The 72,089-nt window shown below is 33.7% G+C and overlaps 1 long non-coding RNA gene across 1 annotated transcript; it reads left to right on the top strand.

Moving 5' to 3' along the window:
* Nucleotides 1-16,201: 16,201 nt before the first annotated feature.
* On the top strand, nucleotides 16,202-49,417 carry LOC104653151 (uncharacterized). Its single transcript, XR_746413.1, has 3 exons — nucleotides 16,202-16,235; nucleotides 47,992-48,045; nucleotides 48,248-49,417. It is a non-coding gene; the product is annotated as an uncharacterized LOC104653151 (long non-coding RNA).
* Nucleotides 49,418-72,089: the final 22,672 nt, after the last annotated feature.

The following is a 72,089-nucleotide window of genomic DNA, read 5'->3' as shown; positions in this document are numbered from 1 at the left end:
TTCTCGTGTTGCGTTTTTCAGCTCCATCAATTCACTTATACTCCTGTCTGTGCTGTCCATTCTCGTCAACAGTTCGTCCAATCTTTTTTCAAGGTTCCTATTTTCTTTGCTTTCGGTTAGAACATGTTCTTTTAGCTCACTGTAGTTTCTTACTACCCACCTTCTGAAGTCTGATTCTGTCATTTCATCACCCTCCTTCTCCATCCAGTCTGGTTCCCTTGCTGGTGAGGAGTTGTGATCCCTTTTAGGAGGAGAGGTGTTCTGGTTTCGGGAGTTTTCATCCTTTTTACGCTGGTTTCTTCCCATTTTTGTGGGTTTATCCACCTGTTGTCTGTCTCTGTCCCAGGGAGTTGGAGCTTTATGAGTTTCCGTTGCACTACTGCCTTTTTTGATTTTTCTTTCAGGTCTGACCCGCCCAGCTAGCAGCATGCCTAGCCACTGCCTGCCCGCAGGGGCTTTGCTGAGCTGCTGTGGGCTCCGCCCAGCTGCCCTGAGCTCTTCCCTGTAGTCCTTTTTATATGGGCATAGTTAGAACTGTCTGGACAAAGGTAGCCCCGCCTCTGTTATGGTGGACTCTCTCTGTTGTGGCAGGTTGCCTCGGCAACGGCTAGTTGCCTCAGCAAGGGCAGCCTGCCTCCGTAGTGGTGGAGAGTCTCAGTAATGGCGGAAGCCCCTGCCCCAGGGAGCCGGACCGTCCTGGTTCAACTGTGCTTGGTTTGAAGGGCTCAACCCAGAGGGTTTCCAATTACTGTTTTTGTTTTCGTTGTTGTTGGGGGTGGAGGGGTGGGACCAATGGAGCCTGATCACCTGGCTCCCTGACTCAGAGTCTTTTCTTTTAAGTTGAAGGACCCCGTGTTCCGGTCGCTTGTTGAAAAGGCGCCGGGATCTCCCTTGCTGCGACTCACGGAGTCAGCTGGAACTGCGGCGCCGGCTCCTGGTGGATTTTTTGCCTAGGAGTCTCCTGGCCTGACTTGCTATTTCAGATGAATGGGCAACTCTGCAGTCAGAGCTCTGATCGCCAGCTAAGAGGGCTCCCAGACCAGTGGCTTTTGTCTGGAGAACCGCAGCAACAGGGAGTGTGGTTCAAGCAATTCTTATGCCTCAACCTCCTGAGTAGCTGGGACTACAGGCGCGTGCCACCATGCCCAGCTAATTTTTTTTTATATTTTTAATAGAGACAGGGTTTCACCATGTTGTGATCCACCCACCTTGGCCTCCCCAAGTGCTGGGATTATAGGTGTGAGCCACCATACCCGGCCAATATGTGTATATTTGTATAAAAGAACAGTGAATTTAGGAAGTTATGTAATATGAGAGATGAAAGTAGCATGAACGTTGGTTGTGTCAGTGGAAATAAAAAGAATGAAATGACTCCAAGTCTTTTGAGGTAAGACTCTGTGAACAAGGTGTATTGGATAGTTAACTACCAGGAGAAAAACATATGGACAAATCAATGACAATAACACATTAATGACCTGGAAGAATTGAAGAATGGCAATTCAATTAAGAGAACTACAAGAGTCAAGGTTTGGAATTAGTGAGAGGTTAAAAAAAACTTATGATATGCTGATATTAACATCATTTAAGAACTTCCAAGGGAAATTCAGAAGCAAATTACTGGGATTATAAGAGACATAATATTGATATTTAACATTAATGTATTACTTATTAGGGGCAAAATATTTAAATATTTGAGTTGAGGAAGTTTTATTGAGCATAGAATGTATAAGGCATTGTGTTGGCTTCAAACCAAAGAAAGTCAATGCAATAAAAGGGAAACGATTTAGCTGGGATTGATTGTGGACTCTCATTTGAAGTAAGAACAGGTTATATGCATGGAGTACATACAGTGACACAGGGAGGGGAGCATCACACACTGGGGTCTGTTGGGGGGGAATAAGGGAGGGACAGCAAGGGGTAAGTAGGTTGGGAAGAGATAACATGGGGAGAAATGCCAGATATAGGTGACAGAGGGATGGAGGCAGCAAACCACATTGCCATGTATGCAAAATCCTGAATGTTTTGCACATATACCCCAGAACCTAAAGTGCAATTTTATATATATAATATATATATATGTGTATATTTTATACATATATAAAATATATATATTTATATATATAATTGCACTTTATAATACATATATAATTGTACTTTATAAATATAATATTATATCTATATGTGTGTGTGTGTGTGTGTGTGTGTGTGTGTATGTGTATATAAACAAACAAAATATACTTCCCATGAAGTAAATAAGGGAAACTGCACTTTTTTGGCTTCCTTATAAATTTACATTTTAATGCAAATAAAACATAGAAGGACGATTTTCTGCCTTTCTTGTCAATAAGGCTGCTTGTTAAAGTTCATGGCAGCATAGTGATATAGTATAACAGTATAAGGAACAATGCTGTTTATATAGTTTCTTTCATTCACATGGCACACAATCAATACAAAATCTATACAAAATATAGGATAATATATGGCAGTTATTCAAATGTGGATAGACATGACAGTTTTTCAGAGATGAAAAAAAAAACTTTTTCATACAAAAATAACGTAACTGTCAAAAGGAAAGACTTAAAAATATAACTTGTTGGAGCTGTTAGTAAGTAACAACAGTTCCCCTTGTACCACCTAATGATCTAAAATTATATTTCTCCATAAAGTTGGTTCCCAGCTGCTCCAAGAAATGTTAAGTATGATCAACAGAAGAATCTAGTTATCACAATAAACTGGTGGACATTCATGAAAAACTTAAGGCAAACTTCACTCCTACTGTTTTACCAGTTCATCCTCATAGCTTTATCATAACCATAACTGACTCTTCTGAGTACATTTTTAGTTGGTTGCATTTTTGGTCAGTGTATTATTATTCTTTTTACATTCTATGGATAAGCAAATTCATATTTTGAGAAAGTATTATTTATGGTTGATGAATGTAGGCATTAATTTCAAACAGATCTGGGTTTTCCATTTATCAGCTACAAAACTTTGAACTTCTCTTAACACTTAGCCAAATTTCTCAATTAGTATAATGATAATTATAAATTATCTAGCTCATAGAGTTATTGTGATGATTAAAAGTAATTGCTCCTATAAAGCAAGTAAGTTACAGCTTGGCTCATTGCAGGAAATCAAAAATGTTAATTATTTTTTAATATCATTGTAAGTACTATTAGAAATGGTGCTTTTTTAACTTTTAAGTTTAAGGGTACATGTGCAGGTTTGTTATATAAGTAAACTGGTGTCATGGGGGTTTGTTATACAGATTATTTCATCACCCAGGTATTAACTCTAATACCTTTTAGTTATTTTTTCCTGATTCTCTTCCTCCTGCCTCCCTCCACCTACCAATGGGCCTGAGTGTCTGTTATTCTTCTCCATGCATCCATGTGTTCTCATTTAGCTCCACTTATAGGTGACAGCATGCAGAATTTGTTTTTCTGTTCTTGCATTAATTTTCCAAGAACAATGTCCTCCAGCACCATCCCTGTTCCTGCAAAGAATATAATCTGGTTCTCTTTTATACCTAGCTACATAGGATTGTGTGTATATGTGTATATGTGCCACATTTTCTTTTTCTTGTCTACAGTTGATGGGGATTATGTTAACTCCTTGTCTTTGCTATTGTAAATGGTGCTACAACAAACATATGCAATGAACATATGTCTCCATGACAGGAAAATTTATATTCCTTTTGTTTTATATCTATTAGGGAAATTACTGGCTCAAATGGTAGTTCTGTTTTAACTTTTTAAGGAATTGCCACACTGTTTTCCACAATGGATGACCCAGTTTACACTCTGACTAACTGTGAATAAACATTCCTCTTTCTCTACAAACTCATCAGTGTCTGTAGTTTTTTGAATTTTTAATAATAGCCATACTGACTTGTGTGATATGGTATCTCATTCTGTCTTTGACTTGCATTAATGATTTTTAATATGCTTTTTGGCTACATCTAAGTCTTCTTTTGAAAAGTACCTTTTCTTGTCTTTTCCTCACATTTTAATGAGGTTGCTTGTTTTTTTCTTTATAAATTTGTTTAAGTTTCTTCTAGATGCTGGGTATTAGAAATTTGTCAGATACATAGTTTGCAAAAATTTTCTCTAATTCTATAGGTTGTCTGTTTCCTCTATTGACAGTTTCTTTGGCTGTGCAGAACTCTTTAGTGTGATTAGATTTTATATCTCAGTGTTTGCTTTTGTTGCAATTGCTTTTGGGATATTATTCATGAAATGTTTGCCCAATCATATGTCCAGAATGATACTGACTAGATTGTCTTTCAGATGTTTTACAGTTTTATGTTTTACATTAAAACCTTTAATACACCTTGAGTTGCTCTTTCTATATGGTGTAAGGAAGGGGTACAGTTTCAATCTTCTGCATATGGCTAGCCCATTATTCCAGCACCATTTATTGAATGTGGAGTCCTTTATCCATTGCTTGTTTATTGTCAGCTTTGTCAAAGATCAGATAATGGTAATCAGTCTTATCTTGGCTTTCTATTCTGTCTCATTGCTGTGTGTCCATTTTAGTTCCAGTACCATGCTGTTTTGGTTACTATATCTCTGAAGCATAGTTTGAAGTCAGGTAGCATGATGACTCCATCTTTGTGTGTGTGTGTGTGTGTGTGTGTTTGTGTGTGTGTGTGTGTTTTCTCCACTTAGGATTTCCTTCGCTATTTTGGCTCCTTTTTAGTTTTATATGAATTTTAAAATAGGTTTTCATAGTTCTATGGAAAATGTTTTTGGTAGGAATAGCACTGAATCTATAAATTGGTTTGGGGAGTATGGCCATTTTAACAATGTTTACTTTTCCCATCCATAATCATGGCATGCTTTTCCATTTGTGTCCTCTCTGATTTCTTTGATTTTCTCTGATTCTCCTTGTGGAGATCTTCCACCTCCCTCGTTAGCTGTATTTCTAGATATTTTATTCTTTTTGTGGCTATTGTGAATGGGATTTTCTTCCTGATTTGGCTCTTGGCTTGGCTCTTATTGATTTGGAGAACGCTAGTGACTTTTTACATTGAGTCTATATCTTGAGATTTCACCGAAGTTGTTTTGTTGTTGTTGTTGTTGTTGTTGTTTGTTTGTTTGTTGTTTTTTTCCAGCATAAGAAGCTTTTGGGCTGAGGCCATGGGATTTTATGGATATAGAATCATGACATCTGCAAACAAAGGTAGTTTGACTTTCTCTCTTTCTATTTGGATGCCTTTTATTTCTTTCTCTTTCCTAATTGTTATGGCCAGGAATTTCAGTAGTATGTTGAATAGGAGTGGTAAGAGAGGGCATACTTATCTCATGCTGATTTTCAATGAGAATGCTTACATCTTTTGCCCATTCAGTACAATATTGGCTGCCAGTTTATCATAGATGGCTTTAAAATATTTGAGAAACACTATCATTCAAATTAGTCTTGCCTCCATTTGAAAACCAGTACTCTACTATACAGGCAGGAGTGTTAAATAACCTGAGATGAAGTTCTTGAATGTTAATAAACTTACAATGTGATAAAGTGGTACATATTCTTAACCATTTAAAGAACTGCAAGGTTGCTGTACATAGCCAAAACTGGCTGGATCTTAGAAGTGTTTTATTGGCTCAGAATGTGTTGATGAATGAATTTGAATATATGTCTTAGTTAGCTACTGGCTTTTACCTTCACATATTCAGTACCTTATGTGCTCATTTTTTGGACCCTGAAGGCATTTGAATTGCTACCTTTGTACTTCCAGGGTATAAAACACATTTATTTGAATTGCCCAGTAGCTTGTGTCTTTTGTTTGTTTGTTTGTTTGTTTTCTTTTTTTGTTTCACCATATGTCATGATGCCTTGTCAGAGATGAGAAGTTGTACAGATTTGTGCTGGTCACATTTCTCCTGGTTCTTTCTCCCTAGGCTCCAAATTGTATTTATGTAACTGGTTTTGGAGATACTCAATGTGGGATTTTATATGCATCAGTTATTTCAGATAGATTTAGACACTTTTGTTATAATGCTTTGTTATTAGCAACCTTTTGTTTTTTATCTCCGTTTCTCTTGTTACAATGTTTAATTACTCATAAAGGTTTGCCTCAGAATCTCCATCTCAGGAGTATTTGGTCAAATAATAAAATTCAAGTCATAGTTGCTCTGTGGTTACATACATCTGCTGAGGAGAGTCCTACAAGCCTGCAATCCAAGTATGTCTTTCTAAACTTAGCAGCAAACTGGAAATCTTGCTGGAGTCCTAAAAGTTATACAACTAGAAGCCTGTTCTCCCTCACTTCAAAATTATCCACCAAGTTCTCTGCCACTTATTTCTGTTATAGCCATCACTTGCTGTCTTGAATCGCCTTAATCTCTTTGCCTCTGTTAAAGCTGCCCCTCAGTGGGGCCTTGTTCTGCCCTCACCAAGTTGCCTGATGAGAAATTCTAGCCTGGATGGGTTTCCTGGCTTCACCCTTTGTCACCCAAAGACCTTTAGTTCTGCTTACCAAGCCCCTCATGATACAGGTGGGCCCAATATCCCCCTTTTCTTGTGGTCCAGGGAAACCAGAAATAAGCTAGTATCTGATTCCGAGTAATCAAAAAGCATTATTTTGGTTTGTTGTTGCTTTGCTTTTCCTGACAAGTAGGAAGGAAAGTCATTTTCAGCTTGAGTTGAAATAGTTGAAAAGGAGTGTGAGATCTGAGTTCCAGCTAACTACCTTAGGTAAGGTGCCTTATAAAACAGAAGTTTCATGCATGATTGTATAGGTCTCTAAGCTTCTAATTTTTCTTTGATTATTGATTCATATTAAGAAAGGATACTTCCCTTGACCCCTTCACAGGACTCGTGAAGGAGTGGCTCATTTACTCAGCTTGCAGCTCTGAACCTCTCACAGGAGGGTGAGCACACACGTGAATGGGTACAGGAGCTGGGGCAAGCAAATGCCGGAACTGACCAATTACTCCTCTTTGGCAAGAACAGGCTCTCTGCTGGCCCTACAGCAGGGTCCAAGCATGTTATAAATGCTCTTTTAGCTTTGACATATGAGAGCAGGTGTCTGAGACCCCAGGAGCCCCAGACGGCATGCGTTAAAATCAGTGTTCTTTTAATGTTTGCTGTCCTTGGACAGTTAAGTGTTAGCTAGCTCAGTGGAGGATAAGGGTGACAACCTTTAAACCCTGCCTTCTTGGTACCTGAGTTCTTGTCCTGCATCCAGGAAGAATCGGGTCACAGGAATGAACTAGAGGTTGGTGTATGAGAAGAATTTTATGGAGTGGTGCTACTGTTTCTCAGCAGGAAGAGGAGCTGAAAGGGGGATTCAGTGAGAAGATAATTTTCCCCTGGAGTTCGGTTTTCCCTGCCCAAACTCTTCTCCAAAGTCCCACCATCAAGTCGTTCCTCTGAAGTCAAGCTGCTTTTCTCCAACATCCAGCCACTTCTTTATTTCTCTGCTGCTCTGTCCTGCTCCTCTGCTAGTGGAACTTGTGGTTTTTAAGTGGTACAGGGTTGGGGGTGGGATAGGCTAGGGTATTTTTGAAAAAGGCAACATTTGAGCAGAAACACAGGGATGTGAAGTTCTCATTTAGGGCCATGAGTCCAGGCTTGAGGGTGGAGCCCTCACCAGTACCCCTCCCTCCTCTACGCAGTCCTTCCCTGCCTCCTGTTTATATCAAAATTACTGAATATTTTTTTCAAACTGAGATATTTAAACATTTATATAACAAGACATTTATATTTTAAGAATTCCTCGTATACATTGGGCAAAATAATGGCTTTCTGATGATATTAATGAATTTTAGAGTCCAACAAACTATACCTTGTGTGTTAAAAATATTTTTTCATGGCTTATGATGGTAAGCTGGATTCCAAAGTAAAAATCTCTAAAGACATCACATATCTAAAAACCACGATAATGCTGAGTGACTGATTAGTATTTTTCATGTAGGAAAAGAGGAAAAGGTGTATTAATTTGGGCAGAGTAATTAAGCCTCACTTAGTGTTTCTGTTTTAGTATGTGGAAGAGTATTAATAATATTAGAAGAACAAAAGAAAAAAGGTAGAGACTAATGTCCTTCACAATGTTGACACTTTTGTAGATAAGCAACCAGACAGCCTGCGCAGCCCATTCTGAACTACTAAAATTACTGTTGTAATGAAATACACCTCAGTGGCCCAGATCTGTAATTTTTATAGCATACACTTTGATGCTGCGATAAGTTTTATTTTGGTCCACCGGAAAACACCAATGATCTTATTCTGTGTGTTTACAAAATAAGTTCCGTTTCTTTACTATTATTTTTCTTAATTCTGTGTGTACTACTTTCTGTGTCTCTTTTCTTGTTAGATGGCAGATATATTGTAAGATAATAATTGTTTGAGGGAAGACCTGTATAATTTATTTTTCTGATCAAAATATATAGTAAAAGCTTATTAAGATGCTTTTTCAAGCAAAATAAACAGCATATTCAAGTTCATCTGAAGTATTAAATTATATAAATATCTATTATTATTCTGAGTGCCAATTTAATGTGTATGCTTATCCATGAACACAAAATGCATTATTATAACATCTATACTTCCCAAATAATACTGTAGCATTTTCTTTAGACATGTTCTTAGTTCTCCTTTTACCTATAAATTGAATTAACCTACAATTTATTGTTCAACCTGAGAATCAAACTTTAAGACCAAAAATGAGGCAAATTGCTACTGTATCAGACAAATGGGATCTAGCATGATACTAAATGTAAAATGTTTCATTATAGGTATTTTTGAATAGATAAAGTATGCACTCAATGGCTTATGGATTTTCCAAGGCAATCCTATGTAAAATAGCATTTCACAAAGTTTTCATCTATTCTCCTTTATGGTTTCTATTTCCTTTCTTTATAACTAAAGATAATGCAGTATACCTAACCTGTGAAGCACTGTTCTAAGTGTTTTATATGTCTAAATTTATTTAATACTCACAACAACTTTGAGAAAGATATTATTATATGTGATTTACAAACAAACAGAAACACATAGAGGCTTAGTAATTATGTCCAGTAACTGATAGATAGTAAATGCAAAGTTTGGGGGTCTGTCTCCAGAATTTGTGCTGGAAGAAAAACATACAAAATTATTTCTCATAGTGTCTTTTTGTGTGTGTGTGTGTGTGTGTGTGTGTGTGTGTGTGTCTATTTATCTTCTCTTTCTCCCAAATAGAATGAAAGCTCTACAAGAAGACAGATGATGCATTTTTGACTGCTTTTAAAACTGCTATTTATAAATATCATAGTTGATAGCATAATGATGGGAAAATAGACAGTGAAACTGTTTACCAGAATTAAATCATAAATTGAAGTCTAACTGTGGATATGACCTAATGACCTAACAAATTGAAGCAAACATTTGGTAAGAGCATGGACAATTTGTAATGGAAGATGAAGTCATGTTAAGATCTGAATTTGTTTTCTGTCATCTCTGGGCAAACAGTGCTTAAATCACATGCATAGGTGAAAAGATGTTATTTTATGTACTAATAACGCAATTATGACATAGTCCTTGGAGGGAAAATCTATACTGAGTTTTTTGAAAGACAAAATACTAACTTGAAAAAAATTAACATGTTACTATTTTAAATGCTTTGCAATGTGTAATAATCTATACCTTTTTTTTACAAATTTCAGAAAAAGTTTATTGAAATAGAAATATTAGAATGGTATTAAATTACTATAAGTTCACAATGCAACAACTTCAGTTCACAATGAAATATGTTACATTGTTTTTGTTGAAAATCATACATACATCTTGCTAAATCTGGACATATGCATATACTTGTGGTACTATCAGCACAAACAAAGTACTAAACGTATCTATCACCTCCGTAAATTTTCTTGTTTTCTTTGTGGATTTTAGGATTTTATGTTTGTCTTGTTTTTGTGTAAGAACACTTAACATGAGATTTCTCCTCTTAACACATTTTAAAGTTCGCAATGCAATATTGCTGACTGAAGCTAATGTTGTATATCAGAGCTTTAGAACGTATTCATCTTGCAAAACATAGACTTTATACCCCATTTCTCCCTCCTAGTTCCAGCCAACCACTATTCTCTATTCTCCGCTTCTGTGAGTTTGACTATTTTGGAAACCTCATAAGAATGGATTCATGTAATATTTGTCTTTTGTGACTTGTCTCACTTAGCATAATGTTATCTAAGTTAACCCATGCTGTTGCAAATAACAATTTTTTTTTTTAGTTCAAATAATATCCCATTGTAAGTATTTACAAGAATTTTGTTACTTATTAATCTGTTAATGAACATTTGAGTTGTAAAATGGGTACTCAATTTAAAAAGTGCCTTTCTAACAGGGAAATGCAGATTAAAACTACAATGAGATATCACCTCATACCTATCAGGATGGTTATTACCTAGTTTCTTAAATATTTTTCTCTTTTTGAGGCAGGCTCTCACTGTCACCCAGGCTGGGTTCAGTGGCACAATCACAGCTCAGCACAACCTCAACCTCCTGAGCTCAGGTTATCCTCTCACCTCAGCCTCCTGAGTTGCAAGACTACAGGCACCCACCACCATGCCTGGCTAATTTTTATATTTTTTTGTAGAGATGACGTTTCTCCATGTTGCCCAGGCTGGTCTCAAACTCCTGGGATCAAGTGATCCATCTGCCTTGGCTTCCCAAAGTGTTAGCATTAAAGGTGTGAATCACAGTGCCTGGCTGGTTATTATCTTAAAAACAACAACAACAACAACAACAACAACAACAACAAAAAGGCAACTTTGGTGCAGAGATGTGGTGAAATTTAAACTTTTGTTTATACCTTTGTTGAAAATGCAGAACGATGCAGCCAGTATTGAAACCAGAATGCAGGTTCTTCAAAAAGTTAAAAGTAGAACTACCATATGATCCAACAATCCCGCCTCTGGATGCATATTGAAAATATTTCAAATTAGTATCTTCAACAGATATCTACGCTTCCATGTTTATCATAGCATTATTCACAATAGCCAAGATTTGGAAACAATCCACAGTCTCTTGATCAATGTAGCTTTAGAGTAAGGCTTGAAATCAGAAAGAGTGAATTCACTATTGTTATTTTTTAAAAGATTATGATCATTTTAGATCCTTTACATTTTCATACAAATAGTGGAGTAAACCTCTGCCTAAAAGGACTTGGGATTTTGATTGGCATTATTAAACTATAGGTCAACTTGAGAAGTGATATGTTAACTATATTGAATTTTCCAATCAAGGCACATTTAGGTCATGTTTATTTAATTTAAACATGTTTTGTAGTTTTAGTATGCCAATCTTGCCAATATATTGTTAAATTTATCACTTTGCACTTCAGAATTTTGACATTATTTTAAGTGGTATATATTTTCAATTTCATTTCAAATTGCTTGTTGTCAGTAAAATAGAACATTTTTATTGATATTCTATCCTGAAACCTTGCTATGCTTATTGATTCAAGTAAGTATTTTGTAGCTTTTACACCTAGATGATCGTGTAGTTTATGAAAAAAGCAAACTTTGTTTCATTTTATGTAAACTCTTTGCATTTCTTTTACTTTACTTTGATTCCACACCTTCTGGTACAAGAATAAAAAGAAAGAGAACAAACATCTTTCTTTTCCTGAAATTAAGAGGAAAACTTTTAGTTTTGAATAATAAATATGGAGTTAATACAGGAAGTAGAAAAAAAATATTTAGGCAGATGATGAGGGTAAAAAAGTCCTGTGAAAAACTTCCTTTCTAACAAAAAGCAACCAAATATATTATTTTATATATATATATATATATATATATATATATATATATATATATTTTTTTTTTTTTTTTTTTTTTTTTTTCTAGCAAAGGGCGGCCTGAAAAATCAAGCTGCAAACATGAATAGGCTAGCTAGAAACTTGCACAGGGGAATACTGTGCCAATAGGAAGGGGCTACCTGGGGGCCAGGCATATGCAACGTGGAGGCTCCATCTTTATTTTTTGTAACCATGAGTGCAGTAAAGAACAGGCAACATGGCACAGGCCAGGCAGAGAACCCATCTGCATGACAAAAGATTAGGGTGGAAGCTACCCATTTTTCCCACCTTATCCAAAAGTCACACCATGCACCCTATGTAAATCGGACACCGCCTCCTTAAGCTTATCTAGAAAACCACCTGCATTTCACTACAGAACTGGCAACCCATTTGGGACCCTTTCTCTGCAGGAGAGAGCTCTTCCCTTTCTTTTGCCTATTGAACCTCTTCTCTTAACCTCACTGCTTGTGTGTCTGCATCCCTGATTCCCTCAGCCATGAGACAAGGAACCTCCAATATCACCACAGACAGTGAGGCTGCTTCAATGTTCACTGTAGATTTTTTATAGATATCCTTAGTCAGGTTGAGGAAGTTTCTCTATTCATAGTTGTCTGAACATTCATTATGACTTGGTGTTAAACATTGTCTAATAAATTTATTGCATATATTGAGATGATTATGATTTTAATTATGTTAAATTTTTGAGTAATATTACTTAATTTTCTAATGTTACGAACATTTTGTATGGTTAAGAACATATTGTAAGATATAGGATAAATTCTACTTTTCATAATATGTTTTTCTCTAGTGCTGAATTCAAATTTGCCTTTATGTATTTCAGAGTTTTTGCATCTATGTTAATATGAAATGTTGGCAATAGTTTTCTTTATCTATCTTTGGTATCATGGCAATGTGGGCCTTAAAAGATGAATTAGGATTTGTTTTCTCCTATTGTGTTTTTTGGAAGACCTTAAATAAACTTGTATTACTTCTTTCATATACAAATGTACTGTAGAATTCACCACCAAAGCATTTAAGATGAATGTTTTCCTTGTGTGATGATTTTTAAACTATTCAATTTTCTTAAAATTATACTGCTATTCAGATTATGTATCGCTTCTTGAGTAAACATTTTTATTATGTATTTTCACAGAATGTATATATTTCATATGGCTTGTCAAATTTATTACCGTAAAATGTTTATAATACTTCTGTTTCTTATAATCTCTGTAATATCTTTACTGGTGCCTGTTCTTTCATTGCTCATATGGTGATGTTGTGTTTCTACTTTTTTCTTTCTACTTTTGTTCCTCCCTCTTATCAATTTGTTTCAGCATTAATACATTTTATGAACATTGTAAAAACTCAATTTTGCTTACATTCATATTTTCTTCCTCTTCCGATTTTTAGTTTTTTGATTTTGGGGGTCATCTACTATACTAATGCATAATTTTGCTGACTTTGAGTTCAATATGCTCTTCTTTGTCTACTGTATTAATGATATAAATAAGGTCTTAATCTCAGATATTTCTTCTGTTATAAGCAATTGTTATTATTATTTATTCATTTATTTATTTGTTGAGAGAGAGAATCTTGCCCATTCACCTAGACTGGAATGCAATGGTGCAATCTCAGCTCACTGCACCTCTGCTTCCTGGGTTCAAGAAAATCTTCTGCCTCAGCCTGAGGAGTATATGGGATTACAAGCATGTGCCATTGCACCCAGCTAATTTTTGTATCTTTAGTAGAGATGGGGTTTCACCATGTTGGCCAGGCTGGTCTCGAACTCCTGACCTCATGATCCACCTGCCTCAGCCTCAGGCCTGACCTCATGATCCACCTGCCTCAGGCTGAAGAGGGAGAGACTCCCATGTGGACACTGAGGAAATAAGCTGCCTTGTTGTGAGAGGGCATGTGAGAAAAGCCCCTGTAATATGCAGAAGGGACAACCTCTAGTATCTGAGAGCCAGCAAGAACACGGAAATTTCAGCAGTACATCCATAATGAGAGAAATTCTGCTAACAATTAGAATGAGCTTGGAAGCAGATTATCCCTAAATCAGGCCGAAAGATAAGAACACAACCTGACTGACCACTTTATTGCAGCCTTATAAGATGCTGAGAAGACCCAGCTGCACAATGCCCTTTTTATTCCTGACTCATAGAAATTGTGAGACAATTTTATTGTTCGTATTAATTTAAAACACATAATGAAAAACTAATGAAGTTTTACGTGTGTGTGTGTGTGTGTGTGTGTGTGTGTGTGTATGGTTGCTTTCTCTAGCTATCATTACTTTTTTATCTAGACTGACAATTTTTGCCTTTTAACTAGAGTTTTTAGATTATTTATGTTTATGGTAGTTTCTTGTATGTTTGCTTTAAATCTACCTTCTTGTTTATCTTACCTTAGTTTCATTTTGATTTGTTCATTTATTCCTCTTTTCTGTCTTTTAGGTAGAGCTTTTATTATTTTATTTTTTATTTTTATCTCAATAGGTTTTGGGAAACAGGCAGTGTTTGGTTACATAAATAAGTTCTTTAGTGGTGACTTCTGAGATTTTGGTGTGCCCATCACTTGAGCAGTGTACGCTGTACCCAATATATAGTCTTTTATCCTCTCATCTGTCTCCCACCCTTTCACCTGTGTCCCCAAAGTCCATTGTATCATTCTTACATCTTTGCATCCCCATATGGCTTAGCTCCCGCTTATAAGTGAGAACATACAGTGTTTGGTTTTCCCTTCCTGAGTTACTTCACTTAGAATAATGGCAAATGCCATCATTTTGTTCAATTTTATGGCTGAGTAGTATTCCACAGTTTGTGTATATTTATACACATATGTATATGTGTGTGTGTTTGTGTTGGTGAATGCATATATAACAATTTCTTTACTTGATTGATGGGCATTTGGGCTGGTTCCATGTTTTGTGATTATAAATTGTATTGCTATAAACATGCATGTGCAACTATCATTTTCGTATAATGACTTATTTTCTTCTGGGTAGATAGCCAATAGTGGGACTGCTGGATCAAATAGTAGATCTACTTTTAGTTTTTTTAAAAAAACTCCATACTGTTTTCCATAATGATTGTACTAGTTTACACTCCCACCAGCAGTGTAAATGTGTTCCTGTTTCACTACATCCACACCAACACTTGTTATTTTTTTATTATGGCCATTTATGCAGGAGTAAAATGGTATTGCATTGTGGTTTTGATTTGCATTTGCATGATCATTAGTGATGTTGAATATTTTTTCATATGATTTTTGGCCATTTGTATATCATCTTTTGATAATTGTCTATGCATGTCCTTTGCCCAATTTTTGATAGGATTGTTTGTATTTTTCTTGCTGATTTGAATTCCTTGCAAATCCTGGATATTAGTGTTTAGTCAGATGTATAGATTGTGAAGATTTTCTCCGAGTCTGTGGGTTGCCTATTTATTCTGCTGGTTGTTTATTTTGCTGTGCAGGAGCTTTGTAGTTTAATTAAGTGCCATCTTTTTTATCGTTGCTTTTGTTGCATTTTTGGGGGGTTCTTGGTCATGAGATCTTTTCCTAAGCAAGTGTCCAGAAGGGTTTTTGCAATGTTATTTTTTCCATTTTCAGGGTAGATACTGTATCTTGGAACTCACATCATCTCTTTTCTTTCTTGTATTTCTTATTTGGCTGCCCTCCTAATACAATTTTTATGTGCACAAATTTTCTGTCTCTGAACATTTTGATTGTGTTTTTATTTTCTTTTGCTTTTTGTTTTTGTTTTACACCCTGAGATTTTTACAGTTTTATTTTACAAATATTATAATGAATCTTTTCTTTTGAAATTTATATTTTATTTTATTTTTATTTATTTATTTATTGTTATTTTTTATTTTTTATTTTTTTTAAAAAGACAAATTAACTTTTATTTTTATTTATTTTTTTTTTTTCTTTTTTTTTTATTGCATTTTAGGTTTTGGGGTACATGTGATGAACATGCAAGATTGTTGCATAGGTACACACATGGCAGTGTGCTTTGCTGCCTTCTGTCCCCTCACCTGTATCTGTCATTTCTCCCCATGCTATCTCTTCCCACCTCCCCACCCCCCACCCCTCCCCCATTTCCCCCCAACAGACCCCAGTGTGTAGTGCTCCCCTCCCTGTGTCCATGTGTTCTCATTGTTCAACACCCGCCTATGAGCGAGAATATACGGTGTTTGATTTTCTGCTCTTGTGTCAGTTTGCTGAGAATGATGGTTTCCAGGTTCATCCATGTCCCTATAAAGGACGTGAACTCATCGTTTTTGATGGCTGCATAATATTCCATGGTGTATATTTTTTTGAGATGGAGTCTTGCTCTGTTGCCCAGGCTGGAGTGCCATGGTGCAATCTTGGTTCACTGTGGCCTCTGCCCCTCCCCTTGGGTTCCAGGGATTCTCCTCCCTCAGCCTCCTGGTAGCTGGGATTACAAGTGCACTCAACCACACCTGGCTAATTTTTGCATTTTTAGTAAAGACGGGGGTTTCACCATGTTGGCCAGCTGGTCTGGAACTCATGACCTTGGGTGATCTGCCTGCCTCAGCCTCCCAAAGTGCTGGGATTATAGGCGTGAGCCACCGTGCCTGGCCGGTATTTATATTTTAATATCTAAATGTATATTTCTCTATGGCTTCATTTTTGAGCAGATGATATATTTTCCTCCTAAATGCTTCAGGGAGTAGCAATTTAATTTTTTTTCATTTTTTACCCTAAATTGTTTCAGTGCTTTTTATTTTGTTTTTTTTTTCTTTCTTCCTTTGTTTTTTGTTTGTTTGTTTTTGTTTCAGAGTTTTCTTATCTGTTAACTGGTTACTACGTGTTTTTTAATAATTAAGAAAAATAAATAGACTGGGAGTTCCATGCACATAAGTAAGATTTTCTCTTCTCAGGTTAGCTTTAGGCCTAGAACACTTGTGCTGGGTGACTCTAAATACCCACATAAGGAGTATTTTTTCCCCCAAGTGTTACAAATCCCCATTTGCTGGATAGCTCAATTCACCTACCTTTGAGTCTATTCTAGAACAAAGGAAGGAACAGGGAAGATAGCAGAGTTAATTTATGTAGCCATTTCCACTTATTGCTTCCTTTGTCATTCTACCTGCCTCTCTTGCTCATTCTTTCCTTCAGTTGAACTTTCTGTTTTTAAATCCACAGTCTCTTTGAGATTCTGCTTGAGTAAATCAGCATGTTTTCTGGGTGGTAGCATTATTGAATTAAATTTAAATCTATTATGTCTTCAATTTTAAAAATTACTATCAGAAAATAGATGCATGCTGTTACATTCTACTCAGTTTGCATATACATATTGAGCATTTCTGCTAGAGTAAACTTTTAAACTAACACGTCTGTGTTCCATCAAATTCTATGGTACAAAGTAATTTTATTTAAATGAAAAATTTTCAACATCCTTATTCATAATTGATTATATGTTAAATTTGTTTTTGCTTTAGTTAACTAAAAAAACAAAACAAAACAAAAAAGCCTCATAGCAGCTATTTACTCCAAGGCAGGGGAAAATAATCTTCTACTTATTATAAAATCAAAATTAAATTTCTAAAACTTAGCTTTATTATTTCAGAAAATTATTTACTATACTAAATGTCAGATCCATTGTTGTGCTAAGTCCACACATCTCAGAATAAACATTTTTTTTTCTACCATGCTCTGCCTGTCTTTTCTATTTTTCCAGAAATGGCTTTGTAATGATAGTAAAGTGGAAAATATGTCTACTGATATTTATCTTAACTGAGTACCGTTGGCTAGCTAACAGAACATTGTCTTATTTGTAGATGTAGTGCACTATGGGAAGATCACTCTATTCAAGTATTGTATATGATACCATTTTAAAATACAGTATTTTTCTTATATGCTTGAATAAGAAATATCTGAATCATGGATGCTTATCTCTTGAGGCATATTCTAGAGAGTTTTTAATGAAATAGTTCTTTAATACAAAATTTGATTTGAGTCAGTATGGATTATTATATGACCTGTATGAAATGAAATTAAAGAAATTTTCTAGTTAACACCAAGTGAAATAAAGAGAAAATAATTATATGAAACGTATTAAGTGTTTAATATACATCTTTTATTTAAAATATGTTTTAAGTTCTAATCTCTGCTGGGACTCAAATTCACATTGTACATTTCCACATTTATTGTTTTTCCATAGCTGAGTAACAAATTACTACAAGCTTCATGGATAAAACACACATATTTATTACCTCACATTTCCACGGGTCAGGAGATTAACCAACTCTTGTGACCAATGTCTCAAAGGCTGTAATCAATATCTGAGGTGTGTAGGTCTTCCAAGCTCACCGATACCACTTAAAAATAAACCAGACATAGATAAAAATAAACTTTATTCAAAAAGACTATTGCAGAAGGCAGAACACTCCAAATTCTGAATCTAAAAATGTCTCAAAATCAAACAGAAAAAAGATTTTTCTTTCATACGGAAACGTCAGCAGGGCTGTTAGGAACTTTGTGTGGAAGAAGGGCAGGCAGTAGGCTGAGCTGACTGCTGCAACAGAAAATGTTTCTCCCAGCAATCTGTTTGTTCTTGGAGTAAGTTGTTAAGGGAGATGTTCTCTACTTTAGTGCTCTTTCAATATTGAGTAGTGACCCAAATTCCGAGGCCTGAGAGGAGGAAACAGGATTGAAAAAACTTTGATCAAGTCAGTGCAATGATTAAGTTATGGGTAATTGTCGGTTATGGTGAGATTTGGGATCAGCACATACCCCATCCTCTGTTGTTTATCACAAACAAAATTTGTCCTTAAAAATTATTAGGGATGGAATCAGACTTACTGTGAAGTGAAAGTTTGCAAAATGATCTTCAGAGTTGGGTTGGCTTTCATGTTCTTGTTAACTTTGAGAACTGGATATGCAATTTGTAAAGTGTGTTATTGTACAGACAGCTGCTGGAGGATCTTCATAATCAGGCATTAGATAAGAGACCTATAATAAATAGAAAAATAACAGAATAAAATAAAAGAAATAATTATTGACATTTGAATATGAGAAGAAAACCAAAATTTGAGATTTGAAGGGACATGGAGCCTGAAGTGTCCGTAGATGACAGAATGTGGATGACAGTGGTAATCTGACAAATTTTTCAGTTTGTTGTCTGAATATTTTTTGTGAAAGCATAAACATTAAATAGGTTTCAGGGAACATATGTGTGGTAGTCACTTCTGACCTCTGCATAAATGTCTCTTTGGAAAGCTAGATCATGTCCAATGTTAGATAATTGCAGAGGACCGCTTGCTAGAGTTCCTGTACTTCTCTGGCCGTGATGTTGATAGTTTCAGTGAGAATGCCTGTAGTTCTGCTTGTTTTCCAGAGAATAGCATGGAAATTATGGAAATTTCAAAGAACTTACTGAGTGGCCTTATACCAGCCATGAAAGTGGCTGCTATGGTAGATAGCCTTTTAAGTCTACTTTCAATCTCTTAGATTTTTTTTTTCTAAAGCTTCCTGAGAACTTGGTGGAAAAGGATAGCTAGGTCCTCCTTCTAGGACTAGGATTTTGCACCTAGTCTTATATTTGTAAAACATTTGGTAGACCTTTTATATTGTCTAGTGCTTGAAAAACTTAACCCAGAGGTAATAAAGTAGTTAAGGTCTGAAAAATGAGTCTTTTAAAGGTTCAATAAAACCTAGTTAGATTAGCCAGATCACAGGATCCAGTCCAACTAGCAAGCAGACAGAGAGGGATATGTTTGTCTTAAATAAAATATATCTCATTAGGGATTCCATAGACAAAATATTTATGTCTTCTTAAAATTCATATGTTAAAAGCTAATCCTCCATGTGATTGTATTTGGAGATGAAGTCTTTAGCAGCTGATTAGGTCATGAGAGTTGAGTGCACACAAATGATATTAGTGCCCCTCTAAATGATGCCCGAGAAAGCTCCTTTGTTCCTCTGCCACATGAGGACAGAAGATGGCCTTGACTATGAACCACGAGGAGGGCTCTCAGCCGACACTGAATCTGCTGGCAACTTGATATTGAACTTACCAGCCTCCAAAAGTGTGAAAAGGAATGTTTGCTGTTTAAAACACTGACTCCATGGTATTCAGTTGTACAAGCCCAAATGTACTAAGACAGGGCTATGCAGGGTTCCTGCGTATAACTGTCCCATAGATTGTTCTTTGGAGTTTATATGAGCTCGTTTGATATAGTCATTGTCCTATCAAGTTCAAAAAATAAGAGTTCCCAGTTTTTTGTTTCCATTTTATTTTTTTGTAAGACAATCCTAAGTGTGCCAGGTAAAGTTAAACTCATGATTACCTGAGTCTGTTAGATGCATATAATAAGGAATATGGCAAAGGATATGAACAAGCACTTTTCAAAAGAAGACATTTATGAGGCCAAAAAACATGAAAAAATGTTCATCATCACTGGTCATTGAGAAATACAAATCAAAACCACAGTGAGATACCACCACACACCAGTTAGAATGGCAATCATTAAAAATTCCAGAGATAACAGATGCTGCAGACATTGTGGAGAAATAGGAGCACTTTTACACTGTTGGTGGCAGTATAATTTAGTGCAACCATTGTGGAAGACAGTGTGGCAACTCCTCAAGGATCTAGAACTAGAAATACGATTTGATCCAGCAATCCCATTATTGGGTATATACCCAAAGGATTATAAATCGTTCTATTACAAAGACACATGTACACCTATGTTCATTGCAACGCAATTTACAATAGCAAAGACTTGTAACTAACCCAAATGCCCATCAATGATAAACTTGATAACAAAAACGTGGCACATATACACCATGAAATACTATGCAGCCATCAAAAAGGATGAGTTCATGTCCTTTGCAGACACATGGGAGAATCTGGAAACCATCGTTCTCAACAAACTGACAGAAGAACAGAAAACCAAACACGCATGTTCTCCCTCATAAGTGAGTGTTGAATAATGAGAACACATGGACACAGGGAGGGGGACATCACACACTGGGTCCTCTTGGAGGGTGGGGTGCTAGGGGAGGGATAGCAGGGTGTGGACAGATTGAGGAGGAATAACATTAGGAGAAATACCTAATGTAGGTGACAAGGGATGGAGGCAACAAAAAACCATGACATGTGTATACCTATGTAACAATCCTGCAATATCTGTGCATTTACCCCAGAACTTACATTATAATAAAAAATAAAAGACAAGGAATATGCATTCTTGACTCCTATAATAATGTAGATATTTGTGTTGGTGAGAAATCAGGTGCAATTGCAAATACATAGGCTCATGAAAAGAACCTTGTTTATGTTAAGGTAGAAACACAGGTTGGCCTTTTGAAAAGTATTAACGTTGAAGGGTATCCCTTTTGAAATCTAGAGAGGGAAGATAAAGCTGTCTGTGCTAACACGGTGGATGCCCTTAAATCAAGACTGTTTTAGGTATTTGAGGGAAGCTAGAGGCTTCCAGAGGACAAAAAGAGTGCATACCAGCAGTTAGAAATAGGACTGTAAGATTGTGCTATGAGTTGGTTGAGGAAGTATGATAGATTGAGAATCATTGGAATAATGGGGAGTCATTATAGGCAGAACAGCTTGGGTAAGGGGGAGAAGAAGGTAACACAAAGACTCCTTATGGAAGGCTGTGTTTAAACTAAGGAGAACTATACAGACAACAAAGTTGTCACTGAAAGTGATGAATAAGAAAAATACAGTAAAGAACAATTACAATTCTAAAAACAGGAAATAAGCAAGAGAATACTAGGGTATCTTGTTCTCACATCTAAATTGAAAATTACCTCCTCCTAATGATGTCTACTTGTTCTGAAGTTACTGGAAAAGATACTTATAACAGTATCTGATTCTGGGAGCTCCTGACAGTCAGTCTTAGATTTAGGTCTCCCATTTGGATGGAGTTCCATTTATACTAGCGTTGTACCTTTTTAGTTGAGAAGTATGAATGCAAAGTTAGCTCCCCTGATGTTTGGCAACCATGCTAGTAATAAGAAGACTGATGTAAATGTCCTTCCTGCAGAGTTTAAGATTTGCTTTCTAGTGATGCTCTCTTCAGAATACTAAATCTTCATTTCTTGATTGTAGAGTGGATTGGATGGGAGATGGGAGGAAAACCAGCCCAACCTGCTGAGACTAATGATGGGCATAATTAATATGTCTTTTGCAGTATTTTAGAATGTCTGGGTTAACTAGTTGAGAATCTTTGAGAGTTCAGGCAGTATAGGGAATTCTCATGGGCTTTCCAGTTGTCCCGTTATTACTTCATGTGCAGACAGCTAAAATGACCCAGCAGGAATGGACTGAAGGGAAATCAGAGATAAGAGCAGTGGAAAAACGAATTCTTATGAAGTTTAGTCCTATTTAATTCTAATAGTTCATTAGGTCTTTCTATCACTCTAGATGACTGGGGATGAAGACAGTGCAATTTTGGAGATAAATGGATAATTCTTTAACGTACTACATTACTTTACTTTTGAAATGAGTCTCCTTGTCACTTGAAAGAGCCAGTGGAATTTCCCATGTGGAGAATATGTTTTCTAGCAAAGGCTTAGCAGTAGTATGACAATGACCTTTTTACAACGGGAAGCTTCAATTCAGTGAAATAACATGCAGAAAATACTTAAGCAAATATTGATATCCATGAGATTTAGGTAAATGGCTAAAATCTAATTACCAATTAAGAAAATGCCCTGCTAATTGATTTAGCTTCCTTTCTTGTGTTTACATCTTCACCAGGGTTATGGTTTCAACTGTTGGGGTACAAAGACAGCACTAGATAGAGAGTGAAATTTGCCTAGCAATGTTGGCAGAGGATTTTTTTGTAGTTTCTCTCTTCCATGGTGAGTGATGTTAACGCCAAAGACTAAATTCGGGGCAAGGGAGTCACATAGTCTGTTGAGTGTCTTCAAAGTCCAGCTAAATGGTTAAAATATATAATTTGTTTTAATTTACCATTTTGTTCATGGGCTTTAAACTGGAATATTTTAAATTCCTCAATTAGGGGTCAGATTGTAAATATAGTAGATTTAAAATCTTGACCAATTATACTGAGAACGGAATAGCTTTTTGAGATACCCACCTAAGTATATTGATCAATTAGTGAATTTCCTTTTATTTTAGGACTATTGACACCCATATGTCTTTCTACCTTGAGAATGGGTAGCTTTCTTGGTTATAACAGAATGTCTAATATGTAAGAACCCTGTTTTTCATTTTTGATCGATGTTCCTTGTATTAGTCTGGGTTCTTTAGAGGGACATGACTAATAAAATAGATGTATATATGAAAGAACGTTTTTAAAGGAATATTGGATCACACGATCACAAGGTGAAGTCCCACAATTGCATTTCTGGCTGGGCGTGGTGTCTCATGCCTGTAATCCCAGCACTTTGGGAGGCTGAGGCACATGGATCACAAGATCAAGAGATCGAGACCATTCTGGCAAATATGGTAAAACCCCTTGTCTACTAAAAATGCAAAATATTAGCTGGACGTGGTGGCACATGCCTGTAATCCCAGCTACTTGGGAGGCTGAGACAGGTGAATTGCTTGAACCCAGGAGGCAGAGGTTTTGGTAAGCTGAGAATGTGCAATTGCACTCCAGCCTGGGCAACAAGAGTGAACTCCTTCTCAAAAAAAAAAAAAAAAAAAAAAGTTACATTTCTATATGCTAACAGTGATATATCTGCAAAAATAATCATGAAAGCAGTCCCATTTACAAGTACAAAAAATTCACGTTAAAGAGATAGCTGCACTCTTACGTTTATTGCGGTACCATTCACAATAGCCAAAATATGAAATCAACCTAAGTGTCCATTAACAGGCAAATGCATAAAGAAAATATGGCATAGATGCACAATGGAATACTATTCAGCCATAAGAAATGTTGAAATCCTGTCATGATTTCAGGATGTCTGATACATAATTAAGCATTCTACCACTGTATTGTAGATGATGAATTGACCAATTATACTGAGAACGGAATAGCTTTTTGAGATACCCACCTAAGTATATTGATCAATTAGTGAATTTCCTTTTATTTTAGGACTATTGACACCCATATGTCTTTCTACCTTGAGAATGGGTAGCTTTATTTCATAGCTCATGAAATAAATTATTTAATATAGGAATTAGACCTGCACAACCAAGTGGGGAACTGTAGAAGTGAAGGTCTTTTAAAGGTGGAGTTGGAAGATTCAAGATACAAACAACCTATCAATCTGGGAAGACCTGCAAATTTTATTTATTCATTTATTTATTTTGCTTTAAGTTCTGGGGTACATGTGCAGATTGTGCAGATTTGTTACGGAGATATACGCTTGCCATGGTGGTGGCTTGCTGCAACCATAGCCCCATAACCTACATTAGGTATTTCTGCTAATGCCAGCCATCCCCAATACCCCCCACCACCTGCTATTCTTCCGCTAGCCCCTCACCTCCCAGGCCCCAGATTGTGATGTTGCCCTCCCTGTGTCCATGTATTCTCTTTGTTCAACACCCACTTATGAGTGAGAACATGCAGTGTTTGGTTTTCTATTCTTGCATTAGTTTGCTGAGAATGATGGTTTCCAGTTTCATCCATCTCCCTGCAAAGGAAATTAACTCATCCTTTTTTATGCTTGCAGAGTATTCCATGGTGTGTATGTGCCACATTTGCGTTCTCCAGTCTATCATTATGGGCATTTGGGTTGGATCCAAGTCTTTGCTGTTGTGAATAGTGCTGTAATAAACACACGTGTGCATGTGTCTTTATAATAGAATGATTTATAATCCTTTGGGTACATACCTAGCAATGGGATTGCTGGATCAAATGGTATTTCTATTTCTAGTTCCTTGAGGAATTGCCACACTATCTTCCACATTGGTTGAATTAATTTACACTCCCACCAACAGTGTAAAAGGATTCCTTATTTTCCACACCCTCTCCAGCATCTGTTGTCTCCTGATTTTTTAATGATTGCTGTTCTAACTGGTGTGAGGTGGTATCTCATTGCAGTTTTGATTCACATTTCTCTAATGACCAGTGATGAGGAGCTTTTTTCTTGTGTTTGTCGGCTGCATAAATGTCTTCTTTCAAAAGGGTCTGTTCATATACTTTGCTCACTTTTTAATGGGGTTGTTTGCTTTTTTCTCGTACATTTGTTTTAGGTCTCTGTAGATTCTGGATATTAGCCATTTGTCAGATGGGTAGATGGTAAAATATTTTCCCCATTCTGTTGGTTGCTAGTTCACTCTATTGATAGTTTCTTTTGCTGTGCAGAAGCTGTTAAGTTTAATTAGATCCCATTTACCTATTTTGTCTTTTGCTGCCATTGCTTTTGGTGTTTTAGTCATGAAGTCCTTACCCATGCCTATGTCTTGAATGGTATTGCCTAGGTTTTCTTCTAAAGTTTTTATGGTGTTAGGCCTCCTGTTTAAATCTTTAATCCCTCCACAGTTATTTTTTGTATAAAGTATAAGGAATGGATCCAGTTTCAGCTTTCTGCATATGGCTAGCCGGTTTTCCCAACACCACTTATGAAATAGAGGATCCTTTCCCTGTCGCTTGTTTTTGTCTGATTTGCCCAAGATCAGATGGTTGTAATTGTGTTATGTTCTGTCTGAAGCCTCTGTTCTGTTCCATTGGTCCATATCTCTATTTTAGTACCAATACTATGCTGTTTTGATTACAGTAGCCTTGTAATATAGTTTGAAGTCAGGCAGCATGATGCCTCTAGCTTTGTTTTCTTTACTTAGGATTCTCTTGGCTATCCAGGTTGTTTTTTTGGTTCCATATGAAATTTAAAGTGTTTTTTTTTTTCCAATTCTACTAAGAAAGTGATTGGTAGCTTAATGGGTATACCATTGAATCAATAAATTACTTTGGGCAGCAGGGCCATTTTCATGATATTGATTCTTCCTAATCATGAGCATGGAATTTTTTTCATCTGTTTATGTCCTCTCTTATTTCCTTGAGCTGAAGTTTGTAGTTCTCCTTGAAGAGGTCCTTCAGATCCCTTTCTAGTTGTATATCTAGGTATTTTATTCTCTCTGTAGCAATTATGAATGATAGTTCACTCATAATTTGTCTCTCTGTCAGTTATTGGTGTGTAGGAATGCTTGTAATTTTTGCACATTGATTTTGTATCCTGAGACTTTGCTAAATTTGCTTATCATAGTAAGGAGATTTGGGGCTGAGACAATGGGGTTTTCTAAATATGCAATCATGTCATCTGCAAACAGGGAGAATTGGACTTTCTCTCTTCCTATTCAAATACTCTTTTTTTCTTTTTCTTGTCTAATGGCCCTAGCCAGAAATTTAATACTGTGTTGAATAGAAGTGATGAGAGAGGGCATCTTTGTCTTGTGCCAATTTTCAAAGGAAATGCTTCTAGTTTTTGCCTATTCATTATCATATTGGCTTTGGGTTTGTCATAAATAGCTCTTATTATTTTGAGATACAATCCGTTGATACCTAGTTTATTAAGAGTTTTTAGCAAAAAGGGCTGTTGAATTTTGTCAAAGGTCTTCTCTTTGACAAAGAGATTATCATGTGGTTTTTGTCTTTGGTACTGTTTATGTGATGGATTACATTTATAGATTTGTGGATGTTGAACCAGCCTTGCATCCCTGGGATAAAGCCAACTTGATCATGATAGATAAGCTTTTTGATTTGCTATTGGATTTGGTTTGCTAGTATTTTATTGAAGATTTTTGCATTAATGTTCATCATGTATATTGACCTGAAATTTTCTTTTTTCATTGTGTCTCTCCCAGGTTTTGGTATTGGGATGATGCTGGTCTCATAAAATGAGTTAGGGAGGATTCCCACTCTTTGTATTCTTCGCAATTGTTTCTGAAGGAATGTTACCAGCTCCTTTTTGTACCTCAATAGAATTCCACTGGGAACCCATCTGGTTCTGGACTTTTTTTGGTTGGTAGGCTATTAACTACTGCCTTAATGTCAGATGTTGTTATTGGTCTATTCAGGATTTCAACTTCTTCCTGGTTTAATCTTGGGCAGGTGTAAGTGTCCAGAAATTTATCCATTTCTTCCTGATTTACTGGTTTATTTGCACTGAGGTATTTGTAGTAATCTCTTACAGTAGTTTCTATTTCTGTGGGGTCTGTGGTGATGTCTCCTTTATTATTTTTTATTGCATCTATTTGAATCTTCTATTTTTGTTTTTCATTAGTCTAGCTAGTGGTCCATCTATTTTTTTGATCTTCTCAAAATCCAGCTCCTGGGTTTATTGATTTTTGAGAGGCTTTTTGTGTCTCTATCTCCTTCACTTTTGCTTTGATCATAGTTATTTCTTGCCTTCTGCTGGCTTTTGAGTTTGTTTGATCTTGCTCCTTTAGTTCTTTTAATTGTGAAGTTAGGGTGTCAGTTTTATATCTTTCCTTGCTTCTCTGGTGGGCATTTAGTGCTATTGATTTCCCCCTAGACACTGCTTTAAATGTGTCCTAGAGAATCTGCTACATTGTGTCTTCATTCTCATTGATTTTGAAGAACATCTTTATTTCTGCCTTCATTTCATTATTTTTCCAGTAGTCATTCAGGAGCAGGTTGTTCAGTTTCCATGTAGTTGTGCGGTTTTGAGTGAGTTTCTTAACCCTGAGTTCTAATTTATTGCACTGTGGTCTGAGAGACTGTTTTTTATTATTTCCATTATTTGCATTTGCTGAGGAGTGTCTTACTTCCAATTATGTAGTCAATTTTAGAATAAGAGTGATGTGGTGCTGAGAAGAATGTATATTCTGTGGTTATGGGGTGGAGAGTTCTGTAGATGTCTATTATGTCCACTTCATCCATATCTGAGTTCGAGTCCTGAATATCCTTGTTTTCTGTCTCATTGATCTGTCTAGTATTGGCAGTGCAGTGTTAAAATCTTCCACTATTATTATGTCAGGGTCTGGGTCTCTTTGTAGGTCATTAATAACTTGCTTTATGTATCTGGGTGCTTCTGTATTTGTTGCCTGTTTGATTAGGATAGTTAGCTCCTTTTGTTGCTTTAATCCAGGCGTCCCCAAACTTTTTACACAGGGGGCCAGTTCACTGTCCCTCAGACCGTTGGAGGGCCGCCACATACTGTGCTCCTCTCACTGACCACCAATGAAAGAGGTGCCCCTTCCTGAAGTGCGGCGGGGGGCCAGATAAATGGCCTCAGGGGGCTGCACGTGGCCTGAGGGCCGTAGTTTGGGGACGCCTGCTTTAATCCTTTTACCATTTTGTAATGCCCCTCTTTGTGTCTTTGATCTTTGTGTCTTTGATCTTTGGTTGGTTTAAAATCCGTTTTATCAGAGACTAGGATTGCAAACCCTGCTTTTTTTCTCTTTCTCTCCATTTGTTTGGTAAATCTTCCTCCATCCCTTTATTTTTAGACTATGTGTGACCTTGCACATGACATAGGTTTCCTGAATATAGAACACCTATGGGTCTTCATGCTTTATCCAATTTGCCAGTCTGTGTCTTTTGACTGGTGCATTTAGCCTATTTACATTTAAGGTTAATATTGTTTTGTGTAAACTTGATCCTGCAATTTTGATACTAGCTGGTTGTTTTTCCCATTAGTAGATACAGTTTCTTCCTAGTGTCGATGATCTTTACAGTTTGGTATATTTTTGTGGTAGCTGGTGCAGGTTGTTCCTTTCCATGTTTATTGCTTCCTTCAAGAGCTCTTTTAGGGTAGGGGTGGTGATGACAAAGTCTCTCAGCAGTTGCTTGTTCATAATTATGAAGCTTAGTTTGTCTGGATATGAAATGCTGGGTTGAAAAAATCTTTTCTTTTAGAATGTTAAGTATTGGCCCCCACTCTCTTCTGGCTTGCAGGGTTTCTGCTGAGAGATCCACTGTGAGTCTGATGGCCTCCCCTTTGTGGGTAACCCAACCATTCTCTCTGGCTACCCTTAGCATTTTTTCCTTCATTTCAACCCCAGTGAATCTGACGATTATGTGCCTTTTCTATTTTGTTCTGCTGTTTTTAATCTACCTTATTGTGATGGGACATTCAATAATCAATGTCTTTTCTGGTTTGGGTACCAAGGTAACACTGACCTCACAGAATGAGTGAAGAACTGTTACTTTCTCCTGTATTTTACATTTTTTTTTTTTTTTGGAAGCCTGTTTTAAGAATTGCTGTTTCTAAGGTTTATTTTTAAAGTTCTGATATAATTTACCATTGAAGTTTTGTGGGCCTGCAGTTTAATTTGTAGAGAATATTTTTTAATTCAATATTTACACTTAGCATAGATCTACTCATATTTTCTATTTCTTCATCAATTTTTGTAGTTTGTTGCTTTCTAGGAATTTGTCCATTTCATCTTTTTTTTTTTTTTTTTTTTTTTTTTTTTAACTGCTGTAAGATCAACAATAGTGTATCTTCTTTTGTTTCTGATTTTAGGAATTTGAATATTCTATGTCTATTTCTTTTTCTTTTTTTTTTTTTTTTTTTTCAGTCTTGCTAAAGCTTTGTCAATTTTCTTGATATTACAAATAACTGAGTTTCGGTTTCCTCGATTTTCTCTGTTGTTTTCCTAGTCTCTAATTCCTAATTTCTACTTAATACTTATTGTTGCTTTCCTTTTGGCTTAATTTTTTGTAGACTTCTTATTTAAATTTAGACCTCTATGCACGGGTAATGTTTGAGCTAAATCTATGTGCTTGGTTTTGATTTTATGATGGCTCTTAATGTTCTCTCTCCCTAATCTCTCTTGTAAACTAGCTGGTCTAATTTAGCTTCCTGTTCTCACTGAATTAAGCGTCTTTTTTTTTTTTTTTTTTAACATTTGTTAAGCACACCCCTGGACTTTGAATTCTTTTCACTGGGTTCTACACAAAGTCATTTCTTTTATACACAGCACTGGATTTCTCTCTATTTTATAAACTACCAATCAGAGAAAAATCCCTAAGCCACTGCTCTGGAGTTATGGATATGACAGCTGTAGTCTGCTTCTTTCAGAGGGACACATCTGTTCCACAAGCAAGACACTGGTGAGGGTAGTAGACTAGGGTCATCTTGGATTGCTTCTTTCATTGTGGAACCTCTGCTCTGAGGGAACTGGGATGAGGGCAGTTGAGGACCTAGTATTCTTGACTCGCTGTGCTTCAGGGAGAGCTTCACTGTGAACATAAATAATAGGTGGGAGGTAGTAGTCCCAACCTCCTAGCTGTACTCATCTGAAACATAGATTTTGCACCACAGAGTGAGGACTTACAAAAATTGATTAATCTGCAGTTATCTTGCATGGTGGATATCATAGCCTGTGTCTGAAGGTGAGAAGGTTCTTATGCCTCAGGTTCTTGGCAACTTTTACCTGAAATGGAGCATCAGCACACTGGTTGCTCAGAGAAGGGGAATAAGAGCAGTTTGTAGCTCAAGCACAACAACTTATTGTTTTCAAGGATTTACTAGATTTTCTTGATAAACCTTTCTTCATTTGCGGTATATTTTCAGGAAAATTTGCAGAGACTTTGAAAAATAATTTTTACTAGTTTTATCTATTTCACTGGAATTTGAGTCCATGAAACTCCTAATTCGGGAAGCAGATGCTCTACCACCTAGTATTACAATTGCTTAATTTCTCATATGATTTTCAGGACAGATTATAAAGTTCTTTTTGGGACAACCAGTAGTTCACCTTTGAATGACAAAATTTCTCATATGAAAGCTCTACATTAACATCTATGAATAGAATTAATTCTAAGCATGTGCTAATTTCTTCCTTAGTTAATACTGTATAACAGTTTTGGCTTATTAGAGTATGAAGCTTTTTGTGAGTATTTGTAGGTAAAAAGTAAAAAAAAAATGTGTTACTTCAGCCATGTACACATAAGATTTACATAAGTGTAAGTATAGAACACTTCATTATAAGATGTTTACAGTTATTTGTTCTCTGTATGAGAGAAAAACTATTTGAGAAACTGAATTTTCTTCATGTTTTAAATTAACTTAGTTTTATGAATCAAAACAGGTATATCCCAAAATGAAATTGTTAGGACTTTTTTCTATCTTTTGAAAAGAGTTTCAGTTTTTCCTAGGTTTTGCTATTATATAACTTGTAAATCTAGTTTTTCAGCATAATTGTAAGCTTTTCTTTTTTCTGTCCCTTCATGGGTAATATGGTGAGAAGTTTTGAGTTTCTGGCTGAAAGCTAATGGATTTATTCTATTTTAAACCAAAATAGTCTCAGATTTCATAACCACAACATGGTAAAATTGTGTATTAATTTACACAAAAGTTATATCTCTGGAAAGTTGAAGGTTATTTATGATTACTGGGAATACAAAAAAAAGTTAGTATAAAATCATCAATGAACCTCAATGTTTGGCAGTGGTAAAATCAATAAATTGTGGTAGAATTGTACACTAGGATAGTATAAATAATAGGTATGAACAAAATATAGCTGTATGCAATAACATTGCTTGAATCCCATGTACATAAATTTGTGCACGAGATGAAAAGTAAAATAAATGCATATAGTATGGTTCAATTAAAAACATTTTCAAAACAAGGAAAACTAAACTGTGTGATCTGGAAAGACATTGATACATTATATAAAAATAAAGGAATGATTTTCAGATACCTGGAATGGTATTCACATCTATGTAGCAGGGAATTTATATAATATTCAAGAAAATTGAAGAGTTTCATTACAAAATTTTGTTGTGTTTTAGTATCTATATTTGCTTTATACAGTCTTAGTATTTAATTTTTATAATATATTCATTATTTGAAAATGTGTCAAAAATGTTTAAAAGAGGAAGTTTAGTCTAACCTTGGATCCATTTGCAAGAATTCCCTGTGAATTTCCATGGTTAATAACATTTGACACACCACCAGACATTTCTGAATGGGAACAATTCACATTGTGTGTCTGCTTGACACACTACCAGATATTTCTGGATGTGGCAGTTCACACTGTGTGTCTACTTGATTCCCTACTATGTTAAGTCTTCATTTCTTCTCCCCATGTTTATTTGCAAATACAATTTTGTTTTTGTAAGTACAATATGGTCTCCATGATTTTATGCACCAAAGTTATATCTGTCTTTGTTTTGTTTTCTTCGGAATGTATCTGTTTTATGAAATGGTGCCACAGTAGTAAAACATGCATACATGAGAGGCAGGCTTTTTGTTTTCTAATCATGCTTCCAGGTTGTTCTTGAGAGAATAAACCAACCTCTTACTTAAAAATCATTTTCAGAATATTCAATTTGCTCAAGAGGCATAACTTTTATTTCTCTCTCTCTCTCTCTCTCTCTCTCTCTCTCTCTCTGTGTGTGTGTGTGTGTGTGTGTGTGTGTGTGTGTGCGCGTCTATTTCATTCTTTACTGCTTTTATGGCATTCCATCACCTAGAGATACTTCCTTTTTGTGTGTGCGTATATGTATATTTTAAAATTTAAAATACAATGCCTTGAAAATTGCAGGGACCTATAACATACTGCTTGAATCTTTAGAGAAAAAATAAAATAAAAATGCACAGAGACATTCACAAAGTTCTCTTAGTCTTCCTCTCCAATAATTATTTACTTTCTAACATAGAGATAAAAAATTTATTTGTGGGCCACAATTGCTTAGAGCAGTTCTAAGTACAAATATATACTACATATATAATTTTAAAAGTTCTTGTAGCTACATTTAAAAATGTTAAAAGGAAACTGGTTCATTTAATTTTAATAGCATATATCACTTAACTTGATAAATTCAAATATCATTTTAACATATCAATATAAAAATCTTAGTGATTTTTTATTTTGTAACAAATATTTGAAATCAATGTATATTTTATGCTTACATCGCATCTCAATTTGAACACTTAGTTAAGTAAATTAACTTTTATTTTAACTCAGTACTATTAATGTTGAATCCAAAGAGTATTGCAAGAATTGAAAAAATAAAGCTAAGTTTATTAATATATCAAAGCAATTTTTTTTTCAGTTTAGACTTGGAATTGATTCATGTAATTCTGATTATATTAAACATTTTACTGCTTTATCTTCTGGATAATATGTAAAATTTTTATTATTGACTTGTATTATGAACAGTTTTCATGTCAACAACTTTCCATACTTGTTTAGCTGAGTCACATACAATATTACCTTTCCTTGGATTCAAATGTAGCTTGCTTATATGCAATGTGACAGTAGTGAGAAAACATGAACTACATTTATATTAACTTCTTTTCTTTGATTATATTTCACCAACATTCTTTGATTTTCAACAAAATTTTAAATTAGAGTTAGTATAGTAAATCTTTATGAAATGCTTTTATACTGCAACAAAATATGTTCACATTTTTTTCTATTTGTTCATTTCTAATTTCATAAATTGGGTATGATGTCTTGCAATTGCATGTTTATATTGAATAATTTAAACATTAATATTCATGCCCCCATTTTTAAAGTTGTCCTTTTCAATCTTTTTCTCATAATTTTCTAACAGAACTTATACCTGAAATAATAGTTTTAAACATCCCTACATCTGCAATAATATTTTTGGTTTGATAGCTTAGTTAAGTCTCTAGTTCTTCCATCAAACAATAATCTAGTTCCTGTTGGGATATCTTGCAGATGTAATTAAGGTCATAAATCAGCTGATTTTAACTAGGGAAAATTATCCTGGTTAATCTTGGTGGACCTGAATAACTTAGTTAGAAGGTCTTAAAAACATGACCAGTTTCCTGAGAGAGATAGAGAGGGAAATAAAGACAAGACAAAAACATAAAAACAATAAAAACAAAACCTGCCTGTGGACTGCAGTTTTGGTTTATGCTAATTACTATCTGTAGATTCCAGCTTGCTGGTGACCTTCCTTTACTGATAGCCAGCCCCACAATCGCATAAGGGAAGGAAATAACAAAATTTTTTATTCTCTTTCCTTCTCTCAACATACACACACACCCTACTGATTCTCTTTCTTTGATTGAATTCTGACTGATATACCATCTAGAAATTATTTCATTTTTTTCAAGAATCCAAAATAATTTGTAGCTGGGCAATGTTAGAAGCTTAGCTCTTGTCAACAATTGTTTTATCTTGTTTGATGTATATTCAATTCTGATTTTAAACAACTAAGGTTGTCAGTGCTTTTTATCTATTAAGAGGAATGCTTTATCAAATTCACTATGTATTTTCCTTTTTTAAGAAGTTTTATACTTTAATTTCTGGGGTACTTGTGCAGATCATGCATGTTTGTTACATAGGTATACATGTGTCATGGTCGTGGTTTGCTGCATCTGTTGCCCCATCATCTACATTAGGTATTTCTCCTAATGCTATCCCTCCCCTAGCCCCCCAACCACTGCTATTTCTCCCTTAGCCCCCCATCTCCCAGGCTCCAATGTGTAATGTTTGCCTTCCTGTGTCCATGTGTTCTCATTGTTCAACACCAACTTATGAATGAAAACATATGGTATTTGGTTTTCTGTTCTTGTGTCAGTTTGCTGAGAATGATGGTTTCCAGATTCATCCATGTCCCTGCAAAAAACATGAACTCATCTTTTTTAATGGGTGCATAGTATTCCATGGTGAATATGTGCCGCATTTTCTTTATTCAGTCTATCATTGCTGGGCATTTGGGTTGGTTCTAAGTCTTTGCTGTTGTGAACAGTGCTGCAATAAACATATTTGTGCATGTATCTTTATAATAGAATGATTTATAATCCTTTGGGAACCCCATCTTCTCAGCCCCAAGTCTCCTTAATATGATAAACAACTTCAGCAAAGTCTCAGAATACAAAATCAGTGTGTAAAAATCACAAGCATTACTATACACCAATAATAGAAAGAGATCCAAATCATGAAAATATTCAAGTAAACAAATTACGATGGTATATTATTGCATACAAAAACACACTTGAACTGAAGCAAATTTTGTACAGTGACTAATTTTATGATGCTTTTATATGTAATAATTGAAACAATACATATTTACTATCATACCACAATAATATCTCAGATAATTCAACAGTTAAGGGGAATGTATTTTTAAACAAAAAATGAGTTAGGTTTAATTTTTTTAAATATATTTTTCAGTATTTAAATAAATTAAAAGTATTAATTATGTGCCTTCATCACAATGACTGCTTTTCAAGTGTCCAAGAGACATATATAGTTACTAGCTACTGTATTAAAAAGCACTAACCTAGGGGATACAATTCATCTGTTATCACAATACTGAGTAACTTAACAACTGATTAATTTGACTTTGCAACTTTTTTTTTAATAACTACAAGTAAAGAATATAAAATATAAAATTAGACTTCCCAGGACCAAATCCAATCTTCAAATTTTAGGTGAAATTATAAAAATTAAACCAATGCTTTTGCTACTGGTATGTACTGACTCATTAGAACAAGTCAATACAAAAAAGATATGTTATAAATATAAATGGGAAAGAACAAATGTAACTAATATAGAAAAAATAACTATTGCTCAATAAACAAGGGCTTTAAATGAGAAATCAATAAAGTGACATCAATAATTGTTAATTATTTTTTATTTCATTTCAGACCTAATTAGAATCATAAAAAAAATTTCTTAGAGAAATTGACAATCTAATTAAAAATTAATTTAAGGATCAAGGGAAACAGTTAAGAAATACAAGGACAGTTTAGAAGAAGATAATAATCATCCACAAGAAAAACATATTATTTAGATACAATGAGAAAATTAAATAGTAATGGAATAAAAATAGCTCATTAGATTAATGAACTAGCTCATTCATCCTGAATTGGCAATACACACACACATATATATATATATATATATATATATATATATATATATCCAATTTTATATTATATATATAGAGAGAGTGAGCCTCAAATTTAGTATATGATGAAGGTAGCCAAAAATCAATGAGGAAAAGATGTATAATGATAAAAATTCATTGTGTTGTAGCAATTGACTATTTTGTTGAGGTTGCTTGGGGAACAATTCTAATATCTTTCTCATTTCATTATAGACATACATTTCAAATCAAGTATCAAAACAAAAAGCAGCAAACTGATGAAAGTATCAGATTATGGAAAACTATGCTTCAAATCTTATAACAGGCTATATTATTTCTTAAAACAAATTAAAAGATATACATTATTGGTATACTGACAGCAGAAAAATTTATAGGTTTAAAGTGTGAAGTTTAATAATATTTTCTTGTAAAATTATCCATATTAAAATACTGATAATACATGTAAGCATATAAGCTAATGGACAATATTCAAATTGACAGCCAAGTAAATTCAGATGCATAAGATAGAAAAATGTTAAATTTCTGTAATGAGCAAATAAATATAAATTAAAATAATTATATAATCTATTGTATGAAGATTCACTGATAATTGAAATTTATCAATGTTATTGTTGGATAAAATAATGTGCTCTTAAATTGTTTTAGAAAGCAAAAATAGAAATAGGCCTTTGAAAGACAATTTGGCAGTTTAGATTGAATTCTTATAGGCATAAATTTTCAAGACAAATTTTACTCTTTAGTAGTAGCTAAATAATCCCTCACTTAAATGAATAAAAAATATAATTCTGGCCGGGTGCGGTGGCTCAAGCCTGTAATCCCAGCACTTTGGAAAGCCGAGACAGGCGGATCAGGAGGTCAAGAGATCGAGACCATCCAGGCCAACATGGTGAAACCTGGTCTGTACTAGAAAATACAAAAAATTAGCTGGATGTGGTGGCGTGTGCTTATAGTTCCAGCTACTCAGGGGGCAGAGGCAGGAGAATTGCTTGAACCAGGAGGTGGAGGTTGCAGTGAGCTGAAATCATCGTGCCACTGCACACCAGCCTGGCGCCTGGTTACAGAGTGAGACACTGTCTAATATACATATATATATATATATATATATATATATATATACACACACACACATATATATATATACACGCACACATATATATACACATATATATTCAATAAATATATATTTAAAATAGATATATATTTATTGAATATATTTATGTATATAATTCTCTTTTTAAGAGCAAATACTAAGAAAATAATCATTTGTTAATATATAATTTTTAGGCAGTTTTATCATTTGGGATACTAAGGAATAGTTAAATAAAATTATGTAGGCCTACCTGTGTTGACATTACTATGAAACTATTCACAAGCCATATTTTCTAAACATTTTAAATGAGTGTTATAAATATTAATTTATATTGTTAATGTAAAACTGTTCCATTTGCATGTATATATTTCAGTGTAAGTACTTAGAAAATGATTTTGGAGAAGAAAAACTGAATTCCAAAGAATGGTTTCATAATTCAAGGCATGTATCAATTAACTATATTGATTTGTGTGTATTTAGAGAGTAAACAAAAATTTGGATATGCAGAAGAATCTATATTTTTATCAATCAGCTCTTCTTGATATATAGGAGTTTTTGAGGCTCAGAATATCAGGCATGGGCACCAGAAAACAAGAGAAGCATTATTTGAAGTGTTATGGCATCCTGAATTCAACTGATACTGGAGTGCATTTTCCCACAGAAACATTATTAAATACGGTTCTTATGAAAATCACCTAAGTTAATGTATAATAGGTAGAAAGATGAATACATGATCAATAAGTGATTGATAGCTAGGTAGGTTGCATATGATTGTACATTTATTTCATGGATGAAATTTTCTCTTTACTTAAATACTGCAAATTTTAAATAACACTTGAAATTCACTGAATTCACTTAACTATTCATTGAATAGTTAAGTATGTAGTTGTTAAAATATTATTTTTCGACCGGGCACGGTGGCTCACGCCTGTAATCCCAGCACTTTGGGAGGCTGAGGCGGGTTGATCATGAGGTCAAGAGATCGAGACCATCCTGGTCAACAAGGTGAAACCCCGTCTCTACTAAAAATACAAAAAATTAGCTGAGCATGGTTGTGCGTGCCTGTAATCCCAGCTACTCAGGAGGCTGAGACAGGAGAATTGCCTGAACCCAGGAGGCGGAGGTTGCGGTGAGCTGAGATCGCGCCATTGCACTCCAGCCTGGGTAACAAGAGCGAGACTCCGTCTCAGAAAAAAAAAAAAAAAAAAAAAAAAAAAAAAAAAATATATATATATATATATATATATATATATATATATATATATAATTTTTCTATGTGAGGGACATGAAAATCAGCCAGTATTTATAGAAGATCAACCAAGTGATTGTACCTTAGTTAACATTTTAGTTGTTGCAAATCAAAACCACATTGAGATACCATCTCACACCAGTTAGAAAGGTGATCATTAAAAAAATCTGGAGACAACAGATGCTAGAGAGGATGTGGAGAAAAAGGAACATTTTTACACTGTTGGTGGGAGTATAAATTAGTTCAATCATTGTGGAAGACAGTGTGGCGATGCCTCAGGGATCCAGAAATAGAAATTCCATTTGACCCAGCAATCCTATTACTGGGTATATATTCAGAGGTTCATGAATCATTCTATTATAAAGACACAGACACACGTATGTTCACTGTGGCACTGTTTACAATAGCAAAGACCTGGAATCAACCCAAATGCCCATCAATGACAGACTGGATAAAGCAAATGTGGCACATATACACCACAGAATACTATGATGAGTTCCTGTCCTTTGTAGGGACATGGATGAATGTGCAAACCATCATTCTCAGCAAACTGACACAAGAACAGAAAACCAAACACCGCATGTTCTCACTCATAAGGGGGTGTTGAAGAGTGAGAACATGTGGACACAGGGAGGGGAGCATCACACACTGGGGTCAGTTGGCGGAGGCTAGGGGAGAGACTGCTGGGGGTAGGGAAGGGTGGGAAGGGATAAGATGAGGAGAAATGCCAGATATAGATGATGAGGGGATGGAGACCGCAAACCACCTTGCCATGTGTGTACATATGCAACAACTTGCATGATCTGCACATGTACCCCAGAACCTAAAGTACAATTAAAAACAAAAAATAAAACCCCAAAAACATGCATTTACATGCCTCACTACTGTTGAGCTCACTAGAACTTTATAATATTAATGTAGTTTGAGTAGGCCAAAGTGAGAAACTCCAATTTCTCTATAAATTTTTAATCAATTTAGAAGTCTTAAGTTTTCACAGTGAGCCCAACAGATATAAATTAAATATTAAAAACTATAGAATGAGAATAGAAATGTGACCAAAAATCCTATACCCACAAATTTTAACATTAGTTCTTAAAAAGCATCTGAAAATTTTTAAAAACAGAGGAGTGACTTTTAAACAGAGTCACACATTAATATCAGCTATTAAATTACAAATTCCCCTTCTCATCTCTGCATTTAGTTGATTAAGAAGGGAGACTGGATATGTATAATTATGGAGATTTATATATTTGTCATGCATTCATACATTTAGAAAAAAGCATTTTGCATACAAATTAGGGTTAAGACAAACTACATTTAAATTATGATATTTTATTGCTAATGTTAATAGCATATTCAGTACCAATTTAGCACTTAAGATGCTATAGTATAATGTCAGTCAACTTTGTGTCAATAATAATTGCTTAATGTTTGCAGCAAATAATTGGTAAGATGTGTTTGTCCTACTCATTAGTAGACTCTGTCTTCAGAAATTTATTTATATTTACCATTTACATATTTCCTCATAAAGCTTATGTATTTATTAATTTGTTTAATTATGAAAACTGAATGCTATGTTCATTATGTGTTGATTGCATCAATTTAAGACAGTATGACCCCTGCCCTCTGAGAAAATACATTTAACAAAAACAGAGAGAACAAAATAATAAGACATCCATTACTTACCTATACTCATGAAAAACCAACAAGTGAAATTCTAGTCTCCTAAGTGAATTGAATGGATTGGTATAATTTAGGGTAAAGAATCATGGACTTTTTTTTGTTGTGAGGTAATATTCTAATTTAACTCTGAAGTGTGAATAAAATATAACCTTGGGTGAGGGAGTGATCACATATTCTTTGTTCTCAGAAAGATGTTAAAGTGTTACAGAACTTCCCTTTCTACAGTCAAGCAAACAAAACACTTTCTGTTGTTAATGCCAAGGTAAACTTTGGCCATTTGAAAGAAATATCTGACAGAGACTCAGAGCTCATATGCCCTGGCTAATTAGAACTCCATGGTATCAGTTAATCAGAGCTCAGATGTACCAACCAAACAGAACTTAGTTTCAATCCTTCACTTGGATTAATGGACCTGATTAGGAACTTGGGCTGGAAACTGCCATAGAACCTGAACAATGTTTTTTCCTCTGGAACATAGCTTTGTTTAGAACTGAAGGCTGTCTATCCCTAATTTTCAAACTACTCACAGGAATAAAAATTTCCTCCAAATTTATTTTTAAAAGCATTTTCTTCACAAGCAACAAATATGGAAGTGAAGGAAGGAAAGGAAATGAAGGAAGGAAAGGAAAGAAAGGAAGGAAGGAAAGGAAGGAAAGGGAGGAAGGAAGGAGGGAAGAAAGGGAGGAGGGAAGGAAAGGAAGGAAAGGAAGGAAGGAAGGAAAGGAAGGAAAGAGAGAGGGAAGGAAGGAATTTTTTTAATATACAGGATTATGTAATTTTGTCAGCACTTTGGGAGGCCGAGGCGGGTGGATCACGAGGTCAAGAGATGGAGACCATCCTGGTCAACATGGTGAAACCCCGTGTCTACTAAAAATACAAAAAAATAGCTGGGCATGGTGGCGCCTGCCTTAATCCCAGCTACTCAGGAGCCTGAGGCAGGAGAATTGCCTGAACCCACGAGGCGGAGGCTGCTGTGAGCCGAGATCGCGCCATTGCACTCCAGCCTGGGTAACAAGAGCGAAACTCCTTCTCAAAAAAGAAAAAAAAAAAAAAATTGTCATCCAAAATTATAAAGTGTTGTTTGTATTTGTCATAAAATGAAAAAGTAGATCAAAGTGAAAGAGATACTGAAATAGGACACATAGTTTTGCAGATTTTAAGCAGTAAATCCAATCACTGTATAATTAAATATCTTTTCAAAGATTATTGGTTAGAAGAGTAAAATGAGGGTCCTAGACCAAGTCTAATGCAAAGATCTAGTTGTACATGAGTACATGCCTGGGAAGGAGAGACGTTAAACCGTGTTGAATAGCTGATTCAGATCCATACTTTCTTAAAGTGAAAAAAGAGAGGAGGCATCCATGCCCAGATATAATGACACCAAATGCCTGTGGATACAAGAGCTTTTCCAGTGCTGTGCTGAATACTGGGGTGCTAAAAATTAAATGAAGATGTGTTTTGTAGGACAAAGGAAATCATATTTGGTGACAGGTTGTTGAATACAACAAATGTGAATTGAAACTGTGATTTATCCTCCCACTCTTTGTCATAATAGATTTCAGGATAATTGTTCCCATTTAAAAAGTCAGTAATAATGACAAAAGAACTTCGGAAAGTATATGCATTAATGTTGGAGGAAAAAAGGCAAGAACAAGCTCTGCGAATGACAGGTGAAAAATAAATTTCTCAAGATGAATTTCAGTGAAATTGGAGCAGTTTTCAGAGAAAATATCTCCAGAATTTCAAATACATTTTAGGCTTCAAAAATTTTTCAGATTACATGAACCCAAAATGAAATCCTGAGGGAAAAAAACAGAGATTAAAAAATGCAAAGGTAAAACTATAAACTTGATATGAAAATGAAAATGCAATTAAGCATTGAATGGTAGATTAGAGGCAATAAAGCACATATGTCTATAAATACAGTCGAATGCATTGTGGAAAAATAGAGGGAATCGTAAGACTTTAAATTGGAGAAGAAAAACCCAAATAATAATTATGGGCTAGTTCATAGATATTGAGGACTATTGTATATAAAATAAATGTGAACCTGCAGCTCTGGAAGAGGAAAGAAATGATACTGATAATAATACATTTGTTTAAGATATAATACGTTAAGATCATGTATGTTAAAGATATAATACAATATATTGGAGAGAATAATTAAGGTCCTCCAAAATTATTATTCTCAATAAAAGCAAGGAAAGCATTAGCAAAACTGTCATAGTGAACTTTTCAAAATTCATGAATTAAAACTTGAAATAACCTTGAGAGCATTTATTCAAGAAAATGACTAAATAGGTAAAAATACTGAGATATGTGGCATTGCAACCTTTTTAATGCAGTCCCCTCTGTCCTCAGCTCTGGGTTAACTTTGAAACCCAACAGTCCACAATAATGATAGCATACAGGAAGCTTATGTAGGTAATAGAAAAGGGTTGGAGTTTCTTTAAAGCCTCATTCTCAGAGAGTGGTAATTATTTGAGCTGTCTAACATTTCCTTGGATAACTCCACAAACCAGGCTTGTCATTATTTTACATGACTCAGTCATAACCTAGTGTGAACAAGTAGTCTTTACTTAAGATGTGCTTGCTAAAAACAAGCAGTGGCAATTGGATAAACTACAGCTTCCTGAGATCGAGATAAAAGTTGGGGTAAATGTCAGGCTGACAGATATTTAAAATAAACTGGAAAAGGAGGTGTCCATAGTGGGCTTGAAAAGCTTTAATATATTCCTGGAAAGCTAAAGAGCTGTATTTGCAAGGTTGTGTGCATGTACAGTCATGTGGCTTAATGTCAATAAGAAACAAATTGTAACAAGAACTGTTAGTTGCTTGCCTGAACATTGACAGTGTGTCCCCAAATGCACAGAGTACCTTGGCAAATGCTGAAAGACATATTTATACCAGGCATTTAACCTAATACCTATCCAATCCTTAGCTGATGACAAAACTAACTGAGATGAAATTTCAGTAGCTACAACCAACAAAGAATACAGACTTGACAAAATTAATTCAAGAAATAAATTTAAAAAAAAAAACACAGCAAGAACAGCAACAACAACAAAATACTGGGGATAGAAGAGAATCTGACTACAAGATTTGCCATTATATATTACTCAATATTTAAGTTTTTATCAAAGAACATATGAGACATGCAAACCAATAAGAAATATGGCTCATATACAGGACAAAATAAGATCAATATAAACTGCACTACAGGAAGGACAAATATTGGAATCATAGAGGAAACGTGAAGTTGGCTATTTAAAGTATGTTCAAATAACTAAAAAAATCTTATCTAAAGAACTATTGGAAAATATTAGAATAATGTATCATCAAATAATGGGAAATATCACGAAAAATATATAAGTTATTTACAAGTTTATGATGCAAATGATTGAGTCAAAACATACAATAATAATTAAAATAAATTCACAGGGGGACTCAATGGAATATTTGAGCTTTCAGAAATAAAAATGGGTTACATTGAAGGTAGGTCAATTTATACTATCCAGTCTGAGGGACTGAGAGAAAAAAGAATCAAGAAAAATGTTGGACAAAGCCTTTGAGACCTGTGAGATACCATTGTGCATATATATATATATATATATATACTCATAATGAGAGTCACAGGAGAAGGAGAAAGAGAAGGATCAGAAGGGGAAGAGAGAAGAGGGGAGGAAAAGGGGAAGAAAGAATATTTGAAATAATGTCTGAAAACTTCCCAAATTTTGATGAAAATTGTTGATCTACATGTCTAGAAACTCAAAAAGAAATAAACTCAATAACCCAGACACAGAAATATCAGAAACTAACAAAAGTCAAAATAGGAAAAAGAAGCGTTTTTCATTTATATCATTTTATTGAAATATTAATTATGTATAAATACATATATAATTATTCCATATTTAACATTTTCAACAAAAACATATGAGCCACGGCCTAAAAATTACAAACTTGTGACTCATATACTGGAAAAAAAGAGGTCTATAGAAACTACCCTACGGGAAGCAGAAATTTTTGATTTATAGAGAATAATATGAAGTTGGCAGTTTATGTTCAAAGAAGTAAAGAAAATCTGTCTAAAGATTATGAGAATTGTACCTATCTATATATTCTATAATATCTATAAACATAATGCATATTATGTGTAATATGTAAAAACATATATATCTTATATTAAATATATAAATCTAATAAATATACTAGATTAAATATTATATAGGTATATATTATATTAAAATATATTAAATATATTAAATATATATTTTATATAAATATATGAAATATTTTATATTCACAATATTTTATATTAATATATAACATATTTTATTATAAAATTAATCTATATTAATATATAGATATATTTTTAATATAAGTATATATAAATAACCTACATATTAATATAAATAATCCATTCTATATTATAAATTCTAATACATGATATATATATTTCATGGTATATTATGCATAAATATATGAATAATATACAATGCAATATATAATATATATTATTTATATATTCATACATAGGTACAACTCTCATATTCTTTATTCAAGAGTTCATATATGCATTCCTAAATTTTATATTTAAATTTTATACATATATCAAAGCATCACATTGTACCTATAGGTACCTATTTTTGCATTGCTACCTACAGGTACAATGTGATGTTTTGATATATATATTCAATTCAAAATGATTAAATCTAACTAATTACCATACCAATCATCTCATCCATTCTTTTTTGTTGTTGTTGAGACATTTAAAATTTGCCCTCTGCAAATTTTTAAATAATAGATAAATTATTAACTGCAGTCACCTTGCTGTGTGGGAGATTTCAAAAACTCCTTTCATATGTTGAATTAAAACATTATGCCCATTGACAAATATTTCCTCTGCCAATCCTTAGCCTCTGATAACCAGCATTCTCCTTTCTACTTTTATGTGTGAATTTTTTAGATTCACAATAGCAGTGAAATCATGCAATATTTGACATTTTGTACCTGGCTTATTTCACTCAGCATAATGTCTTCCCAGTTTATTTTTGTTATTTATGTTATTGCCAGGGAGAGAATTGTCTTCTTTTTTAAGGCTGAATAGCTTTCCATTGTGCATGTATCTAATATTTTCTTTATCTCTTCATCTGTTTAGATGCTTAGGTTTATTTTACATCTTGGCTATTGTGAATAGCATTTCAATGATATGAGTGCAGACATATCTTCAGTATATTGGTTTCAGTTCCATTAGACGTATGTCCAGAAGTTGGATTGCTAGATCATATAGTGGTTCTATTGTTCCTCTAGCTATTTAGAATTTTCTACAAGACATTGAGGACCATTTTTCATGGCTGTATTAACTTCCATTTCCACTAACTGTGCAAAGATTCCATTTTCTCCACAGCATTACCAACACTTGTTCTTCTTTTAATCATAGTCATTGTAATAGGTGTAATGTGATATCTCATTGAAGAGTTAATTTTTATTTCCCTAAAAATTGGAGATATTCAATGTATTTTTATGACTCTACTGGCCATTTGTTTGCCTTATCTTAAGAAATCTCTGCCTAGGTTCTTTGCTCATTTTTTATTTGGTTATTTGTTTTCTTACTAGTGAGTTGTTTGAGTTCCTTATGTATTTTGGATACAAATCCCTTATCAGATGTATGGTTTTAAAGTATTTTCTTCCACTCTGTGGGTTATCTATTCACTCTGTTGGTTTCTTTTTTTATAATTTTTTTTTCAGTTCAATGTAATCATTTTATATATTTTTACTGTTGTTACCTGAGCTTTCAAAGTCATATCCAAAAAATCATTGATCAAAATGTCATGAAACATTTTTTCTATGTTTTCCTCTGGTAGTTTTATGTTTTGGGGTTTTATTTTAAATCTCTAATTTTAAGTTTGTTTATATATGATGTGAGATGAGAATACCATTTCATTGTTCTGCTTATGGAAGTCCACTTTTTTGAACAACATCTTTTGAAGAGACTATCCTTTTTCTGTTGTGTGTTCTTGGGACTTGTGCTGCAAATCAACTCACCATAAAAGTATAAGTTTATTTATGGGTTTTTCACTGTGTTACATTGGTTTATGGATCTAGTTCTATGCTAGTACTAGCATCTTTTGATCACAGTTACTTTAAAGTATGTTTTGTAATCGTGATGTGTGACACATTCAGTTTTCTTCTTTTTGCTCAAGATTGCTTTGACTATTCAGGATCTTTTGTAATTCCATATGTACTTTAGAACTTTTTTCTATTTCCATAAAAATTACCATTGAAATTTTGTAGAGATCATTACATCTGTAGATTTCTTTGAATAGTGTGGACACTGTCAAAATTAATTATTCCGAGTAATAAACATAGGTTATCTTTCCATTTATTTGTGTTGTTATCAATTTATTTTATCAGTATTTTATAGCTTTTGATATACAGATTTTTCACCTCCTTGCTTAAATTTATGCCTAAGTATTTTTGTTGTTGCTGCTGCTACTACTGTAAATGGGATCGTTTCTTCAATTTCTCTTTCAGCGTTCATTGCTAATGCATATAAGTGCTACTGATTTCTGCATGTTGATTTTGTATCCTGAAAACTTACTGTGTTTATTTGTTTTAATTTTTTGGTGGAGTCCTTAAGGTTTCCCATTTATAAGATCATGTTGTCAGCATACAGAGATAATTTTACCTTGTCCTTTCTAATTAGGATGCATTTTATTTTTTCTCTTGCCTAATTGCTCTGTCTAGTACTTCCAGCACAATGTTGGAAAGAAACAGTGAGAATGGACATCCTTATTTGGTTTCTGTTAACAGAGTAAAAGAATTCAAATTTTAACCATTGATTTATAATATTAGCTTTTAGCTGATCATGTGGAGTGTTTATTGTGTTGCGATGCATTCCATCTGTAACTAATCTGTTGAGAGCTTTCACCAAGAACAGTTGTTGAATTTTGTCAAATGCTTTTTATTTTGCACTAAGACGATTACGTATTTTTGGCATTTATTCTGTTAATGTGGTACATCCAATTTACTGATTTGCATACGTTGAACCATTCTTGCATCTCAAAGATAAATCCCACTTGCTCATAGTGCATGGTTCTTTCAATGGGTCATTGAATTAGATTCCCTCATATTTTGTTGAGGATGTTTGCATATATGTTCACTAGTTATATTGTTCTATAATTTTCATTTCTTGTATTGTCCTTGTCTGTCTTTGGTATGTAGGTAATACTTGCCTAAAAAAAATGAGTTAGAAGCATTCCATCTATTTGAATTTTTAGAAAGAGTTTGAAAAAGATCCTATTAGCTTTTCTTTAAATGTTTGGTAAAATTTAGCAGAGAAGCGATTATGTATTAGGCTCTTCTTTGATGGGGAAACTTATTACTGGTTCAACTTCTTTACTCATTATTGGTCTATTCAGATTTTTAATTTTTTCATGATTCAGTCTTGATAGGCTGTAGGTGACCAGAAATTTATCTGTATCTTCTAGGTTATTTAGGTTGTTTGTGTATAATTATTCCTAGTAGTTTATTACAATTTTTGTTTCTATCGTATCAGTTTAATTTTGTTCATTTTATTGGTTTTTATTTATTTATATCTTCTGTTTTTTTCTCAATTGCTCTATTGAAGAATTCTTCAATTTTATCTTTTCAAAAATGCTCTTAGTTTTGTTGATTTTTAAAATTATTTTCTGGGGATGGGGCACAGTGGCTTTCACCTGTAATCTCAGCATTTTGGGAGGCTGAGGTGGGTGGATAACTAGATCAGGAGTTCAGGACCAACTTGGCCAAGATGGTGAAACCCCATCTGTACTAAAAATACAAAAACAAAATTAGCGAGGGGTGGTGGCAGATGTCAATGAGCCATAGTTTTTGTCTGAATATAATCCTATGTTTTGCAGAGATTTTGTTTATTTTAAAAATGTTTTATTTTTATTTTTGTCTGACTGAGTTGATTCAAATAACTGGTCCTTGAGCTCTGAAATTCTTTCCTGCTGTTGGTCTGTTCTGCTGTTAATACTTCCAGTTGTCTTATTACATTCATGTGAGGTTTTCAATTTGGTCCGATAACTTTGTTTCTCTCTGAAAATGACTATTTTGTCTTTCAGATCTTGAAATGTTTTATTGGACTACTTTGATTTCTTGGATTATTTTGCAACATTCTCCTGACCTTCAGTGATCTTCCCTGCCATTCTGATTCTGATTTTTTTGTTGTTGTTGTTACTTTGATTTTAAGTTCAGGGATACATGTGCAGGTTTGTTACATAAGTAAACTTGTATCATGGAGTTTTGTTGTACAGATTATTTTATCACTCAGGTATTAAAACTAGTATTCATTAATTATTTTTCTAGATCCTCTCCCTCTTCCCAGCAGACCCACCTTATAAGAGATACTGAACTTTAACAGATTCTAATTTCTATGTCTTTATTTCAGCAATTTCATTATGATCAAGAACCATTGATAGGGAGCTAATGTAGTTATTTTGTGGTAAGAAGATACTCTGGCTTTTTAGAGTTGCAAGACATTTTGCGCTAGTTCTTTCTTATCTGTGTGAGCTATGTTTTTTTAATCCTTGAATTTATCCTTTAGACAGAACTTTTTGCTTTTATATTATTTGATGCTCTTGAGAGGCTGACTATAATGGAAGCTGGGTTTAGTTGACTGGCTTTATATCTGAATGATTTCACAGGGCCAAGGCACAGCTCAGCACTCTTGGACTACATACTCTGACCTTAGAGGACTTGGACCAGGCCCACAGCTTTGTTCTCTTGCTTCTTGAGGTTAAGTGTATGCTATAGCGGAAGGGCCAAGGTGTTCCTATCTTCTGGGAAAAATGCTACAATACCGGGTGACAGCAAAAGTACTTCATCTGAGTGATGGCAATGGAATCTGCATGTGTGCATTAGCAGCAGCAATGTGGTGGTAGAATCTATATATGCATATTCCAGATATATCACTTGTAAGCTCTAAATGTACTTAACACCACACACCCAAAATATGTGAAGAGAAGACACATAATCAAAGAGAGAAATAGAAGTTAGATATAATTCAGTACTCTACATTCAATAGTGAATAGTATACCTAGGCAGATCAATAACAAAATAGAATATGTGAATAACACAGCAACAGTACAACATAATAAAATCTGCTATACACATAAAAAATACAACACACAACAAACCTGTATACATGGTTTTCTCAAGTGTATGTGAAACTTTCTCCAGAATATACTGTATGATACATTATAAAACATATCTTAATGTTTTTCTTTAAATGATATAATACAAATATGTTCTCAGACTACAATGAAAGAAAGTTAGAAAGTGATAATGGGAGAAAATTTTGGAAATTCACAATTTTGTGGAAATTTTTAAAATAACTGGTTAAAGAGGAAGTCACAATAGAAGTCAGAAAACACCTTGGGAATAATGAATACAGACACATAACACACTAAAATGTATGGAATGCAGCTAATGCAGTGCTTAGAGGGGAATTTATTTTTTATCTGGCTCTCTTACAGGAAAGAAATATTTCAAATTAATACTATAAATTTTCACCTTCAAAAATTAAAAAAAAAAGTAGAGCAAACCACATCCAAAATAAATGCAAGGAAATAGTATATATTAAAACAAAAAATGAAATAGAGAATAGAAAGTTCAATAAAGTTATTAATAAAACCAAAAGTTGATTCTTAGAAAATATAAACCTTTAATCAACTGATAGAGAAAAACCCACATATTTGAATAAATAGAATAACTTGATTGCAGATATAAATATCATTATATCTTTGGTGGTGATAAGTGAGGAAGTATATATCTGGCCTCTCTGGATATCTGTGTAAAATAAAATGTTAGGTGGATATGATAATGATATATCGAGATTTGAAGAGTGGAAAAAATTGGAATTACCATTGCATTGGAGGTCATTCAAGATCATGAATCTTAGTAGATTTTATAGATAGGTAGGTTAATGATTATGAATATTTCATTTCTAATCATCTATTCTGCTTGGGATTTTTTCTATCAGTATAAAACTTCCTTAGTATGCACGTGGAGAAATCAGGTATTTGAGTTTTTCCCAAAGTTCTCTCTGTCTCTGTTTCTCTCTCTTTTTTACTCTCTCTCTTTTCTTTGATGAGACAAGGTGAAATGAAAGAAGTGATGGAGTATTATTATTAAGAAATTAGGCTGAAGGATATTAATTAACTTATGTTAGCACAAATAGTTAATAAGTAACAGAGCTAAGATGTAAATCTAGAGAACATCTGACAAAAAGAAAAAATTCATAAACCTCTTACCACTATTTATCCCACAGGAAAAGTGGCATGGTTTAACATGACAGACACTGCTCAAATTTCATCATATTTCTTGCTGTATTTCCAAACACAGGTAGGTGATTGTTTTGATAGCATCTTTCAACCTGAGTGCAGAAAACACTTATCTTTATGATGGAGCCAATACAGTGATTCACCCATGCTTGTCCAAGGCCACTTGAGAGTCATGATGCAGAACTCTAAAGCATAAAAGTAATTTTTTGAGCAACAAAGCAAAAATAAATGAATAACTATACCACATAGAAATGCCATAAGTTCAGAGACAGCAGATGTGCACAATACACTATTAAATTTACCTTTGGCATTATAAAATACCCTGTAACAGATACAATGTGCATGATTTTAATTGAATAACACAATGAAAACAAAGTTTGTATGAAACCACATCCATCTTCTAATATAGCCATTATGAATGTGTTTGTATTTTATATTATTTTCTGAAATCAATTTGCAACAATAAAGTAGTGAACAAGATTAGCAGCTTTAGTTATTGAGTAGGGATGGTTTATAATGCATACATAAAATGTTTCTCTCAGCTTATTAAGTTTTGCATTAAAATAATCAGTAAATAATGGAATTTTTCCAATAAACTATTTTGACATAGTATTAGCAGCAATATAAGTATAAATCAATTCTGCAAGCCCTGATAAAAGAGATTGAAGAGAAAGGATTTACAGTTTGCCTGTGCAATTATTTATGGATGAATTGTTTATGTTTCAGTGAAGAAAATAACAAATATTTCAGCAGAAATCTGGATCTATTTCTATTTTTATCCTCCTATTTTAACTAGAGTCTCGGGAATTGTTTGAGGCAACAGTTTTGTACCAAACAAACAAACAAACTGTACCAAATATGCACTGCAGGAGTTAATTAGAAGTATACATGATCAGTCGGTGCAAAACCCTCTGAGCTTATAAATTCCCAGTCATATTTCTGTGTTATCTCTCATTCTTTTTAGAATTAAAAGTGAAAATAGAACTATGGTGTATTGGAATGGAATAAAATTACAACAAACAGTGAAGGCAAGAAAACATTAGGTATAGGATGTGCATTCAGAATACTCTGGTGCCTTTGGTATTCTAATATGCAAATGTTATATTGTAAGCACATGAGGATTATCAGTCTTTTACACGTGGAGGGATAATACTGTAATAAAAGTATCTGTAGTCATCAAATACTTATATTATTAATATATCAATTTACCATTTTCAATTAAAAAATAACAGCTATTATGAATCAAATGTGCCTTCCCCAAATTCATAAGTTTAAGCCCTAATCCCCATCATGTTGGTATTTGGAGGTTTGCTTAGATAGGAATGGAAGGTGCTGGAGTCCACTCAGCCTAATAGCTTCCCAATGAAGACAAAAAATAAATAAATAACATTAAGGTTAAATTTACTTAAACAATAAGATGCTAGGAGAAAGGATCTTAAAACACCGTAGTATACTCTTAATGAGAGTGATTAAGTATATAGTCTCCCATCCAAGTACTACCCAGGCTTACTCTGCTTCACTTCTGAGATCAGACAAGATCAGGCAGGTTCTGGGTGGCCAAAATTTATTTTAAGTTTTAAACAAAATTTGGTGATTCCATGGACACAGATGACCCCATGGAACATTACACATAAGGGCCTGCTGGGGGGTGCAGGGCAAGGGGAGAGAGGGATTTAGGACAAATACCTAATGCATGAGATGCTTAAAATCTAGATGACAGGTTGATAGATGCAGCAAACAATCATGGCACATGTATGCCTATGTAGCAAACCTACACATTCTGCACATAGATCCCAGAACTTAAAGTAAAATAAAAATAAAATTAAAAAAAAAAGAAAGCACACCAACCAAACCAAACAACTCACCAGCAATATACAGTCATTCTTGCTAACCAATAAAACGACTTACTTATTTAAAAAAAAAGTATACAGTCTCATCATCACTCTAGTATTTCTACAAGGGAGAAATTTGTTTTCCTGTTTTACTTAAACAACAACAACAACAACAACAACAACAAAACCAAATAAAAAGTTATAGATACAACATTGTTAAGTAGTACTTTACAATTTTAAAAGTTATTGAAATTTGTTAATTATACATCTAAGCATTCACAATATGATACAGTTGCCAAAACTTTTAGTAATAATCTATAAAAATGAGCTTCATTTTTATAGATGTCCTGAATGGTATTGCCTAGGTTATCTTCTAGGGTTTTTATGGTGTTAGGTCTTATGTTTAATCTTTAAGCCATTTGGAGTTAATTTTTTTATAAGTGTAAGAAAGGAGTCCAGTTTCAGCTTTCTGCATATGGCTAGCCAGTTTTCCCAACACCATTTATTAAACAAGGAATCCTTTCCCCATGGGTATAGGCAAGGACTTCATGACTAAAACACCAAAAGCAATGGCAAAAAAGCCAAAATATACAAATGGGATGTAAATAAACTTAAGAGGTTCTTCACAGCAAAAGAAGCCATCATTAGAGTGAACACACAACCTACAGAATGGAAAAAAAAAATTTGCAATCTACCCATCTGACAAAGGGCTAATATCCAGAATCTACAAAGAAGTTAAACAAATTTACAAGAAGGAAACAACCCCATCAAAAAGTGGGCAAGGATATGGACACTTTTCGAAAGAAGAGGTTTATGCAACCAACAAACATATGAAAAAATGCTCATCATCACTGGTCATTAGAGAAATGCAAATAAAAACCACATGGAGATATCATATCACGTGTTAGAATGGCAAAAGATGCTGGAGATGATGTGGAGAAAAGGGAATGCTTTTACACTGTTAGTTGGAGTGTACATTAGTCCAGCCATTGTAGAAGACAGTGTGGTGATTCCTCAAGGATCTAGAACTAGAAATACCGTTTGACACAGCAATCAAATTACTGGGTATATGCCCAAAGAATTATCATTATCTGACAAAGACACATGCACATGTATGTTAATTGTGGCACTGTTTACAATAGCAAAGTCTTGGAACCAACCCAAATACCCATCAATGAAAGACTGGATAAAGAAAATGTGACACATAACCATCATGGAATACTATGCAGCCATAAAAAGGATGAATTCATGTCCTTTGCAGGGACATGAATGAAGCTGGAAATGATCATTCTCAGCAAACTGACAAAAGAACAGAAAACCAAACACTGCATGTTCTCACTCAGAAGTGGATTTTGAACAATGAGAGCAGATGGACACCAGGAGGGGAACATCACACACCAGGGCCTGTTGGGGGCTGGGGAGCTAGGGAAGGGATAACAGGGGGTGGGGAGATTGGGGAGGGATAACATTAGTAAAAATACCTAATGCAGGTGATGGTGAGATGGATGCAGCAAACTACCATGGCGTGTGTATACCTATGTAACAATCCTGCATAATCTGCACATGTACCCCAGAACTTAAAGTATAATAAAAATATTTTAACAATTAAAAAATGAGCTTTATATTATTGATCAATAATTATTACCTAATTATATTCTATTGAATGATTAGGGCTAAAATTTACTTACAAACTAACCCAAGTATTTTAGTATAACATTAATATCTCTGACTATCCACTCCTTCAAATATACTTTTCTATCTCCTATTGGAGCCTGATAAACAGTGACTTGTAATTAGTATCCAGAATCTTCTGAAAATAATTATACTTTTATGGATAGCAAAATGGTAGCTTTTTGTGTTTGAAGATGTCTCAACAAGGGCTTTACAAACTGGCTCTTCTCTACCATTTGATATAATTGTGGACCAGTAAAAAAAAAAAAAAAAAAAACAAAAAGCAAAACCTGGGTAAGTCAATTGTAGTAAGCAGTAATTCTGTTAAAATTTGAAAAATATTTTGAGTTCTACATAAAATTGTAAAAAAAAAAAGTGCAACCCCATTATCATTTGTACAACTAGGCAAACATTTCAGTTGATTTCAACTCAATTATATATTATGCTAATAAATTTCTAGAAATATTCAACATAAGTTTTGGGGGAGTAAAAAGATTAAAATGATATCTAACAGGTATATAAACTAAAAAAGAAAACAGCCATTTTCCCCCTCTATGTGCTCTACTGTAAACCCTGGAAATGTATGTAGAGACACACAAAATCATTTTGACTATGGATGGTGATATTTGAGAATATTTTCAAAATGTTTTAAATTTATGTAGAGAATATGAATATACATGGTTATCTGGGTAGACATTTAAAACAAGAAAAAATGATATACAAAAGAAGTTTGAGAAAGGTTACAAGGTGGTTAAGATATAAAGGTTGTACACATATTATCTTGTATATCTTTTATATATATCATATGTATATATCATATATATATATATATCACTGTATGTCTGACATTGTTGGAAATGTCTTATATAACTTGAAATAGACATAGACAAATACTTTATAACTAAAACATGAAAAGCAATTGCAACATAAGCCAAAACTGGCAAATGGGATCTAATTAAAGGAGCTTCAGCACAGCAAAAAAACAAAACCAAAACCAAAACAAAACAAAACAAAAAACTATTACAGAGTGAACAGGAAACCAACAGAAGGGAAGAAAATGTTTGTGATCTCTCCATCCATCTGACAAAGGGCTAATATCCAGAATCTACAAGGAGCTTAAATTTACAATCAAAACATAAACAGCACCATCAGAAAGTGAGCAAAGGATATGAACAGACACTTCTCAAAAGAATTTATGTTATGCAGCCAACAAACATATGAAAAATAGCTCATCATCACTTATCCTTAGAGAAATGCAAATCAAAAACTACAATGAAGTATCATCTCATGCAAATTAGAATGGCGATCATTAAAAAATCAGGAGACAACAGATGCTGGAGAGAATGTGGAGAAATAGAAACACTTTTACACTCTTGGTGGAAGTGTAAATTAGTTCGACCATTGTGGAAGACAGTGTGGTGATTCCTCAAGGATCTGGAACCAGAAATATCATTTGACACAGCAATCCCATTATTGAGTATATATCCAAATGATTATAAATCATTCTACTATAAAGACACATGCACACATATGTTTATTGTGGTACTATTTATAATGGCAATGACTTGGAACCAACCCAAATGCCCAAAAATGATAGACTGGATAAAGAAAATATAGCACATATACACCATGAAATACTATGCAGCCATAAAAAATGATGAGTTCATGTCCCTTGCAGGGACATGGATAAAGCTGGAAGCCATCATTCTCAGCTAACTAATACAGGAACAGAAAATGAAACATCACATGTTCTCACTCATAAGTGGGAGTCGAACAGTGAGAACACATGGACACAGGGAGAAGAACATTACACATCAGGGCCTGTCAGGAGTTGGAAGGGGAGGGAGAACATTAGGAGAAATCCCTAATGCATGCAGGGCTTAAAACCTAGATGATGGGTTTATAGGTGCAGCCAACCACCATGGCACCTGTATGCCTATGTAACAAACCTGCACATTCTGCTCGTGTATCCCAAAACTTAAAGTAAAAAAAAAAAAAAAAAAAAAAAAAAAAAAAAAAAAGGAAAGAAAGAAGAAATAGTACAGCGACGTTGATATTTTATTTTCATTCAAAATAATCAACTGCCACACAGAAAGTGGTAGAGCTAGGATTCTAACTTAAAAGCCATTGCATATCCCACTATATTATTCATAGTTTATGTTAAGGAACACCTTTTATGTTAGAAAACATACTGACACAATATAATTATTAGATTGCTTATTTTAGCTATTTTAAAAATAACTTAGCAGGGTAATGATAATTATATTTGGAAGTTAACAATAGAACTACAGTTGTGGTGATGACAGTTAAGATGCAATTATAATACCTATGTGGGATACATTCTTACTTCTAAGGTAGAAATACATTTTTGCAATGGAGGAAGTGCTAAATGAATGCCGAGACTATTGAACAAATAGCTTATGTTGATTTGGCCTCTCCAATATAAAAGCTATCCTCTCCTAACAATGTTATAACATTCATATACCCAAACTTCCACCAAGAATTAGAGTATTTTAAAAAACTAAAATTAGTTTAGATACAATAGATTGGGTTTTATTCTAGAAGTGAATAGCCTAGTTGTTACAAGGGATTCAAGGTTCACATGTTCTTCCCTTATCATAAGCATGCATAGTACAGAGATTACCCGTGAATGGAATAGGAAGGAAAGGGAAAAATGCAATTGCTGTTCTCCAGTATTTGAACAGACAGTTGCAATTACGTTTGTAATAAGTTTAGACAGAGTCTAAAAGGAGATAGGAACCCTGTACTATATATTTAAGTACAATATTCTCATAGTCATTCTTAGCTCAGGTTCATTGCTTCTTTATTATAGAAAGTCTTTCTCTTTCCATTTGCATCAACACGCTCTCTCCACTTCAGTGATCTGTCGTTGCTCAGCCCAGATTGAATTTCAATGCCTAATTTCTATGACATCAAGAAGCCTTAAAAATGGACCTATATTCTTTGGCCTGTTTCCCAACAATTTAACATCATAAATAATTTTAAAACTGAAAGGAAAATACATTTTTAGTATAATTATATTTTAACATAATGTTCTTATTTACTCAGTACTCTATTTTTCCACATTTTCGGTATGTGTAAAGCAATAGATGTTTTCAATTTGTGGAATAGAAAAGCAAACTGCTGAGATAAATTTTACTGTATCATCCGTTATTAAAAATATTTGTTGAAAGGACAGGCGCGGTGGCTCAGGCCTGTAATCCCAGCACTTTGGGAGACCAAGGCAAATGGAGGTCAGGAGTTCGAGACCAGTGTTGGCAAGATGGTGAAACCCCGTATCTACTGAAAATACAAAAAAAAAAAAAAAAAAAAGCTGTATATGGTGGCACATGCCTGTAATCCCAGCTACTTGGGAGGCTGAGGCAGAGAATTGCTTGAGCCCAGATCATGCCACTGCACTCCTCCAGCCTAGGCAACGAGAGCAAACTCTTGTCTCAAAAAAAATCAAAACAACAACAACAACAACAACAACAAATCAACCTTGTTGAAATACAGCAATAAAAGGTCTAAATTATAAAAGATTTTTCAATTAGTACAGGTGTAAAAAATTATGTAGGTAGCAATATGATTTTTTATTCAGTGTAGGTTACCACAGTAGTAACCCAAAAATATTTTGCTTACTGTTGAATCTACCAGGTTTGTATTTAAGAAAATTTTATTAAAAATTAATTTCCCTAATAAGAAGTTACAAACTGAGATTACCTATGTATTCATACTTAATTGTCATTACAAATTGCAGAGATTTCAGCCACATTATAATTTTCTTCTATTAGAAATAGTTTCTAAATTCTAAAAAGAGGCTCTAGGACAAACAAAACAAAATAAAAGAGAACAAAATCCCACTAAAATATTGCGTAAATGTCCTGTAGTATATCCCATTCTCATGTATGAGATTTTTTGTTACTTCCTATAGTGTATTTTGCTGTTTGAGTTATTCATATTATTTACATTGAGACCAAAAGAAATAAAATGAATAGAAATTCTTATATTGAATTATGTTTTACTCGCATGTCAACAAAATACGATTCCTATATTTAGCACTTCTGACAAATATCAAAAAGTGACTCTATAAAGCATTTATTCTATAATTCATTTATGTTTTGAGTAACAATATATGGACTATCAATAACGCATTTACATTCATATATAGACCGATTTTGTTTGTTTATTTTTTTTTTTAAGACAGGGTTTTGCTCTTTCACTCCAGTTGGAATGCAGTGGCACAATCATACCTCACTGAAACCTCAAATTTCTGGGCTCAAGTGACGGTCCTACTCCAGCCACCTGAGTAACTAGGACTACTGGCACACGCCAATATGTCCAGCTAATTTTTAAATGTTTTGTAAAGATAGCTTCTCACTGCACTGTCCAGGCTGATCTCAAAGTCCTGGTCTCAAGTGATACTGGGATTACAGCTCTGAACCTGCACCTGGCTTAGGCCCAGATTTTATTACACAAGTTTGGATGCATCATAACAACACATACTTAGTCAAGTACATTATCTAATCCGTACAATGAAAATATCGAATCTGATCATCTTAAAGGCAGATATCAACCTTAAACTCTGAGACATATAAAGAATCTTAGAAATATTAGCACAGATTAATGTACGGATAATTGATAGGAATGTAATTTACACTGTTTTTTTAAAAAAGTTCACATATGATTAAATGGATCAGTTAATTAAACTATAGTACGTGCATATAATTTATTATAATGAAGATATAAAATGTTTAAATTTAATTTTATATTTATATTATTTCAATTTTAACTTTTAAATAGGGACTTAATAATGTGACAATGCTGAGAAGGCTACAAAAACTTTATATCATTCACATTATATCAAGCATTCTCTATGAATACACATGCACATATACTATTCAAAAATAAATCTATAAAATGATATGCACCGAAATTTTTCATATTAAAGTGAATATCCCTATGTTGTAGGAGTACAATTGATTTTTAAAGTGATTCTTTGTTCAGTTTTGTATTTTGAGTATTCTTAAAGAAACACGTTTAATTTATTTTAAAATAAAAATAGAAAAATGCAAATCGGTTAATCTGTGACTTATTTATTTTTCTATAAGCTAAGTAATAACCTTCTGTGGCTATAGTATGCATTTAGAGTCTTAATTTGTCAGCTTATTTCAAATAAATGAATTCTCATTTTGTGCTATCTTTTTTTTTTTTTTTTTTTTTTTTTTTTTGAGACGGAGTTTCGCTCTTGTTACCCAGGCTGGAGTGCAATGGCGCGATCTCGGCTCACCGCAACCTCTGCCTCCTGGGTTCAGGCAATTCTCCTGCCTCAGCCTCCTGAGTAGCTGGGATTACAGGCACGTGCCACTATGCCCAGGTAATTTTTTTTTTTTTTTTTTTTTTTTTTTTTGTATTTTTGGTAGAGACAGGGTTTCATCATGTTGACCGGGATGGTCTCGATCTCTTGACCTCGTGATCCACCCGCCTTGGCCTCCCAAAGTGCTGGGATTACAGGCTTGAGCCACCGCGCCCGGCCCCATTTTGTGCTATCTTAAACATTCTCATTACTGAAATGATGAGTGATAACAGGGTAGTAGCCCTCATTTCCTATGTTTGATTAAATTTGTATGCCATAACTAAATATGTGTATCATGTGTACTAATAGTCTATTTGTATTGCCTCAGGTTTGTATTAATGTAACATGTTAGTGTTTATCATGGATAATGGTTTTGATGAAATAACACTTGAAGTGATAGGAATGTGACTTTTAATTGAATCAACTTTGGAAAAGTTTATTATTTTATCAGTGTTAAATCCTCTTCTATTGTGAGTGAACACTCCACATTTAGTCAACAAATATTTGTTGAACAACTATATATCAAGCTTTTTCCTTAATCCTATGTATATAACATTGAGATTTATAACTTCTTAGCAGAGCCCGTAACACCAATGGGAAACATAAGCAAACGAATTACACTTCGTATGACAATACTTTATGCAAAGTCAGAGTGTGAAGTACAATAGCACAGTAAAAAAAATAAATTCGCTTTGAAAAGTCGTTAGTAGAAGCTAAATCTCTAAGGAAACCTCAAAGCAGAAAGCAGTAGCTACCAAATGTTATTTGGACAGAGAAGGAAAGCCAATGTAATGAATTGTTTAAAAGAAGTTAATGTGAAAAAATCAGTGTAGACTATTCAATATATGTTCTACTAGTCGACATGTTACTTCTATGTGTTTGTGGGTGTATGTATTTGGGGAAAGCTTGTGTGTGTGTGTGTGTGTGTGTGTGTGTGTGTGTTTGCCTGTGAGCGTTGAAATTATGTTTATGAACAATCCTTGCACTCAGAACTATCACAAGAAACATTTTATTGACCTCTTGTAGAACACTTTATAATTTTATCCCTATAATTTAAACTAGTGTTAGAAGTCATTATAAATTCCAAAGTGAATACATTCCAGTATGTTTACAACTTCCTTTTCATTGAAAGAAATAATGTAATTATCTTAACATCTTTACATGTGTGGTACTATGAAAAGATATATGAGACAATTTACATAGGTCCAATGATATACTCAATTATATGTTAGCTGTTATACGAAAGATTCTTTTTTAGTAACATTCCCTTCATAAGTGATAAATCTTATTTGATACCATAGTGAACATGTTAATATTAGTAACATTAATGCATTTATCATAGAAATAACACAGCATAAAACCGGAATTCAAATTTTATTTGTTTTTTTTTTATTTACTAACAAGAATAAATAATGTTGAAAACTGACATTGGGTTGTTTCTAAAAAGACAGTTACTAAGAGCAACTTGATTTATTCTAGCCCTACTTATAAAGAAGATAAAAATAAAATATTTAAGATAAAAACCTGGTTTCAAGGAATGAAAATTATTTGAAAATATTTATTGTAAGTTGAAAAGAAGATTATATATATATATATATATATATATATATATATATATAAGCAATTTGAAAATGAAACTGCATTGTCTGTGAAAGGCTATCATTCCTAAGCTTAGCAGCCAGTAGTTTAAAGAAACAACTTACCATGGAAGATATTGAAATTTTAATAATTGCCTTTAATTAGCTTATTTACTAAAGGTTTTTATCTTGGGGTTTCTCTAGGAGTAGTTCTACTTCTGTATCTAAGCAACATTATAACATTGTCCAAAAAAACCCACCTAATTATTATTTTTCTATATTAGAGAGATTTAAAGAGAATCTTTTTGGTTTTATTTTATATTAAAATATGTCTATAGAAAAGTCTACAAATCATAAGTGTAACCAACACAATGATCATTTTTAGTGAACATTTTTTTATTACCAGTACTCAGAGTATTTGCAGTATTTCAGAGCATTCCCATATATCCCATTTCAGTACTGCTATGCCTCCACCCACATTATAATCATTGCCTTACTGCTAATAACCTGTATTTATACTGTGCATTTGAAAAAGAAATAGAATTTTAAAGCACAATATAAGTAAGAATATGCTTGGTAGAATTAAAGAATGCAAAATCAACTTAGTGTTCTTAGAGTGCTATATATTTATTAAATACAAAATTACATGTAGTGCCCTTCTGTGTACACTCTACTCCAAAAAGGTAATTCCTTAATTCCCTTATGACAATTCTTGTTAAATTTAAAATTCAGAAAAAATTATTATACAAACCCCATAGGCAGGGGACATAAATTGATTCCCATTCATGCCTGCATTTATTCATTCATTCATTAATCAAAACTTACCAAAAGACCTATTATTTGCAAGATTGTATGAGTTATGAAAATAAGACTAAAATTCACTTTCTACCCTCAAGAGGTTTAGTATGGAGAGGTCCAGAATGGCAAGTAAATAAATATTTGCAACTAAAAGAATTGAATGCTGTAATAGTCTAGGGATATGTAGCAGATGCTAGAGGAAAAGAGATAGGTTAGCCACAAAATGAAACCTTGACAACTTTAATTCTTCTTATGGATAAAATTAAGGATTTATTTAATTATGAATAATTTAATTATGGAATACTTTATCTAAAATTATCCAAAATTTAATTATAAAATTCCTAATTAGAGTAACCTTTTAGAAGAATTGAACTTTAAAAGGGTATGAAGTATTAAGGTATATAGTAGATTACTAATTTCTGTAAGTTTTAAGTCTTATATGTAAATATATGCCACATACATTTAAAATTGAAGATAAAAACAGTAATATCCATGACAAATTATTTATATAATTTAAGAAGATATTTTAAAGCCTATTGATACTTTTTTCTCTCAGCTACATCAAAACTGAATTTTAAAGTTTAAAAAATCAGAATGGGTTATTTGTCCACAGAGAGAACAAATAAAGAATATTTTCCCACAAATATTATTTTGACATTAATTGTTAAAAATAAATGAAAAGCATTTTATGGTGAGTGGTTTTTCACCTGATTTAATAATCAAGCATAATATGTAAGATGCTCTTTAGGAAATTTACAAAAGCATCCTATGTTTTTATTCCTTTATTTTTCAAAGTTTCAATGATTAATATTCTATAAATATGAGATTATCTAAAAAGCAGCAAAAATGTTAGGAGAAGCTGTGACCAAAAATAAGAATATATCTTATATGTTATGAAATATAATTCATAAATATGTAGTGTAGATATATATGTATATATTAATACATATATGTGAATATATAAATGTATATTTTATATAAATTTTTTTTAATTGTAGATTTACATACTGCTGTGAGAAATAATATAAAGAGCTCTCATGTACACTTTATGGAGTTTCCTCCAATAGCAACAACTTAAAAAACTATAACACTATACCACAACTTGTATATTGACATTGATAGAATACATTGATATTATTATTTTCCCAGTTATACTTGTATGTGTGAGGGTGTTTGTGTGTGTGTGTGTTTGTGTGTGTGTGTGTGTGTCCATGTGTGTGTATTTGATAGAGAGAGAAAGGGACAGAGAGAATTAATGTTTATGTTTGAGATGGAGTCTCACTCTGTTGCCCAGGCTGGAGTGCAATTGCATGATCTTAAGCTCAGTGCAACCTCTGCTTCCTGGGTTTAAGTGGCTTTCCTGCCTCAGCCTCCCAAGTAGCTAGGATTATGGGCATGTGTCACCATGCAAGGCTAATTTTTTTGTATTTTTAATATAGATGGGGTTTCACCATGTTTTCCAGGCTGGTCTCAAACTCCTGACCTCAGGCAATCCACCCACCTCAGCCTTTCAAAGTACTGGGACTACAGGCATGAGCCACTGCACGTGCCTAATGTTTAGGTTTAATATTTAGATCTAAGTATTTTATCACATGGCTGGGTTCAGGTAATCAGCATCACATTCATCTCATATAGATGAGTTTAATGATCAGAAGTGTCTCTCACGTTGCCCTTTTATAACTGCAATTGCTGCTCTCCTCTCTACTCTTCTAAACCATGTAAAATATTAATATGTACTTTGTTTCTATGATTTTGTCATTTCACAAATATTATATAAACATATGTTTTATATTATATAACTTTATGTAATCTTTCAACATAAATTTTTTAACTTTGCATAATTCCCCACCCATCCATATAGGTTTTGTGAGTATCAGTAGTCCCTTCCTTTTTATCGCTGAGTATTATTTCATAGTTTTAAGTGTACCATATTTGTTTAGCTATTTATCTATTAAAGAACATCATGTATGTTTCTAGTTTGTTTGGTTGTTTTGTTTTATAAGATTTTAAATTTTTAGAGCAGTTTTAGTTTCACAGTAAAATCAATGATGATATTCACAGATTTCTCAAAAAACCCGGACCTTCACAGGTATAGTCTCTTTCATTATCAACATCCTCCACTAGAGTGATTAATTTGTTACCATTGATAAATGTAACATCATAATCACCTAAAGTCTAGAGTTCACTCTTGGTGGTATACATTCTCTGGGTTTGGACAAATGATAATGACATGTATTTATCATAATAGTATTATATAGAGTATTTTTACAGTTATAAAAGTACTCTGCCCTCTATCTTTTCAACATTTTCTCCCTCAGCTTGTGGCAGCCACTGAGATTTTCACTGCTGCCATGATTTTACCTTTTCCAGAACCTCATAGAGTTGGAATAACGTAGAAGTAGCCTTTTCAGATTGGCTTGATTTACTTATTAATATGCATTTAAGATTCCTCCGTGCTTTTTTATGGCTTGATACCTCAAATATTTTATCAGTGAATAACATTCCACTGTCTGAAGGGAAAATCGTTTATTTACTTATTTGCCTACTGAAGGAAATCTTGGTTGGTTCCAAGTTTTGGAAATTAGGTATTTGCAAGCATGCTATACACATCCTTTATGTGGACATAAGTGTTCTACTGCTTTGGGGAAATACCAAGGAACACAATTGCTGGATTTTATGATAATAGTATTTTTTTATGCCACACTCTCTTCCAAAATGGCTGTTTTGCATTTTTTACCAGCAATGCATATAAGTTCCTATTGCTCTACAACCTTGCTAGCATTCGCTATTGTCAATGTTTCAGATTTAGGCCATTTGAATAGGTGTGTAATGTATTTCACAATTGCTTCCATTTTTATTTCCCTGATAACATATGATATGGAGTATCTTTTTATATATTTAATTTCTATTTTTATGTTTTCTTTCATAAGTTAGGTGTCTGTTAAGATCTTTGGCCTATTTTTTAATTGGTGCATTTACTGTCTTGCTGTTGAATTGTAATAGTGCTTGTGTATTTTGGATAACAGTGTTCCATCAGATGTGTCTCTTGCCAACATTTTTTTTCCAGTTTGTGGGTTATTTTTTTTATTATCTTGACATTATTTTTTGAAAAACAAATAGCGTTTAAGTTTTAATGATACCCAGCTTACCAATTTTTTTTTTTATTTCAGGTATTGTATTTTTAATGTTCTATCTAAAAAGTTACTGCCACATTCGGGTATGACATTTGGAATTGATATATAGATATATTTGGACATGGCAATGAGTTTTAGATAAAACACTAAAGGCATAAACTAAATTATCTGGGACTTTGACAATTTTACATTTTGTATTAGACCTATGGTCCACTTGGAGTTAATTATTAAGACTCAAGTTCTGTCTAGACTCATTTTCTTGGCATGTATATATCCAGTTGTTCCAGAAGCATTCATTTAAAAGACATTCTTTTCTCCATTTGATTGCTTTTTTTTTCTTTGTCAAAGATTATTATATTTACATGAGTCTACTGAAGGGGGTCTCTATTTTATTTCCCCAGTCCATTCGTCTATTTTAGTTTTACCAATACCATAGTGTTTTTGTTACTGTAGCTTTATAGTATGTCTGCACTTTGGATACTTTTAGTCCTCCAACTTTGTTCTCCTTGGGAGTTATAAACAAAATAATTTGCTGGGGTTTTAATTAGGATTGCACTGAACCTATAAATCATGTTAGGAAAAACTGACATGCTGTCAATATTGAGGTTTTATTTCTATGAACATGGAATGTTTCTTATTTGTTTGTTCTTTCATTTATTTTATTAGTTGGTAGTTTTTTTGAAATATAGATATTGCAAATATTTTGTTGGTTTTATAAACAAGTATTTTATTTTTTGGTGCTAAAATAAATTGCAGTGTGTTTTTAGCTAATTTACATTCCTATCACCAGTGTGTAAGCTTTCTGTTTTCTTCAGAGCTTTGCCAGCATCTGTTGTCTTTGGACTTTTTAATAATAGTCATTCTGAGTGATGTGAGATGGTATCTCATTATGGTTTGATTTGTATTTCTCTGATGGTTAGTCATGGGTAGCACTTTTTCTTTCTTTTTTTATTGTATTTTAGGATCTGGGGTGCATGTGCAGAACATGCAGGATTGCTGCATAGGTACACATGTGGCAATGTGGTTTGCTGCCTCCATCCCCCTGTCACCTACATCTAGCATTTCTCCTGATTCCCTCCCTGTCCCTTCCTTGTCTGCCCCCAACAGACCCCAGTGTGTGATGCTCCTCTTCACTGTGTCCAATGTCCAGGTGTTCTCATTGTTCAACACCCAAATTTCACTTGTTTTTTTGCAGGAAAACAATTGCTTTTTATATAATATCCTTGTATCTTGCAACCTTGCTATAATCACCTATTATTCCTAGGAGTTTTAAAATTTATTTCTGATAGTCTATGTAGATAATCATGTCATATTTGGAAAAAATTTTCTTTCATTATATCCATATACATTTCTCTTTCCTTTCTTATTTTGTTGCACTAGCGAATACCTCCATTAACATGAAGAAAGTTTGATGAAAGGAACATCTTTGCCTCATTTCTAATTTTAGTGAGGAAGCTTCCAGTTTCTAATCATTAAGTATCATGTTAATTGTAGGGATTTTGTAGGTATTCTTTATTCTTTGAAGAAAGCTCCCCTATATACCTGGTTTACTGAGATTTTTTTATCATTAATGGGTATTGGATTTTGTCAAATGTCCTTTCTGCATCTCTTGATGTAATCATATCTTTTTTCTGTGTTAGCTTATTGATATGGTGGATTCTAAAAATAGATTTCAAATACTGAACCAGCTTTGTGTACCTGGGATAAATCCCACTTCATCATGATATATAATTCTTTTTATACAGTGTTGGATTTAATTTGCTAATATTTTGTTGAGGATTTTTACATCTATATTTTTGAAAGATATTGGTCTGTAGATTTCTGTTTATGACTTTATCTAGTCCTGTTATTTATGTACTCTTCACCTTACATAATGAGTTAGGAATCATTTATTCTGTCCCCATTCTCTGAAAGAGATTTTAGGCCATTAGTATAATTTCTACCTTTGTTCAATTTACATGAAAGTACTACATTATGTTCAGTTCAATTTTAAGTGTTTTTGTGTCTTTTATTTGTTTTTGTATTGCATTTCAAATTTCAATTTCCACATGTTTATTATTAACATAAAAATAAAATTGTGTTTGTATGTTTTTCTTATATACATTGCTGAATTCATTGATTAGTACTAAGAGTTTGTTTTGGTAGATTTCCTGGAATCCCTATGTAAAGAATCATGCTATCTGAAAATAGGAACAATTTTATTTCTTCATTTTCACTTTGTATTATTTTTATATCTTTTATTGCTTTATCAAGTTGAATGCTCTATTCCCAATTGCTAAGGGTTTTATTATGAACAGATAGTAAACATTATCAAATGTTTTTTCTGCATTAATTGATATGATCATATGATTTTCCCCTTTCTCTGTTGATATGATGGATTACACTGATTTTGAAATACTGAACTTACGTGTAACAGATATCACTTTATTATGGTATATAATGCCTTTAATACAGTGCTAAATTCAAAACGTTTATATTATGTTTAATATTATGCATTTAAGTTCATGAGGAATCTTGGTCTGCAGTTTTCCCTTTTTGTATTATCTTTTTAAGGTTTTCCTATCAGGATAATGCTTGTCCCCTAAACTGGAAAGTGTCCCTTAATCTTTTATTTTCTGTAATAAGTTGTACAAAATTGGTATAAATACTCTTCCCATGTTAGATAAAATTCTTCAGTGAAGCCTTTGTGGTGTGGGAATTTATTTTTTCAGAAACACATTAGGAATATTTATTTGGGCCAATATTTGTGGGTTGTAGTGGCAAGGACAATATAGCTTGCTGATCTCTTGCTATGCTATTCTGATTTATTATATTTATCCAGCTTTTCTGGAGCTGGTGACGGATCCCAGCTGTGTTTATCTGTAGCAGGAGATTACACTTCCCTTGACTTCAGATGTTTCTAGATATGGGGAGGGAGTGTGGGATATCTGGCCTATGAGAAAAGGAAGGTTTCTCCTGGCCTGTTTTTCCTACATCTGGTGCCAATGGAATTCTCATTTTATCTCATTGGCCAGTGCCAATGTGGGAACACCACACCCACTGACCTGAGCTATCTTTTGTGAGAGAGAGTGAGAGGTGGTAGAATTATGGGAGTACTTGGGACTAGTTTTCCTTCTGCTGCTGGGTGAAGTGATAAGTTGCCTGCAGTCTCAGTAGAAGATCAGAAGACTTGCTACTGCTTAAGTTTGAGCAGAAGACAGGATGTTCCACCAGGGCTCTGCCTACACCACCACTGTAGACAGAGAAGCTATTGCTGCTGACGGGTAATTTGAGGAGATGGGTCTCTCCATTTGCCCATTAGATCGCTGATGTTGTTTCTCTTTTCCACAGTTCTTTATCAGCCTTTAAAATATATTTATTTTATATATATATATATATATATATATATATATATATATATACATACATACATATATAATTTCCTTCTTAGGGAGCTGTGGGGAGACCTGTGTATGTAGGTGGTTGTGGGTTGTGGGGATCTCTGGTGTACCATTGAGAATAACTAAGGGTTAAAAGAAAACCCATGGAATTCAAAGCAATATTGTTACTTTCCTTAAGGTCTGAGATCTATAGCAAGGAAGAGTTTATTCCACTTTTTGGAGTCCTTTTATTATTGTTAGTTATTTCCAGGCTATTTAGTTGTGTTTAGAGGGGAGGAGGAATGGGGAAAGGTGCAATCTTGTTTGGAAATAAAAGTCTTTTTTTTTTTTTTTTTTTTTTTCTTTTTTGAGTTGGAGTCTTGCTCTGGTTCCCAGGCTGGAGTGCAGGTTGCTCACAGCAACCTTCATCTCCTGGGCTCAAGTGATTCTCCTGCTTCAGCTTCCCAAATAGCTGGAACTATAGGTATGCATTACAATGCCCAGCTAATTTTAGTATTTTTAGTAGAGATGGAATTTCATTATTTTGGCCAGGCTGGTCTTGAACTCCTGGCCTAAGGTGATCTAACTACCTTGGCCTTCCAACTGCTGGGATTACAGGTGTGAGCTGTCATGCCCAGCCTGGGAATGAAAGTCTTAATGGTGGCTTTTAGATGTGGTCAAATGATTTTTCTCCATCTCCTAACATAAGCATATATGTTAATATAGTATATTATACTTGTTAACTTAAAATTAAATAGTTTCGAATGTTTATAACTATACTGATTTTCCAAGGGTAAACTTAACTGGGTTGTGATGTAGTATCCTTCTTATTTTTGGATTTGTTTTGGTAACATTTAACAGATTCTGCATTGATCTGCATAAGTGATTTTGATCTATAGTTTTATTTTCTAGTAATGTATCTGCCAGGTTTTGTTTTTAGCATAATGTTTGATTCATTTGGAAATGCACCCTTCTCTTCAGTTTTCTGAAATAAATTGTATAAAATTGGTCTTATTTTTGAAGAAAATTTTTGGTAGAATTCTGTAATGAAACCATCCAGACCTACAGTTTTCACTCCAAGAAAGTTTGTGTAATCTTTTCAAGAGATATAGGGTTGCCTACATTATGTATTTTCTCTTCGGTGAACTTTTGTCATATATGTCTTTGAACAAAACTTGTTCATTTTCTGTAAGTTTTCCAACTTGTCTGTTTATAATATTTCCTCATTATCTTAACATGTGGGATATTTATAATCCTATAGTTATACAGCATTTCATTTCTGTTATTAAAAATGTGTTCTAAAATATCTAATGCCCCCTGAATCTGATTGAAATTTAATAATTTGTTTTATTTATTAGTATAAACAAACAAATAACATTTCTTCCTACCGTACAAGATTTCTGCTGAGAATTCCACTGGTATTTTTTGTTTGATTTTTTTTTTTTTTTTAACTTTTGACAATTTGATTGTAATGTATGTTGTAATGTCCTCATTTGAGTTGATTTTACTTAAGGGTCTTTGCACTTCATAAATTTGTATGTACATATCCCTATCAACATTTGGGAAGTTTTCAGCTAGTATTTTTTAAAATAAGATGTTTATCTTTTCTCTCTGTCTTCTGCTACTGGAAATTCCCTAAATGATATGTCCATATGCTTGATGGTGTGCCTTAGGTCGCTTAGGCTTTCTTCATTTGTTTCATTCTTTTTTTTTCTCTTGTTTCCTCAAGTGGCTAATTTTAAATAACATTTCTTCAAGTTAACTAGTTCCTTCTTCTGATTAATAAACTTTAAAAGATTTTTAATATAAGGTTTTTTAGCAACCACAAAGAAACACTTATAGTAGAAATGCTTTTTAAAGCCCAGTCATGGTGCCTGACATCTGTAATCTCTGCACTTTGGCCAGCCTAAGTAGGATGATCACTTGAGGACACAAATTAGAGACCAGCTGGCTGGGCGTGGTGGCTCACGCCTGTAATCCAAGCACTTTGGAGGCCAAGGCGGGAGGATTACCTGAGATCGGGAGTTCAAGATCAGCCTGACCAACATGGTGAGAACCCGTCTTTATAAAAAATAAAAATAAAATAAAATAAAATAAAATAAAATAAAATAAAATAAAATAAAATTAGAGACCAGCCTGAGCAACACGGCGAAACCCCATATCTACTTAAAAAAAAAAAAAAAAAAAAAAAAAAATTAGCTGGGCGTGGTGGCGCACTAATGTAGTCCCAGCTAAACAAGAGTGGTGGGAGGATCCCTTGAGCCTGGGAAGCAGAGATTACAGTGAGCTGAGATTTCACTAATGCATTCCAACCTGGGCAAAAGAGTAAGACTGTTGTCTTGAAATAAAGAAAAAAAAGAATTTTTTAAAAGACATGAAAGTAATCAAAGCATATACTGTTAAACAATGAAAACAAAGACAACAAGAGAGGAGTAAAAGAATAGAACTACAAAACAGGAAATAATGAACAAAATGACAATAGTAAGTCCTTAATAACAATTAGTTTCAATGTTAATGGCTTAAATTATGATTACAATTTAATGGAAAATCAAACTGAAAACTCACAGAGTGACTGAATGAGTAGAAAACCAAGATTCAACAATATGTTGCCCACAAATGACTCTCTTTAGCTTAAGTATACACAGAGGATGAAAGCGAAAGCATGGAAAAACTTTCTTGTAAGTGGCTTTACATATAACACACATGTATGTCTATGTGTATATGTGTATAAAAGAAAAACCTTTAGTCAAAAATTTGTCAGAAGAAAAAATTGGTAACTCTAAAATGATAAAGGGGTTAATTACTCAAAAAGACAGAATAATTCCAAACGTGTGTGCACCCAGCTTTGAAACATTGATATATATAAAGCAAATATTAAGTTGATTAAAGAAATAATTGTTAAGCAATACAATAATAGTTTGGGATTTCAATATCCCACTTCCAACAATGGATGTATCTTCCAGACAGAAAAATCTTTAGGAGAGCAGGAAACTTGAATATCACTGTAGAACAAATGGACCTAAAATTCACATACAGACATTTTATCCAACAGCAGCAAAATATACATTCTTCTCAAGCACATACAGAGCATTTTCTAGGATAGATTATTTTTATTATTTCCCTTCACTCTGGCTACCTGGAATCAGCATAATACTGAAAGTCCTCACCAGAGATAGTTGGAAAGAAAAGTAAATTTAAAAAAAAAAAATACAATTTGGAAATAAATACGTTAAATTGTCTCTAGTTATAGATGCCATAATCTTACACATAAAATATTCTAAGTACTTTATAAAAATACTGTAAGAATTAATAAATAAATTCAGTAAAGTTGAAAGATACAAATCAACATATAAATTAGTAGCACTTCTGTACACTAACACCTATCAAAATGTTAAAAATCAGTGCCATTTACAATAGCTTCAAAATAAAATACTTAAGAATAAGTTTAACTGAGGAAGTGTAAAATATTTTACATGAAAGATGTGTAAAATAATAATGGTAGAATATTGAGGAAAGAAATTGAAGATGATACAGATAAGTAGAAAGATATTCTGTGCTCATGGATAAAGGAATTGATATTGTTAAAATGTCCTTATTACCCAAAGCAATCTACCAGTTCAATGTAATTAATATAAAAATTCCAATGACATTTTCCACAGAAATACCAAAAGCAGTATTGAAATTTTTATGCAACTGCCAAATACCCTTAAAGTAAACAATTTTGAAATTTGTATCCAAATACCAAAGACTGCAAATAGCCAAAGTCGACCTACCAAAGAAAAGCAACACTAGAATAATTACACTACCATGTTTCAAAATATACTGTGAAGCTATAGGATCAGAACACCATGTTACTGTCATTACACAGACATGTAAACCAATGGCACACAACAGAGAGCTCAGATATAAATCAATTCATTTAGGAGCAATTGATCTTTGAAAAAGTTGCCATGAATCTCAATGCAGAAAATACAATCTGTTCAATAAAAGACGCTGTGAAATCTGGGTATCAGTATAAAAATGAATTCAATCTTTATCTCATACCATATACATTAATCAACTCAAAATTTATTATAGACTTAAATATAGGTTGTAAAACTCTAAGACAACAGAACAAAACATAAAGAAAAAAATTCCTTGATGTTAGTCTAAGTAATGATTTTTTGAACGTTCCCCTAAAAGCAGAGGAAAAATGCAAAATTAGACATATTAACTGCATCAAACTAAAAAGTTTGTGCATGCAACAGAAAAAAAAAAAACACACAGTGAAGATACAGTCTACAGAACAAGTAAAAATGTCTGTAATCTAGATATCCTAAATAGGGTTAATATTCAAAATATAGAAGTAATTTAAATATCTCTATAGGAATAAAGCAAATTAACACAATTTAAAAAGTTCAAAGGACCTAGATAGACATTTTTAAAAGAAGATATGCAAATGTCCTATAGAAATATAAGAAAATATTCAAGATTACTA

The sequence above is a fragment of the Saimiri boliviensis genome, chromosome 2 (assembly GCF_048565385.1).
Source record: "Saimiri boliviensis isolate mSaiBol1 chromosome 2, mSaiBol1.pri, whole genome shotgun sequence".
Taxonomy (NCBI): domain Eukaryota; kingdom Metazoa; phylum Chordata; class Mammalia; order Primates; family Cebidae; genus Saimiri; species Saimiri boliviensis.
The sequence above is the reverse complement of the archived record's forward strand: the minus strand, read 5'-3'. Positions and strand labels throughout refer to the sequence as shown.